Source organism: Castor canadensis, chromosome 5 (genome assembly GCF_047511655.1).
Source record: "Castor canadensis chromosome 5, mCasCan1.hap1v2, whole genome shotgun sequence".
NCBI lineage: Eukaryota > Metazoa > Chordata > Mammalia > Rodentia > Castoridae > Castor > Castor canadensis.
Genome location: NC_133390.1, coordinates 128,769,244 through 128,841,332, shown reverse-complemented (window position 1 = coordinate 128,841,332; position 72,089 = coordinate 128,769,244).

Below are 72,089 nucleotides of genomic sequence, written 5' to 3'. Positions count from 1 at the left end.
AGGGAAGAAGAGAGGAAAATAGAGAATGGAAGGAGGAAGGAAGAAAGGAGAAAGGAAGGGGAGAGAAGAAAGAAATAGAAAGGTAGGTACACCAAAATAAATAGTCATAAAATTTTTTTACTAAGGAGAGAACCTAGATGAGATAAGTATGTTCTCAGAAGTATAAGATTTGTACAATGAAAACTAAAATATATGCTGAAAGAAATTAAAGAAGGCCTGAATAAATGGGACTATATAGTGTGTTCATGGATCAAAAGAATTAATTTTGTTATAATGACAATATTCCACAAAATTGATCTCTAGATTCAATGCAATTCCTATTTGAATTTTACCTTTTTTGCAGAATCAACCAACTGATTTAAAATTCATATGAAAATGCAAGGGATTCAGAATAGCAAACCATTTTAATAATAACAAAGTTGAGGAATTCATACTTTTTGATTTTAAAGTCATTTCAGAGTAACTGTAATCAAAACAGTGTAGTAATGACATAAGGGTAGATATACAGGTAAACTAAATTGAGCTGAAAGTCCAAAACTGAACCTTTGTGTTTATGGACAATGAGTTTTCAATAATGGTGTGAAAACATGTGAATGGAGAAAAAGTCTTTGAACAAGTTATGCTATAACAATTGAATACCAAAATACTGAAGATTTTTCCAGAACCTGATGCCATCTGCATAAAGTAATTCAAAAAGGATTATAGACTGCACATAACAGTTAAGATTGTAAACTCAAGGAAGAAAAAAAAGGAATACATCTTCACCATTTTGTATTAAGGAATGGCTTCTCAAGTATTATACCAAAAGCACAGCAACAAAAGAAAGAAAAGATAATTTGGACTTAAATTAAAATGAAAATATTTTGTGCTTCATGAGACTCCAAGGAAAAGACAACCTCCAGTATAGGTGAAAAGAGCTATAAATCTTACATATCTGAAAAGAGTTGGTATGAATAATATGTAAAGAACTCATACAACTCAGCAACAAAAACACAAACTCAAATAAAGGTGTAAGGTGTATGAAGGACTTGAATAAACATTTCACCAAATATCCAAGAAGCAAAGTCCAAGAAGCACGTAGGAAGATGTTCAAAATCATTCATTATTAGAGAAAAGCAAATCAAATATTATGCCAATTCATACCCACTAGGCTGGCTAATATAAAGGCGAACAACATACACAGATGATTTCCTTTCGAGAGATACATGTGTTTCTTCAACTCAGCTGAACAGGCCTATTTGAAACAAAATGAGCCTTTCTCCATCTTGAAAACCCTGATTTGCAGGGGAAGGGATACTCGGATGGCAACTAGAAGGAGGAAGCAGAAAGCATGCTTCCTAAAGTAAAATCTTGGAGAGATGCTAGAGATACGCCTTGCAGGAAAAACCACCAAGAAGAGGCAAAACTCCAACACTTCCACACCCCCAGTGCATGCACAGCGTCCCCACTCCATGTTAAATGGAGAAACCAGGAGGGCTCCTGTGCTGCCAGACGCCAGCTCCTATCCTGCTTGGGAGAAGCAGACCACCAGGTGAGCTAAGCAGCACGAGGTACTCCCACAGACAACTCTGGAACAAATCACCATAGCCCCCTGGACAGCCAGACCCCCACCCCACCCAGGGACAAAAGAGAAAAAAAACCAAACTGAATCATAAACAAGCAGCTGAAAAAAAAAGACATGTAGCAAAGAGGGCGGGGTGCCCTGAGCTCCAGAGAGAGGGGGAGGGGCACTCTGCACTTGAACTGTAAATAAGACAGCCAGAGAAGGTGGGTGTGGCACCTCCTCCCCCAGTGTGCTTGGAAAGGGGAAAGCTTGTAACAGCAGCTAAAGTCTGGCATGCTCCACCATAGAGTGGGGGAGGGGCGCCTCCCCAAGAGAGCTCTAAATAAAAAAATCAACTGCAATTGTGGATAGGGCTGTATACTGGAGAAAACAAAAGGGGCATGGGTCCAGGAGAACTCTAAATAAACAAAGCTTGCAAGGCTAGGTGAGTGTAAACCTCATTCCTGAGATCTATAATAAATAAAGCCTGCAACAGAAGCTGGCTGACAGTAGGTGGCTGGTGAGCTGCAGCCTCAGATAGACATTCACAAAGCTGTCTATAGACACTTTTTTTTGCTCTCTTCCTTTGATAGACAACACCAGAACTAGGACTGGATGCTAAAGGACTAACTGAAACTGTATTGGATTTGAACTTGGGATAGTTTTTGTTTGTTTGGTTGGCTGGTTTGGTTTTTTCCCCTGTGATGAGACAATGACAGAACTACTTCTCAGGCAACAACACCAGGACTAGAGGCTGAAGGACAAACACCAAAATTATTAAGACTGACATTTTATTGCATTTGAACTTGGGGATTTTTTTTTATCCTCTCTCTGTCTCTCTAACGTGTGTTTAGCTTACTGTTGATTATTACCCTATCTGTCCCTGTTTATTTCTTTGGCTCTGTTGTGTGTGTGTGTGTGTGTTTCATTTTTTCCGTTTTTCTTTTTTTTTTTTTTCATTTTTCTTTTATTATTCATATGTGCATACAAGGCTTGGTTCATTTCTCCCCCCTGCCCCCACCCCCTCCCTTACCACCCACTCCCCCCTCCCTCTCCCCCCCCAATACCCAGCAGAAACTATTTTGCCCTTATTTCTAATTTTGTTGTAGAGAGAGTATAAGCAATAATAGGAAGGAACAAGGGTTTTTGCTGGTTGAGATAAGAATAGCTATACAGGGCATTGACTCACATTGATTTCCTGTGCATGGGTGTTACCTTCTAGGTTAATTCTTTTTGATCTAACCTTTTCTCTAATACCTGTTCCCCTTTTCCTATTGGCCTCAGTTGCTTTAAGGTATCTGCTTTAGTTTCTCTGCGTTAAGGGCAACAAATGCTAGCTAGTTTTTTAGGTGTCTTACCTATCCTCACCCCTCCCTTGTGTGCTCTTGCTTTTATCATGTGCTCATAGTTCCATTTTTCTTTACCTTCTTTGTTTTCCCTCTCCTCTCACCCTTCCACTCTAGATATCATCATTGTTATTATTACAAGCTAGACAATACTGAATTACACACAGTACATGGACAGTAACAATACAAAGGGCAATGATGGGAAGATGGAAAAAAGAGGGAAACCATTTTCCCCCCAATAATAAATTAGTACAGGAACCAGATGGAAATGAAGAAAACAGATACCCAGATCCAGACTCCAACAAAATGAAGATAAACTATGCCAAAGAACCCAATGAAGCCCACAAGAACACCCTGAAAGGAGAAATCCTGCAAGTGATCAATGAGAATTTTATAGAGATGATACTGGATATGGTCAACCAAAATGTACAGGAGACACTCAAGAAATTCCAAGACAACAAAAATAGAAAATTTGAGAACGCACAAGAACAAATAAAAGAAACTATAGAAGCACTGTATAAACACCAAAGGGAAACAAAGAACATGATAAATAAAAGATAAATGAACTCACGACGAAAATAGACAATATTAAAGGGAAGAAACTCAGGATATGGAAAACCTCAGAAAAAAGAATCAAACAGAAATGCAAAACAAAATGGAAGGCCAATACAGCAGATTAGAAAAAGCAGAAGACAGAATCTCAGAGCTGAAGATGAAATGGTAATTAAAAGAAAAACCAAAGAACTATTAGTTAAACAACTCAAGACTTGTGAAAAGAAAATGCAAGAACTTACTGACTCCATCAAAAGACCAAACTTGAGAATCATAGGCATCAAAGAAGGAGAAGAGGTGCAAGCAAAGGGAATGCATAATATACTCAACAAAATAATAACAGAAAATATCCCAAATCTAGAGAAAACTATGCCTATACAGGTACAGGAAGCCTCCAGAACATGAAACAGACTTGACCAAAATAGAACTACCCCATGACATATTATCACTAAAACAAGTACAGAGACTAGAGAACGAATATTGAAGGCTGTAAGAGAGAAAAAACAAATAACATACAAAAGTAAACCCATCAAAATCACAGCAGACTTCTCAACAGAAACATTAAATGCAAGAAGAGCTAGGGTGAGCTCTTCCGGGCACTGAATGAAAATAACTTCAACCTTAGGATACTCTACCCAGCAAAACTATCATTCAAACTCGATGGAGCAATAAAAGCCTTCCATGATAAGCAGAAACTGAAACAATATGTGATCACAAAGCCACCCACTACAGAAGATTCCTCAAGAGATTTTGCACACAGAAAGTGAAACCCAACATAACCATGAAAGGGCAGGCAATACCAAATCACAGAAGAAAAGGCAAGAAAGTAGAAAGTAACATTGATTTAGCTACACAAAAAACCCAAATCAGTAAAATCAAGAATGCAAAAGGGAAGATAACAACAAACACCATGAAAGCCCAGGAAATCATCAGAGACTATTTTGAGAACCTATATTCAAATAAATTTGAAAATCTTCAAGAAATGGACAGATTTCTAGATACTTATGATCATTCAAAACTGAACCAAGAGGATATTAATCACCTGAATAGATCTATAACACAAAATGAAATTGAAGCAGCAATCAAGAGTCTCCCAAAAAAGAAAAGTCCAGGACCTGATGGACTCTCTTTTGAATTCTATCAGACCTTTAAAGAAGAACAAATACTAACTCTCCTTAAACTGTTCCACGAAATAGAAAGGGAAGGAAAACTGCCTAACACATTTTATGAAGCCAGTATTACACTTATCCCAAAACCAGGCAATGACACCTCCAAAAAGGAGAACTATAGGCCAATCTCCTTAATGAACATCGATGAAAAAATCCTCAATAAAATAATGGCAACCCAAATTCAACAACACATCAAAAAGATCATTCACCATGACCAAGTAGGCTTCATCCCAGGAATGCAGGGGTGGTTCCACATTCGCAAATCAATAAACGTAATAAGCCACATTAACAGAACCAAAGACAAAAACCACTTGATCATCTCAATAGATGCAGAAAAAGCCTGTGATAAGATCCAAGACCGTTTCATGATAAAAGCTCTAAGAAAACTAGGAATAGAAGGAAAGTACCTCAACATTATAAAAGCTATATGTGACAAACCTATAGCCAGCATTATACTTAACAGTGAAAAATTGAAACCATTCCTTCTAAAATCAGGAATGAGACAAGGATGCCACTATCTCCACTCTTATTCAACCTAGTACTGGAACGCCTAGCCAGAGTAATTAGGCAAGAAGAAGGAATAAAAGGCATACAAATAGGTAAAGAAACTGTCAAAATATCCCTATTTGCAGATGATATGATCCTATACCTAAAGACCCAAAAAACTCTACTCAAAAGCTCCTAGACACCATCAATAAAATCAACATAGAAAAATCATTAGCATTTCTATACATTAATAATGAACAAACTGAGAAAGAATATATGAAAACAATTCCATTCACAATAGCCTCAAAAAAAAAATCAAACACCCAGATGTAAACTTAAGAAAGGATGTGAATAACCTCTACAAGAAAAACTATAAACTTCTGAAGAAAGAGATTGAGGAAGACTATAGAAAGTGGAGAGATCTCCCATGATCTGCATTGGTAGAATCAACATAGTAAAAATCTCTATACTCCAAAAGCAACCTACAAGTTTAATGCAATTCCCATCAAAATCCCAATGATATTCATCAAAGAGATTGAAAAATCAACTGTTAAATTTATTTGGAAACACAAGAGGCCACGAATAGCCAAGGCAATACTCAGTAAAAAGAACAACACTGGAGGTATCACAATACCCAACTTCAAACTATATTACAAAGCAGTAGCTATAAAAACATCATTGTACTGGCACAAAAACAGACATGAAGACCAGTGGAACAGAATAGAGGACCTGGATATGAAGCCACACAACTATAACCAACTTATCTTTGATAAAGGAGCTAAAAATATATGATGGAGAAAAGACAGCCTCTTCAAAAAAAACTGCTGGGAAAACTGGTTAGCAGTCTGCAAAACACTGAAACTAGATCCATGTTTATCACCCTATACCAATATTAACTCAAAATGGACCAAGGATTTTAATATCAGACCCCAAACTCTAAAGTGGTACAGGAAAGAGTAAGAAATACTTTGGGACTAATAGGTACAGGCAAGGACTTTCTCAATGGTACCCCACTATTCAGCAACTAAGAGACAGCATAGATAAATGGGACTTCATAAAACTAAAAAGCTTCTGCTCAACAAAAGAAATGGTCTCTAAATTGAAGAGACCACCCACAGAGTGGGAGAAAATATTTGCCAGCTATACATCAGATAAAGGACTGGTAACCAGAATATATAGGGAACTCAAAAAACTAAATTCTCCCAAAATTAATGAACCAATAAAGAAATGGGCAAATGAACTAAACAGAACTTTCTCAAAAGAAGAAATTCAAATGTCCAAAAAACACATTAAAAAATGTTCACCATCTCTAGCAATAAAGGAAATGCATATTAAAACCACACTAAGATTCTACCTCACCCCTGTTAGAATAGCCATCATTAGCAACACCACTAACAACAGGTGTTGGTGATGATGCAGGGAAAAAAGAACCTTTTTTACACTGCTGGTGGGAATGCAAACTAGTACAACAACTCTGGAAAAAAATCTGGAGGCTTCTTAAAAATTTAAACATAGATCTACCATATGATCCAGCAATATCACTCTTGGGGATATACCCAAAAGAATGTGACACAGGTTACTCCAGAGGCACCTGCACACCCATGTTTACTGCAGCACTATTCACAATAGTTAAGTTATGGAAACAGCCAAGACGCCCACTACTGACAAATGGATCAAGAAAATGTGGTATTTATACACAATAGAATTTTACTCAGCCATGAAGAAGAATGAAATCTTATCATTCTTTCTTAAGTAAATAGATAGAACTGGAGAACATCATCCTGAGTGAGGTTAGCCTGGCCCAAAAGACCAAAAATCATATGTTCTCCCTCATATGTGGACATTAGATCAAGGGCAAACACAACAAGGGGATTGGACTTTGAGCACATGATAAAGTGAGAGCACACAAGGGAGGTATGAGGATAGGTAAAACACCCAAAAAACTAGATAGCATTTGTTGCCCTCAACGCAGAGAAACTAAAGCAGATATTTTAAAGCAACTGAGGCCAATAGGAGAAGGGGACCAGGAACTAGAGAAAAGATTAGTTTGAGAAGAATTAATTTAGAAGGTAACACACATGTACAGGAAAGCAATGTAAGTCAACTCCATGTATAGCTATCCTTATCTCAAATAGCAAAAATCCTTGGTCCTTCCTATTATTGGTTATACTCTCTCTTCAACAAAATCAGAAATAAGGGCAAAATAGTTTTTGCCTGGTAGCAAGGAGGGAGTGGGGAGAAATGACCCAAACATTGTATGCACATATGAATAAAAGAAAAAAAAATAGAAACAACAACAAATATTGAAGAAGATATGGAAAAATAGCAGCCTCATACATTGCTAATAGTTTTATAAAATAGTGCATTCATGTAAGAAAACAATTTGATATTTCCTCAGAAAGTTAAAGTTACCACATGACCCAGTCTTCTAAATATATACCCTAGAGAATTGAAAACATATGTTCCCACAAAATTTGTACATAATATTTATAGCAGCACTAGTCTCACTGTACTTCATACTTTCCCAAACATAAGAACAACTTCAGTCTCCACCAGCTGATTAAGATATTAACAAAACATAGCATATCCACACAGTAGAGTATTCTAGTCAGTCATAGGAGGGAATGAATAACTGATACATGGCAAACATGGAAGGATGAAGCTAAGTGAAAGAAACTAGTCACAAAATGTCATATACTGTATGATTCTATTTATATGACATGTCTAGGAAGGGTAAGTTTGTAGAGGCAGAGATTAGATGAAAAGACATCAGCTAAGAGGAAACAATATTGCATCTTATAGTTCTAACAGCTGAGTCATCAAGATCAGAGAATTTACTGATATATTAGTATATTACTTCCACAATATTAAATGGGAAAATTGAGAAATTGAACTAGTGTGACAAAACATTGAGAAAGAGCACAAGGATGTGTACACTTCCTACAAGGGCAGGGAATGTAAGTTAGCCATTGGAATACATTCATCACCCAAAGCTAAGATAGTGGGCAGCACAGAGAATACATTTAGTACATGTTTGTCACATGACAAGTTCAGACAATTATGCTGCAAGAGCAAGTATTGTTATTTCCTTTGGGTGATATATTCAGCTGAGTCTTTTCCAGTAGGAAGAGAATCACATGTTTCCTGGCCCCACTTACCATGATGGTAGGACTCTGGCAACAAACTCACTTCATGAAAGAGAAATCATGGATTTTGAGTCACAGTTAAGCTATAATACTTTATTTAGAATGCTGAAAGGGCCAATGATCATAAGGCAGTATACTGAATGACAGACATCATAGATTTAAGTCCCATCTCCATAAATTTGGGAACTTTGGGTAAATGAAAACACCTCCCAAAGACCCTGGTTCCTCAACTATTGACTTCTTAGCAGTTGGCCCCATAATTCCCATGGTTTGTGAGAGGATCAGCAATGCATTAGGCATGAATTCGCATATTTCTAGTTCTAGCTCTTAGTACTTGATCTGGCACAGAGTGTTCCCCCCAAAATGCTTACTGACTGAGGACTTCATAATTGAAGTGCTTTGAAATTTACACTGTGTTATTTACAGAAAGTACTCATCTGAACATATAAAGGAAACATTCTGTTCTGTATTCACAAAAGAACCTCAAAACCACTTAACCATTTGCATTAAAAATTTCCAGATGCCAACTGAAAAATTTCTAAAAACCCGGCTTAATCATGAAATCAAAAAGTAAAGTTGATGTTTTGTGATTAGATCATTATAATGAAGGGTTTGAGTATAATTGCAAAGCTCAAAATCAGGCTACCATTAAGCAGGGATCCCGATTCTACAGTGGTTATTTGGCTCCACAGGGCTGGAAGATTCTTTCTTTCCTGCACTCCCTAAACACACACACACACACACACACACACACTTGGTGGAGGGGCAAGTAAAAAAAGATGACACAGTGTATATTTTTTAACAGTGGATCCTTCATGGGATGCAGAAAAATGGTAGCCATGGGCAAAAGGTCATCTTCTCTAACTGTTCCGCAAGGATGAGGAGTTAGAGCAGAGTCTTCTCTGCCCCATCCACACCTGAGGACATCTTGGGTCAGTGTCCTTGGCTGAGTGCCTTTGGGAAGCAAGGGGAAATTCCCCCCTCTTTTTGACTACTTGTCTTTCTCTTTTTCTTGTGGTGCCTGCTGGCAGGCTGGGTTAGCTCCAAATCTGCACTTGAGTTGTGATGCAGACTTGAGAACTTCGGGCAGGTAGGCAGGGAGAGCAAGGCCCTGCCTAAGGCCTGCAGCCTCTGGAGTCTGGCATGAAAACCCAGCCTCAGATGACAGCATAGTAAGGCTTCACCTATCTTTGCCTGTGTTTTATAAGGATCACTTTTGGGAATTTCACAGTGAATAACAGCAGCTGGGGAAAAGGGGATTTGGGTTTTCCTAGGTACTCTAGCCAGATAATTTTGAATGGGAAATGTTGAACAGAATTCAGTGAGTCTATTTTCCAGAATACATGAGAAACCATGGGCCAACTTGGCATGGAAGATAGAGTCAGCACTTGTAGGAGAAAAAGACAAATAAGGATAAAAAACATGCAGAAATGTGGAAAGGATTGTAATATTTTAAATCAGAACACTGAAGGAAGCCAAAAAACACAGTAGAGGCCTCACCAAATAGGACTAGAATCTTAGTCAGAACTCAGTGGCATTGCAAAAAGAATTGTCACACACAAAAAGTGTAAAGAAGGAAAAAAGAAAGAAAGGGCAGGGTCATATGGGCTCCATTTGGCTCCCTGTTAGAGAAAGTTTTGAAAAAGGCAGTTATTTTAAATGTGACATATATTATGTCATAAATTTGTGCCTGCGCTTTTCCACCTAACTCTGCCTAAGTTGGTACAGATGATAATTTGTGCCACATTCCCTCCCCAGCCCCCCAGCCCATCTGTCCATGCACCTGTCCTAAAGGAATGTTGGGTTGAGAAAAGGTAGACACCTGCCTTCTTCTGCTTTAAATTTGACTGGAGAGTGGAGCATCTTGAGTAGCCTGCTCCCTGGGTAATTTTCACTGCCTTTATCATCAGACCAGTGATGGGGGACCACATATCCCATGAAGTACAATTTTATTAACATTCTCAAATCTTCCCATCATTGACAGTAACCTTGTTACTACTAATGGTAAATTACAAATGTTATTACAGATTAGTCAGAAAATACATAGATCATGAGAAAGAGATGAAGTTCAATGTGTGTAAAAGCAGATACTTCCATGCAAGGGAAAGAAATTCTTTGTCAGATACTGTGTTGAAAGCCTTACTATATAATCCTATTTTTTCCTTCATGGGTTACAAACATCATAATAGTTGTTTAAACTAGATCTCAAGTTCTGTGACTCAAAAGTCACCCTTTCTGCTGCAATAGCCTGACCCATAGGTGGGCCAAAACTTTCTGTGTAATATTAACCAATTACATTAAGACTGCCTTAGTAAGAAAGGCAACCAATATTAAAATATTTCTGTGCCTGGACTGTGGTTTATGCATACACATATATGAGTCATAAATGTTAAAAGAGATAGCATTTTTAAAACTTACCTACAATAATACATTATATTCCAATTAAAACAAATATGTTTATGCACTATAATCAAATGAACCACTTTCAATCAAGTTTAATAATAACTTTCTTGATTTTAGGATGGCTCAAACAGTGGAACAGTCCTTCTTAATTTTATGGTTCTTTGTGATTTCTGCAATATAGCTCAGCTCAGAACCCATTCTGTATTTACCAGGTGGTGGTGGGCTATGGAAGATTTAAAACAGAGATCCAGGCTTTCTACTCTCAAATTGCTTGTCCTAACTACAACAAAATAATGCAACCCAGGCAGGATTTAGCACAGACTGAACAAGATCAGGCATGTGGAGTGCTTAACATAGAAGATGGGTCCAACAGAAGTAAGTTGGACCCATCTGTTTAAAATTCCTAAACAGTAGGGGATGGAGAATTAAAGAAGCTTATATGGGTCTATTTGTTCACTTTTTAAAAAAAGAACTCCAGTTTCTAGGTGACTTATTCCTTAAGGTGTGACAATCCCTCACTTGGCATACTTCTTTGGGCACTTTGATGTTCCAGCACATCACTTCTATACCAAAAACCCACCCATACCAGAGTGGTCCACCTTCCATACATGCAAACCACCTCTTAAGGGAATTTTCAAAACTGCGTTTACTTAGATAGTGGAATCTATATCCAGAATCACACAGTGAAGCCCCTAGAAGTTCACTGTGACTGTTTCTTTATAGGAACTAGAACTGCTGATGGGTCCCATTCATTATTCTCCCCTGCAATGTCAAGTAAAAGCTCTTTTTAAAATAAAAGACATATGAATAATGGGGCTACTGGGTTTGAGGACAGCTCCCCTGTGAAGGTCCCCAGCACCCTGCTGAAGTTAATAAGCAACCGGCAGCTCCTACTGAGTGACAGTCTGAATGGTTCTCAGACTCCATTAATACAACAATTAACAGCCTGCAAGCAGTTCTGCCCAAGCTCTCTCCAGATGAACCAGCCTTCCCTAATTGTGAAAAGGTGAAAAAGGAACTCATGTTAAAGAGAATGTTTGTTCAGAAGCTGCTAAGAACAACTGATATTTTCTTTTAAAAAATGCAAGATAAGATGATCCAAAATGGCGACTGAGACAAAGATGCAGACTGAGTGAGCTCTGGAAATCAGGGACCTTGCTGAGATGCTGAGACACACTTGGTTAAGGTAAAGAACAAGGGAGAGCTGAAACTTCAGCACCCTAAACCCCTAGCCCATGTAAGTCTTCTCCACATCACAATACACTGAAAGAACAGGCAGTCCACAACCCCTACGCCACTGCCACTGCACCTCCACCCAATACAGGAGGGCTCCAGCACCACCAGACACCAGCTCCAAACCTGCCTAGAAGACACAGACAAACGGGACTGGATGCTAAAGGAGTAATACCAGAACTACTAAGACTGAAATTCTATTGTTCCTGAACCAAGGATGTTTTTTTTTTCTCTTTTTTCTTTACTTTAAGTGTTTGTTTGTCTTCTTCACTGTTTGATTGTCCACCATCTCTCCCCATTGATTTCTTTGGTTCTCCATTTTTTTTCCATTTCTTTTTCTTTTTTTCTCCTTCTTTCTTGGTTAAATTAGTTTTATTATTGTAAGTTAGATAATACTAAATTACACATAGACCAGGTACAGAAACATTATCAAGTGGAATGATGGGAAGACAAAAAAGGGATGGAAACCATTCTTCCCACAAAAATAAATTAGTACAGGATTCAGAGGGAAATAAAGAAAACAGATACCCAGATACAGACTCCAACAAAAAAAGATAAACTCTACCAAGGAATCTAACAAAGACCACAAGAGCATCCAGAAAGAAGAAATTCTGCAAGCAATCAATGAGAATTTCATACAGATGTTACTAGACATGCTCAACCAAAATGTACAGGAGGCACTCAAGAAATTCCAAGACAACAAAAATAAAGAATATGAGAAGACACAAAAACAAATAAATGAACACATAGAAGCCCTAAATAAATACCAAAGTGAAACATAGAATGCCACAAATAGAGAGATAAGTGAATTAAGAATAAAAATTGACAATATTAAATAAAAAGTGACCCATGATATGGAAAACCTAAGAAACAGAGGTTTGAAACAGAAATACAAACCACAATGGAAGGCTGATCCTACAAACTAGAACAAGCAGAAGACAGAATCTTAGAACTTGAAGATGAAATGGAAATTAAAGGAAAAACTGAAGAGCTATTACTCAAACAACTCAAGACCTGTGAAAGGAATATGCAGGAACTCACTGACTCCATCAAAAGACCAAACCTGAGAAATATGGGCATTGAAGAAGGAGAATAGGTTCAAGCAAAAGGAATGCATAATATATTCAACAAAATAATAACAGAAAATTCCCCAAACCTAGAGAAAACTATGTGCATTCAGGTACAGGAGGCCTCCAGAACACCAAACAGACCTGACCAAAGCAGAGCTACCCCATGACATATCATCATGAAAACAACAAATAGGGAGACTAGAGAAAGAGTATTGAAGGCTTTAAGAGAGAAAAAACAAATAACATACAAAAGTAAACCCATCAAAATCACAGCAGACTTCTCAACAGAAACATTAAAAGCAAGAAGAGCTTGGGTTGAGCTTTTCTGGGCACTGAATGAAAATAACTTCAACCCCAGGATACTCTATCCAGCAAAACTATCATTCAATATAGATGGAACAATAAAAGTCTTCCATGATAAGCAGAAATTAAAATAATATATGACCACCAAGCCACCACTACAAAAGCTTCTCCAAGGAATTCTGCACACATCTAATGAAAGCAAACAAAACCATGAAAGGGCAGGCAATACCAAATCACAGGAGAAGAAAAAGCAAGAAAGTAGAGCGTAACATCGTTTAGCCACACACAATCAAACCCTCAAACAACTAAGACTACTAAATGACAGGACTCACCACATACCTATCAGTACTAATACTTAATGTTAACGGACTTAATTACCCATCAAAAGGCACCACTTGACAAACTGGATTAAAAAGGAAGATCCAACAATCTTCTGCCTACAGGAGACCCATTTCATCCACAGAAATAAGCATAAGCTTAGGATGAAAGGCTGGAAGAAGATTTACCAAGCCAATGGCCCCTGAAAACAGGCAGGAGTAGCAATACTTATCTCTGACAAAGTAGACTTCAAACCTACATTGATCAAACAAGATAAAGAAGGACATTCCATACTAATAAAAGGGGAAACAGACCAAAAGGAAATAACAATTATCAATCTATATGCAACCAATGTCAATGCACCTAATTTCATCAAACGTACCCTGAAGGACCTAAAAGCATATATTAACTCCAACACAGTGGGAGGGGGAGACTTTAACACCCACTATCATCAATAGATAGGTCATCTGAACAAAAAAATCAATAAAGAAATCCTAGATCTAAAACATACCATAGATCAAATGGACCTACTTGATGTCTACAGAACATTTCATCCAACTTCTACACAATATACATTCTTCTCAGCAGCCCATGGACCTTCTCCAAAATAGATTATATCCTAGGGCACAAAGCAAGCCTCAGCAAATATAAGAAAATAGAAATAATACCATGCATTCTATCTGACCACAATGCAATAAAACTAGAACTCAACAACAAAAATAAAGACAAAAAACATGCAAACAGCTGGAAACTGAATAAATCATTGCTTAATGAACAATGGGTCATTGATGAAATAAAACAGGAAATTAAAAGGTTCCTGGAAGTCATTGAAAATGAAAACACAACCTACTGGAACCTATGGGACACAGCAAAGGCAGTCCTGAGACGAAAGTTTATAGCATGAGTGCGTACATTAAAAAGACTGAAAGATCTCAAATCAATGACCTAATGATACATCTCAAACTCCTAGAAAAACAAGAACAAGCAAATCTCAAAACAAATACCAGGAGAGAAATAATAAAAATAAGAGCTGAAATCAATGAAATAGAAACAAAAAAAACCCCATACAACAAATAATGAAACAAAAAGTTGGTTCTTTGAAAATATAAACAAGATCAATAGACCCCTGACAAACTTGACTAAAATGAGGACAGAAAAAACCCAAATCAGTAAAATCAGGAATACAAAAGGGGAGATAACAACAAACACCATGGAAGCCCAGGAAATCATCAGAGACTACTTTGAGAACCTATATTCAAATAAATTTGAAAATCTTCAAGAAATGGACAGATTTCTAGATACTTATGATCATGCAAAACTGAACCAAGAGGATATTAATCACCTGAATAGATCTATAACACAAAATGAAATTGAAGCAGCAATCAACAGTCTCCCCAAAAAGAAAAGTCCAGGACCTGATGGACTCTCTGTTGAATTCTATCAGACCTTTAAAGAAGAACTGATACCAACTCTCCTTAAACTGTTCCACAAAATAGAAAGGGAAGGAAAACTTCCTAACACATTTTATGAAGCCAGTATTACACTTATCCCAAAACCAGGCAAAGACACCTCCAAAAAGGAGAACTATAGGCCAATCTCCTTAATGAACATTGATGAAAAAATCCTCAATAAAATAATGGCAACCCACATTCAACAACACATTAAAAAGATCATTCACCACAACCAAGAAGTCTTCATCCCAAGAATGCAGGGGTGGTTCAGCATACTAAAATCAACAAATGTAATAAACCACATTAACAGAAACAAAGACAAAAATCACTTGATCATCTCAATAGATGCAGAAAAAGCCTTTGATAAGACCCAACACCATTTCATGATAAAAACTCTAAGAAAACTAGGAATAAAAGGAAAATACCTTAACATTATAAAAGCTATATATGACAAACTTACAGCCAGCATTATCCTTAATGGTGAAAAACTGAAACCATTCCCTCTATAATCAGGAATGAGACAAGGATGCTCACTATCTCCACTCCTATTCCACATAGTACTGGAATTCCTAGTCAGAGCAATTAGGGAAGAAGAAAGAATAAAAGGCATACAAATAGGTAAAGAAACTGTCAAAATATCCCTATTTGCAGATGATATGATCCTATACCTTAAAGACCCAAAGAACTCTACTCAAAAGCTCGTAGACACCATCAACAGCTATAGCAAGGTAGCAGGATACAAAATCAACTTACAAAAGTCATTAGCATTTCTATACACTAACAATGAATAAACTGAAAAGGAATATATGCAAATAATTCCATTCACAATAGCCTCAAAATAATCAAATACCTAGGAGTAGACATAACAAAGGAAGTAAATGACCTCTACAAGGAAAGAGATTGAGGAAGACTATAGAAAGTGGAGAGATCACCCATGCTCATGGATTGGTAGAATCAACATAGTAAAAATGGCTATAATACCAAAAGCAACTACATGTTTAATGCAATTCCCATTAAAATTCCAATGACTTTCATCACAGAGTTTGAAAAATCTACCCTAAAGTTCCTTTGGAAATTTAAGAGGCCACAAATATCCAAGGCAATACTCAGCAAAAAGAGCAATGCTGGAGGTATCACAATACCCCACTTCAAACTATATTACAAAGCAATAGCAATAAAAACAGCATGGTACTAGCACAAAAACAGACATGAAGATCAGGGGAACAGAATAGAGGACCTGAATATGAAACCACACAACTGTACTCACCTTATTTTTGACAAAGTTTCCAAAAATATACAATGGAGAAAAGACAGCCTTTTCAACAAATGTTGCTGGGAAAAGTGGTTATCTGTCTGCAAGAAACCAAAACTAGATCCATGTTTATCACCCTGTACTAGTATCAACTCAAAATGGATCAAGGACCTAAATATCAGACCCAAAACTCTGAAGTTAGTACAGGAAGGAAATATTGCTTCCACTCTGGAAGCAATATGTATAGACGAGGACTTTCTCAATAGAACCTCAGCAGCTCAACAACTAAGGGAAACAATGGACAAATGGGACTTCATAAAATTAAAAAGCATCTACACAACAAAAGATATGGTGTCTAAACTGAAAAGACCACTCACGGAGTGGGAGAAAATATTTGTCAGCTATACATCAGATGAAGGATTAATAACCAGAATATACAGGGAACTTAAGAAACTAAACTCTCCCAAAATCAATGAACCAATAAAGAAATGGGCAAGTGAACTCAACAGAACTTTCTCAAAAGAGAAAATTCAAATGACCAAAAAACACATGAAACAATGCTCACCATCTCTAGCCATAAAGGAAATGCAAATCAAAACCACACTAAGATTCCACCTCACCCCTGTTAAAATAACCATCATCAAAAACACCACCAACAACAGGTGTTAGTGAGGACGTGGAAAAAAAGGAAACCTCATACACTGCTGGTGGGAATGCAAGCTAGTGCAAGCACTCTGGAAAAAATTTGGAAGCTTCTGAAAAATCTAAACATAGATCTCCCACATGATCCAGCAATCCCACTCCTGGGGATATAACTAAAGGAATGCGACACAGGTTACTCCAGAGGCACCTGCACACCCATGTTTACTGCAGCACTAGTCACAATAGTTAAGTTATGGAAACAGCCAAGATGCCCCACTACTGACAAATGGATCAAGAAAATGTGGTATTTATACACAATGGAATTTTACTCAGCCATGAAGAAGAATGAAATCTTATCATTCTTAAGTAAATGGATGGAACTGGATAACATCATCCTGAGCGAGTTTAGCCAGACTCAGAAGACCAAAAATCATATGTTCTCCCTCATATGCGGACTTTAGATCTAGGGCAAATACAGCAATGTTGTTGGACTTGGTCACATGACAAGGGGAAAACACATACAGAAGGTATAGGGATAGGTAGGAAACCCAAAACATGAAAGCATTTGATATACCCACTCCAGAGGAGCTAATACAGAACTTTAAAGCAACAGAGGTCAACACAAGAAGGGGATCAGGATCCAATGTAAAGATTAGTTAAAGATGAATCATCTTGAGATGTAATACATTTGTACATGGAAGCAATGGTACGAATCTATCTGTATAGCTATCCTTATCTCAACTAGCAAAAATGCTTTGTCTTTCTTATTATGCTTATGTCTTCTCTTCAACAAAATTATAGATAAGGGCAGAACAGGTTCCTCCTGCAAGTGAGGGGGAGAGGGAGGGAGAGAGTGGGGACGAGGGGCAGGGGGGAGAAATGCGTGCACATGTGAATAAATTAATAATAATAATAATGCAAGATAAAATTATTTAAAACAGATTTAGAAGTTGAGAAATAGTGTAAAAAACACCTTGAACATATTTATCAATGTCAGTTATTTCTATGGTTTGATCATGGGTTGAGTTTGCCCCTCAAAGTTCATCTGTTAGAAGCTTTGTCCCCAGTGTGGCAGTGTTGGGAGATGAACCTTTAAGAGCTGGGTCTATTGGACCATGATTGGATCATTGTAGCACTGGCCTGATATGGCATACTGGACTTGCAGAATGAGTTACTTCTCACAAGAGTGAGTTGTTATGAAAAAGCAAGACAATGTCTCTACTTTCAACTTCCTGTCTCACCATGTGGTCTGCCCTCTCAAACACATTCCTGCCTTACCTTCCTTCCATACAGACTTAACTAGAGGCCAGACTCATGGAGTCACTTGGTCTTGAACTTTTAGCTTCTACAACTATGAGTTAAATAAATTTTCTTTTCTTTATGAAGTTCTAGTCTCAGTTATTCTTTTTATAGCAATAAAAATTAGACATATAATTATCAATAATTGGGCTTCATCTATGTTCCCCAGTTTTTTCTTTGTGTAGTTCTTTTAAAGGAAATTCCATGTTTTGGAATTCTCCTAGTACTAAAAGGAATTCTTTATATAAATTCCCTCATAATTTAAAAGAGACTTTGTGTAGGAAAACTTGTGTAAACATTAATGTCATTAAAGTTTGAGAGTAAACATTACTCTCAAAACTTAAGAGTAATGAGTTTGTGCTCTACAAGGACGAGTGGAATGCTTTTAAAGTCAGTTGCTATTTTTGATATTATTAGGAACTCAAGGATTTTCATATATTTGATGTACTTACAACCCATAGTAATTATTATTTATTTTGATGAAGAGATTATTCCATCATGGGACAGTAAGAACGCCCTTAAGTTGGCATTTAAAAAAAATGGTATTATTAGTCTTGATAATTTATAGCTTTCTATTATGATAAAGTTCTAAGGCTCATCTTGTATGTTTTTTTCCAAACCTGGAATCAATTATGTTTGGGGAATGCTGGTTGCATTTAGTGGAGAATAGTGTTTAATACTCAGTTTGCATCCTACGGTGCTCGGTACGACTTGGCTGTCACTGATCCTAGGCCTGCAGAGAACCTAGATAGAGTAGTTGACCGATTAAAAAGCAGGTAAGACAAGACAATCAGTAAATCATAACATACTTGTGATTGAAATTCTATATCACAGGGCTTTAATTTTATTTATGTGTTCATTTGTATTTTTTTCTTATGTAAAATATCTTGATTCCTTACAATAACAATATAATTACTTTTTACCATGGAAGCAGAAACATCAATGAACACGCCCCTCCACCAACTCAGTATTAAGCCTGTTCTGACCTAAATTTCTTGGGAATGTGCCTGTGAGCATGATTTTAGAAGAGATGAAACCTGGAAATTATGTATAACATGAAAAATATGAGACCAAAGACCCCCTCCCCAGAGGTAGGAATCTATACTGGAGGCTGGTAACCACATTAGCTTCTTGAGGAAGAACTATTCCACTCAGGTCCCCCAAAAACAGGAAAGATGATTGAAAGGGCTGTACAATCTTGGGATTTCATGTAAGTTTGCAGTGTCATTCTCTCTGGACCAAGGCTAATTCTCAGAACAGGATACAATTGCGAATCCAAGAGGAATGCTGCACTAGACTTCTCTATAGTTCTAGCACTATCCAACCAGTTTGTCTGTAAATGCCACACCAGTGGGACAAACACCACCACACTAGGCCACCACCATATCAAAACACTAGTAAGAATATGAACAGGACCAGGAGAAGGGCCTGTGTTAAACTGTGTGTTTTGGTATTAGAGGACTGAATTTGGGGACTCTGCTAGGGAGGGAAGTACTCACAACCCACGAAGCTCACAAAATGGATTTTCCATTTTCTTAGGGGGCAACCTAATGGTTTCTTTCCATAGATTTGCATCATCCTGTCAAACAATGAATTGAATTAATAGTAATATACACAATAATCTTAAAAGAAAGTGGACTGAAATCAAAAGACTCAAGTTTGACCACATCATTACCCCATCTAATTGTCACAGGACCCTTGGTGTGCCACATGGACTATGGAAAACACCAGTGCCTCAACATCCATATGGATATGTGACTTCAAGTGTTCCCTTAAGAATTGATGAGGTAATTGTTGATTATAAACTAAATACTCAGTATGTTTTCATTGAGTCATAATCCTTCTACATCTGTCTGTGGCTTCTTAAAGAAAGAAGATTTTACTTGGCAATTTTTTGAGGTCTATATCTAGGACAGATAATTCTCCAAGGGTAAATCAAAGATTATGAGATGTTTTTCTTCCTTCATTCCTTTCCCATGAAGAAACAATTTTCCCCCCAGTGGTAAGGTTGAACAGACACATGTAGAACAGGATCTTTCTCATATCTCTGACATAAGCCCTTACATTCTAAATGTTTTGCATAAATATGAGTTCAAGCAGTTTGGATGATTTCATTTACAATTTAAATGGCTGTATCATATTCCCTGGGTAACTGAGATGCCAGGGCCTACCATATCTGCTCTTGTAACAAAGCCAAAGACCCAGTCAGTGGCTTTCAGATAGGCCCTCTGTGTAATGTAAATGATGTACACAGAATGCCATAAAAGCTAATAATAATGTAAAACTCCTATATCCTGCCATATATTTTGATGGCAGCTTCAGGGAAAATGCTAGCCCAATTCTCTTGATGGTTTAGTGTGAATATATTGAACCAATCCATTAAGTCTCAATAATAATGCAATTAATTGTTTAGAAACATTACCCTGGCTCTTGTGTGTGTGTGTGTGTGTGTGTGTATGTGTGTGTGTGTGTGTGTGTGTGTTTTCTTGCAGAAAGACAAGGTGCCTGTTTAACTCACAGGAGGACTGACCAAGTTAGACATCAATACTCTCCATGAGTGAGCTCTCTAAAATGGTTTCGCTATCGATCCGTCCATTTGCTTTTGTGAGCAACCTTGCTCTACATCCAGAGACCTCTGAGGGTCTTTTTTTATCCATATTAGTCCTGGGAATCATTCCTCCTCTAACCAATCAAAAATAAAACTAGATTTACATATATACATATATATTCACAAGTGTGATATTAATGCTCCCAAAGAGTATACTTTCTTATGCCTTAATTACCTACAGGTTTTTAAGAATTTACATGTGCTGTTTAAGTAGGTGCCACTTCAAAGTTCAATTTGATTGCAAAATGATAGAGGAAGGAACTATATCCTTCTTCTCATTTTGTAGGTAATAAGACTGAGACTCAGAGAGAAAAATGATTTGGAGCTTGACAGACATATGTAGAACTCTGGCTCTGACATGTGCCCAGAACAGAACTTGCTTTTCCTAAACCTCAGTTTGCTCACTTCAGTCAAATGCTCTACCCCTGAGCTACACCCCCTGTTAATTTGCTCACTTCAAAATGGGAATAACTCTCATGTCTGCTGCTGGCTGTTGTGCAGAGTCTGTGAAATGTTTTGTAAAAAGCTTCTGGCCTGTAACAGGCACTCAGTGTTACTCCTGTGAACCTCAGAGATGAGACTCCTCCTTACCTTAGCTTTTGCATGCACTATATTGAATTTCAGGACATGTCTGGTTTTGCAAATAAAAAAGTCATCAGATACCAGCAATTCTATGTGGTTCAACCTCATTTGTTTTTCTGCCTATTGAAAAATAGACTGAAATTTTGAGGGTAATGATTATATTTTCTTTACTTATACACACTATGAAAACTTGGCATACAGTAAGCATTCAGAGACTGAATGTAAAATGTAAAACATGGAATGGAAATAACATAATGTACCCCTTCATTGGACTCCAAATCACTGACCATACCTGCCTATCATCATTTTGATTTTTTTTTTTTTTTGGTAAGTCTTATTTCCAGGAGGGAGAAGTTGCTTATGTGGGTTACCACATGACCCATGAACATGAAAGTTTTTTTTATCTGCGGGCCAGTTCATGCTTAGCTGAGAGGAGAAGCAGGAATGCCTGAGTGGTAAAGGCCTTTTCTCAGTCCACAGGGATCCTCACACTACCAAAGTCAAGAACACACCACTCACTGCCCACATAAGCTCCAAAACCAGGGTTCTGGACTGCCCAGTGTCAAACAGAGACTGTGCAGTGTCAGTGAAACAACAGGAAACCACATTCCATCATGTCCATCCCTGCTTCTCTTGCAAAGAAAGCAAAAAGGGAGGCTCATCAAGGGATCTAAAACCCAATCAGAGGCCCAAACTAATGTTGCCTCAGCAAAGGCAAAACTCAACTGAAGAAAGAGAGTTACATTTACTTTCATTGTTCCAGAGACAGGCCACAGCCAGAGTTCGAATGAGTGACTCTCTTACCTGTCACCATCTATAAAAATTAGTATAATCTCTGCTTCTTAGGGTTGTTGTGAGAATTAAGTAAGATAGACAGGCCAAAAGGCATTAAAATATTAAGTAGTGTGTGAACAAGAGGTTGGTGTCCAGGAAAGAGATGTGTTCTTCCTGCAGAAGCAAGGGTGGGATAGAAGTTCAACACTCTGTGAGCTTCTCAGGAAGTCTCTGGGCTCAGGACTTCCCTTTGGCACACTACTCATTTCCACCACCAAATACAACTTAGTCACAAAGTCAGGTGGCAAAGATTTGGCATTTGATCTTAAACCAAGAGTCATGGGAAAATGCCATGACTCAAACACTCTGAAAATGGTTTTCACTGAAATTCTGAGGCCAGACACAGTTTTCACTATCTCCCAGTCTCTCCAACACTTGGGTGTTCCTCTGTTCACAACATGCCATACCAGTCCCAATATACCTGTTTACCATTTACTGAAATCCAACTATATGCTTGGGATGTCACATTTCATTTAAGTCTCAGAATAATTCAATTAAATATTTTTGCTCTCAGGTTAAAAGGACGCAGACATTCTCAACATTTCCATAACTTTGTCCAAGTTCCTACTGCTAATGAGTAACATAGCCAGAAGGTAAACCTAGACATATCTGTCCAACATCTGACATGAATATTTCATTACAGGCTGCTTTTTGAAAACAGATCTGTGACTTAATCACCATGTGGCCTCAGCACCTAGGCACTTCTTAAATGTGTTTTCATTGAAGAGTGAACAAATAAACATTTAACTACTGATTTCCCAAATCTCCCAAAGTGTGCATTTGGCTGAGGAATGGAGAGATCCACAAAGATAGGTCCCATTAAGGACAGAGTTGATCAAGGACCACCCTGATCTGTTGGTCCCTTCGTAGATTTACATCAAAGGATGAATCCAGTTGTGAACTGGCTTTCTTGTGAAGTTATGCTCTCCTAAACAAATCTCCTAAGCTCAGCACAGCACTATAGAAAGAGTCTATGTACTTGGACTGTAGAAACAGGGCCTTGGGTAAGTGATTTTGCTCAATATGAGTCTCAGCATCCTTAGATGAAACATGATTTGAATGAGGGCAGTTATCTCTGGTCTCAGCAGACAACTGGAAAGGTAATTATCTTACCCACTCAGGTGTGCAGTCACAAGACAGGCCACACAGTGAGGGAAGCCCAGACACTGGAGATGGGCTATCTGGGCTTGAATCCCACCTCTATGTGATCTTGACAAACTGCTTCATATGCCATGTCATGATCAATATTTGTCTCTCATTTCCCAGACCTGTATTTTACACATTCACAGAGAAAATATCATTAAACATTACTGAGAATATTAGAAAGCAGTACTAGAAATGTGCACAAAAAATAATGGCAGAAAGGGATACTTGTGTGTGTGGAGGAGAAAAGGAGGGGGGCATTTGGTGGTAAATGGGTGAAGACGTTACACTAACTTTCGTATTTGAATTTTGGGTGATATTTTCCACATGAATTCCAGTTTAGCTGCTCACACTTTTTATGCGAACAGCATAAAAACATGGTATTTTCCAGGTGCCATCTTTAAGGCCAGGCTGGCCTTAAACTCATAATCCCACTTCAGCACTCTAAGTGCTGGGTTTACCAATATGAGCCAGCTATCATATGAACAAGTTAAAAAGATATGAACAATTCAACAGAAGATATTATAAATAAAGATTATAGAGTGGATTGTTTATTTAGGATTAAATCACTATGTGAAAGTTTTTAAACTAAAATAGATGCTATTGATTATTTACTCCTCACATGTAAAGTTTATAAATAGTTGAATAGAAAAATATCCCTGCTTAAAAGTAAAAACAACTGAATAACAACAATGCATAAAGAAAACAGGCACAGTAGGTATTGACCATCTAGAGGTTAAGCAGCATTGTCTAATGAAAAGCTTGCTTTCCAGATACTTGGGAGAAATTTGAGCACCATCTAGCATATCTCATATTGCTTTCTTATTGCTACCTTAACAAATTATCACAAACTTAGTGGCGTAAGGACATGAAAACCCATTATTTTACAGTTGTCTTAGTCAGAACATGATACTAGTCTACTTAGATTAAAATCCAGATGTTGACAGGGTTGCACTTCTGAATACTCTAGGGAAGAAAGTTTCCTCACCCTTTCCAGTTTGTAGAGCTGTACATAAGGGGCTTATGGCCCCTTCCTTCCTCACAGTCAGCAAAGGTGGGTTGGGTCCTCCTCACATTGCATCATTTTTACCTTTTCTACTCCCCCTTCCACTTTTAAAGGCCCTAAAGATTACATTGAATGCATTCAGATAATACAGGATAATCTCCCATCTCAAAGTCCTTAATTTAGGTATACACGCAGAGTCTTCTTTTTGCCATATAAAGTGATTTATTCATGGGTTATAGGTATTAGGGCATAGATAGCTTTGGGGGCCTGTTATTTGGCCTAGTACACATCTCTTTTGAATCTGTATGTAGTAGTTAAGATGTATACTCTGGAGAAAAACCATGTAAATTCAAACCCCAGTTCCCTGAATTACCTGGTAGATTATCAAAAACATTATCTAACCTCTTTTTATCTAACCTCAGTTTATTCATCTTTAAGGAAAAGTCAATAATTCATACATACCTTTTATAGATTTTGAGAATTAAATTAGATAACAAATATAAAGTAATTTGGAAATGTTAAGTGCTATATAATTTTTAACTATTAGTAAATAGAAATGTATTAGATACTATAGGCTAACTTCTACAACATAAAATCCTCCAAACTTTTATGCCTTCATATAATGTACTTATTTCTTGCTATGGAAAGTTTAGAGTCAGAACAGAAGGGGCTTTGTACCACATATGTGCCAGTGTTGAGGGTTCTTGTCTTCACAGGCCAGAGAACTGGCTCATGAGGCAGCTGACTAACTTGTGAGCCAAGGCTGGTACACAAAGTAGAATTTATTAGAGAGAAAGGAAAGGCTACACCTAGAGCAGTGCAGTGGAGCCCAGAAACAGTGGCTCCCTTCTCAGGAGAAGGCTGGGGCTTTTTATGGACACTTTAACTCTGGGTTAGTGTATCCCTTAGATGGGTTTTTTCTATTGGCTGTGGATTTGCACGCACGGCTCTCTTAGATGAGCTGGTCCGTTTGGCCTTTAGTGGGGTTGGGGAGGAAACAGAGTCAATGCTCTGTATAGCTATCCTTATCTCAACCAGCAAAAACCCTTATTCCTTCCTATTATTGCTTATACTCTCTCTACAATAAAATTAGAAATAAGGGCAAAATAGTTTCTGCTGGGTATTGAGGGGGTGGGGGGGAGAGGGAGGGGGTGGAGTGGGTGATAAGGGAGGGGGTGGGGGCAGGGGGAGAAATGACCCAAGCCTTGTATGCACATATGAATAATAAAATTTAAAAAAAAAAAAGAAAGCATTTTGTTTAGCAGCCCCATGGCAGATTTATGAGACCCAGTATCTCCTCCTCAGGGTGCAGGAATGTAGACTTATAACTCCTTCTCAGGGTGCAGGGCTCATAGTGCTCTCTATGGGGGATGGGATACTCACTCATCTGTCTTTTAGGCTCCCAGGCCCAACAACCATGAAGTTGTTTTTGTTTCCACTCTCCCCTGGGGCCTCAGAAACATATCTTTTCAACCATAGGGAAGTAAGTAGAAGAAATGGAACATTTCAAAGGCCTTGATGGGTCAGGTCTGCAAATTATTTACATAATCAATCACTCAAAGCATCTTGGGAAATGTGGCCTATGTCCTTTTAAAAGAAAAAAATGGATCTGTTGAAGAGATAGATAGCCTCTGACAAAGGGAGTCAGAGTGTCATCATAGGGAGTGACATTTCAGGAACTCCTGCCCTCTTTAGCAAGCAGTGAACCACTCAAACTAAGGAACACCTTGGTCACCTTGTGAAAAAAGGCTTCTGTAGGTTGCAGGGTCTGGGGTGGGAGATTTGGACACGTTGGCTTCTGGGACTGTGGATTTACAAGCAGTAATTCCAATGGGAACACAGCCATTTGACGATGTGAAGCAAGGGCTTCACCCAGGTGATCAGAAAACAACCAAAGAAGCAAATCCTGGATTCAGATACAAATTCGAGATCCAGATGTGAAGCCAATCATCACTGGCATATAGGTAATAATGTAAGTTAAAGAAGTAAAATGATGACAGAACCAATGAAGAACTTTGGAGAAGATCACAAAGAGAAGGTGCCACTGGAAAGGAAGTAGGTGATATGGAACGTGGGAGCACAACTGACAGTATTTGTCAGCACTGACAAATACTACCAAGAAATAAAATAACAAGCCAGGTATGATAGCACATGTCTGTAATCCCAGCTACTCACTAGGTGGAGGCAGGTAGATCTCAGTAGGAGGCCAGCCCAGGCAAAGGTAGTGGGAGACCCTATGTGAAAAATGAACTAAAAGCAAAAGGGCTGGAGGTGTGGCTGAAGTGGTAGAGCACTTCTTAGCATTTTCGAGGCAATTAATTCAATCCCCAGATCCCCAGTACTAGGAAGAAAAAAAAAGGACAATGGTCCATTGCAAAGCCAGCAGTCACTAAACTGACATCACCACGATGAGCCATCTCTGTAGACAATAAAGTCTGCCTGTAGGCAGGGATGGGGGTGTTGCCAGAGGGGGAAGGGGGAGGTGGCACAAATAATGTATATACATGTAAGTAAATGCAAAAATGATACCAGTTGAAACTGTTCCAGGAATCGAGGTGGGGGATGAAAGAGACCAGCGGAATTCAAGTAAGAACCTTTATAGATACCCCAGTGTACCCCTACCTAGCACAAAAATAATTTTTAAAAAATATGAAAGAAAGAATGGAAGAAAAGTGAGGCAGGAGGTGCATATAGACAACTCTTTTAACAGGTTTAATACTGAAAGAGAAGGAAAAGGACATTTGTGGTGGAAGGTAGGTGGTTGAAGGGCTTCTTTTACTTTGTCTTTAATATGAAATAAACCTAAGCATGCTTGAAAGCTTAGGGGAAGGAACAGTGAGGGAAGAGTTGAACAGCAAAGTCAGGAATGATGGGGAGGTAATGGGGAAGCTGAAACTGAGTCTCTGCCTTCACAGTGCCCTTCTGATGAAATGTTGGGGAGAAATGGGGAGACAGGGACTAACTCAGCAGGATTTGAGGCCTAAAATACAATGCAGAATAGTTAGGCCTAAAAGATTCTCTGAAGGACATAAGGGGTTGATTTTATGTCACTTGGCATCACAACCAGAAATTATGAAAATGAGCCAATAGCCAATTCGCATTCTGCCAGAAGAAAAGGCAGCTTGTGTTTCCATTCAATGACCTGCCATCACTCACTATTCAGCAAAGAGCAGAGAGGATTACAAGTTGAATTATGATACTTTTTCAGTTGTTCAAAATTCCAGGTGATTAACTTTTTAAAAAACAACCCAGCCGGGCGCTGGTGACTCACACCTGTAATTCTAGCTACTCAGGAGGGAGAGATGAGGACAATCACGGTTCAAAGCCAGCCAGGGAAAATAGCTCATGAGTCTCTATCTCGAAAAAAACCATCACAAAAAGAGCTGGTGGAATGGTTCAAGGTGTAGGCCCTGGGTTCAAACCCAGGTATCACAAACAAAACAACCAAAAACAAAAACAAAAAAACAGATTTTTCACCTTTTCTCTCAAATAAATATATAATGCCACAGCAACTATAGTGAGCGAGTGTGGGGCTATGCAACCCTCCTCTGGAGCCAGTTCCCGGAAAGCTCTATGGAGACTACAGCAAGGCTTCACTGGGCTCAAAACAGTAAACAGAAAAACATTACCCATTTTTTAAGGGATATGAAAAAAATCAGTCCTCAATTAAGCTGATGTGGGATTTAGTAGCTATGCTTATGTGTACTAAAATGCAGTTCATAATGTAGTTGATGGTGTTTATAAATCATAATTATTAATACATCAATGATTCTTCTTTTTTTTTAATAAGATAAACTATGACTATATAGATAGAATGGCAAAAAAGGCCCAGGAAAAACTGCAAAGTCACCAAAGCAATCAAGAGCTCCAGGTAGCAGACTTCAGACAGAGACAACAAATCAAGTAAAGCCACCCGTGAGGACCAGCAGCCTGGCTTTGCAGACCTAAATACTAAAACTGCAGGAAATGAAGATACCATGTCCAGTAGTATGGTCCTCCTCCATACACACTCTCTCTCATTCTCCATGCCCCTTCCAGGATTTACTTTTCTCCATATGGCAATTCCAATTTAACACACAATCCACTTATTGTGCTAAGTAATTTTGCTGTCTCTCTCTCCCACGAGAACACACACTTCATGAGATGAGGCAGTCTGGCCTGATTTGCTCAAAAAGTGTGTTAACAGCCTTGGCACATGGCAAGCACTCAGTAGAAATCTTTTAACTGAAGGAATTAAAGAATCAACTTGTATTTTTCTCTGTCGCCAGCACCCATATCCCCTTCATTCCCAGTGACACTCCTGCTCCAACCACACCCAAATATTTCCTCTTCTCAAGTGGTCCCATCATCTCAGGTGGCATCTCTGTCCTTTATCCTACCTCCTACCACACACAATCACATATGTATACACATACACACACTCATACACACTACAAAGGCTCTTTCTCAACCTTCAAGTATGAACTGTCTTAGCTCAAACATTTTTGTTTTGGCAAAGCCCCACCTCATACCCTAACAGATCCCCTCACTCTGTCACTCAATAACTCACTTATTCAGCTTATACTTACAGGGGGTTCTCACATGCCTGCCACTGAGATGGCCACAAGAGGAAAAAAAAACTACAAGCAAAGACCTGTGGATCCTGTGCTCATGGAGTGAACAGTATCACCAGGACTGTGTCATGCACATCTCTCATGGCGTCCTGCAACATACAAGTCTATTATGTGTTTACATCTGTCTCCCCAACTAGACTCTGAAGTCCTGCAGGGAAACAACCATTTCTTATTTGTCTCTGTTTCCCCAGAATGCAGTCTTTGCTCCTTAACAAATGTTTGAATGAATGAAATGATAGAATGGTCCAAAGGACATGAGAAACATCATTTCTACCCATCATGTTGACGACCTACTTCTGGTTGTCACTTGTGGTCTCGAAGAGTTCTGTGCTGTTACTGGGGATGTTGTTTCCACTCATGGACTTTTTCTCTCTTTCTTCCTCTTCAGTGCCTATAATGGCTACCACTCACTATTTGCTTTGTGTCACATACTATGCTAGGTACTACAAGGTATAGCACCTTACCTAATCATCACAATAACATCGCCAAACGAATATGATTGTACCTAGTTTGAAGAAGACTTTCCTTTGCCTCTTCATACCCCCTTTCTTTTGTAAATGTTCTCCTTGTCTTAGTCTCACCAGGGATGCCTCAACCATCTTTGGTGGAGACAGGCCCTGAAGCTTAGGTGTTTTCCTCAGAAATCCAGATCCCTTTGTCTGCTCCACACTCCCCTGCTCTCTTAGTAAACCTGCTTTGACCATAAATTGTCCAATACAAATCTTGGCAAGGTAACAAGTCTAGACTATATTGATTTCCTTGACAAGTGACAAATAGAACATCATGATGAGTTATTTCAGTAAAAACCAAAAAGAGTTACAATGTGGAACAGCTGTCACTGATCCCAGACCTACCTGGAGTTAATTCCAGATCTTCTTCCAGAGAAAAAACTAATAATAGTCAATCCCCCCTCAAGCTGTGACTAACAAGATTTGGAAATATATGACATCATCTACAGTAGTCTCAGTATGTTATAGTTCTCAAAGACATTATCTTGTACACAAACCAAGGAAGTTTAATAATCAAGTTATGAGAATGACCTCACTAAGCCCAAGCATCCCTTGTAAAAGAGTATAAAAATGCAATCCCAGACAGATCATATGGGAAATTTTCAGGGTATCTGTAGTCTTTGCATTCAGGCAGACATTGTTAAGCTGTTGACTCCTCCATTTGAGATACTGACCTTCAGAAAGCTAATTTTTATAATGTCTTCTCTGTTACATATAAAATCAGACAACACTACCAGATTGCAGAGTTTTATTGGGGCAAATTAAATAGAGGGTCTAAAATTAAGTAGAGGGTCTAAAATTTCATAATAGATATAAATTCCCTTTCCTTCTTTTTCCCTGCTCTATTCACTTTATGGTAATCTAGAATCTTAAACCCTAAGGAAGTAAGACATCATCAATGCCCAACCTTAAACTACTACAAAAAACCCTTCATGAGAGATGATCTAGTGGCCAGGGATCCATCACCCACAGTGACTGAAAGCTCATTATCTTAAAAGGTAATTGGTATTGAATTAAGGAGTAAATGGATGAAGAAATGAGCAAAGGAATAAGAACAAAACCTTCCAGATACTGGGCTGCTTTGGCCTGTTATTCAAGGTAACCTAAATTTTAACACCAGTCTTTGTGCATTATATGGTCACTTTTACCACAGCAGCCACTTTATCCCCTGTTAGAGTGCCTGCTACACAGAGCAAACTCAGTAACTATATGGATGAAAGATGCATGGATGAAGCATAAAGAAACCCATCTTTATATTAAGCAAACACGTTACTAAAATGCTGTGTACGTATCTTGTATGCAATTACTAGACTGGTTGTGATCACTCTGACATGAGCGTCCACTCAGTCCCATGGGCCAAATCCAATCCCACACAGATGGACCCTGAGTCACAGGTATAAGAAGGTGCTCATGAGTTTAAAAGCTGAAACATGGGTACCAAGAGAGCCTGATCCTTCATAGGCCCCTGTACACAGTAATCACCTGATAGATGCTAATTGATGACTGAAGAAAAGTGAGAGTAATTCCACTGCCTCTGATCTAAATTATACATTCACAGTCTATAGCCTCTTTGGGTGGATAATAAATGAATACAAGAATAATACTTGGAGCATAAATTCTTTAAATGAAGGAGTTTTCTTCCTCTAAATCCTTCTCTAACTTCTTTCTAGTTTTCTTTTTAGTGATAAATCTCAATTCCACAGGGACAGTTAGGGAGCTAAGTAGAAAATGTATTGTGTGAAATTTATCACACAGATATTATTGCTTCCAACACTGAGCCAGCCCCAAAGGTGGGCAGTTTGGGAAGACAAGAAACAGTCCCTGGTCTTGAGGGTTGGTGTTTTCAAGAAAGAGGCTGGTAGTAACATCGCATAATAATCATTCTGTTGTTAGAACAAAATAATAACGACTTTTTTCTGTAATAAAGCACCTTAATGTTGGTGGCTTAAACAAGATAGATTAATCTCTACAGTTCTAGAGGCCAGAATTACACAATCAGCTTGTCAGTAGGGATGAAGCACCTCCACTCTCCCTAGATGCCCTAGAAGAGAATCTACCACAGGCTGCTTCTGGCAGTTTCTGACTTCCTTGGCTTACAGCCACTTCACTACAATCTCTGCCTCTGTCTTCATATTGTCTCCTCTTCTGAGTCTGACTTCTCCTTTGTGTTTATTATAGGAACAGTATCATTACAGTTGGGCATAGCAGGATCATCCAGGATGATCTCCTTATCTCAAAGTCCTTAACTCAATTACATTTGCAAGGACCTTCTTTCCAAATAAGATAACATTCATAAATTCTGTGGATTAGGATGTACACACATCCTTTTTGAAGGGAGGCCGTCATCCAAACCACTGCAGTACCAAACCATGCTAAGTGTGATTGCCTTCATTTAAAGAGCAAAACTTGAAGTTCCAAAAGATTAGCAATTCCAAGATCATTTAGATGGAGAATGGCAGTCTATAACTCACAACCAGGTTTGACTCAAAGGCACTTTTTAAATCTCTACTCAATCATGAGAATATAACAGAGTCCCAGACGATCATGAGATTTCACTCATAACATGTGAAGTAGGAATGTGAAAAGTTTTGTGAAGACTAATCTTGAAAGATAGATAAGAAGTAAAATATTGTATAAGATGATGATGCAATGCAACCTTCGGTGAAACCACCATACTGAAGATGAGATGTTTGGATGAAAGGCTTTGAATTTGGCATATCTTGGAGGAGACCACTATCACCTGGGTGGGGCAAGAGCAGTGACTTAAAGAGACCTCATGAATAAGTAGCAGTTGAGACAGAACTAACTTAAAATGAGGAGTAAAAGTTGAGTATATCATAAAGATATCATAGACACCAAGGAGGTTAAGACAAACGCGTGGAAAACAGAAGCTATGGGGCCTGTTGAGAATCTGGAGAAATACAATTTGGCTACAGTGCAGAATATATGAAGCAGAGTACATAGATATGGCTGGGGGCCTTTCTAGGGACATTTGACAGAGCATTTCTAAGCCATACTTAGGAATTTGGGCTTGGTTATCAACAATGGGAGAGACTGAGGATTGTTGAGCACAGGTAGTAAAAGAAGCTGATGGAAAATAAAAATTAATGGAAATGAGACCTGCCTCTGTGCCAGTTTCTCTCCCTGTGACTTCCATAGGCAAAGCAAAATCTTCATTGTGCTATCATTAGCTTTTGTTCAGAGGAAAAATATGGTAAAAGGCAAACTGACTCGGAGCTACATTCCATCCCAGGAGTACAAATGGTATGACATGAGCCATTCGCTGCCTTGGTGGGAGAGTAATTTACTTGGCTTTTATTTCTGGGTAGAATCCTGAGTATCAGCCTCTTCAAACTTTGGAATAAGTGATCATTCCCACTAAGCATCCACCCAACAGATCTTTTATGTGTAGCCACTGAGGTCTACAAGGGTTGGAATGTCTAATGAAATTAAATATAGTGATTAGTCTCAAAGGGTCCAAAATTAAGGGGCTTCAGCCTTCAAATTCCCTGGGAAGAACAGGACGGGAGGCCATTTTCCTTCACTAGACAGGCAAGTCCAATTCCCAACTTCTTCCCATTTTCACCATGACAGGAGTAGAGAACAGAATAAAAGTGGCCATTCACTGTTGGTACCCTGGACCAGTGTGCCAGCAGTTCATAAGGTGAAGGTCAAAGGAAAAACTGAGAACATGTAGACCCCTTCTGGTATACATTCTCCTTCACCTATCCCAGGGGTCAGTTTGTCTGCTTATCTCATCAGTTTTTCTTTCTTAGCAGTTATCAGTAAGAGAAAACTGACCTACTGCTTCAACACAAATCAACACCTGGTCACATAAAGCAGGAAATGGTCTCAAATGAATCTTAGATGTGTGTACAATAAAGGAAAATATTAGTTATGCCTAATATTTAAAGAGCATGTTATAAAGCACATTCGCACACATAATTCCATTTTATCTTTACAGAATTAATGAAACAATGCATAAAACATGCTTAGAATTGTGTTTGGAACAAAGCAGGCATTCAGTCACTATCATTCTTCTTCTCATTTACCTCCTGACTATTTCTACTGTCACCATTGCAGCCTGCCTCTCGGCTGTCACTTCCCATTTTTCTCTGCAGTGAAAACTGGGGCAATATTGTTCTTCTCCTTCTCTGCTAACAAACAGGATTCTACCAAATCCCTTTAAAATGGAGCCACAGAAGTACAGAGTGACAGTTTTAGTAAATCATTTTAATGGGAAAAAAATTATTTCAGTTTTCCACATAAGCCCAGCCTGTGCCTACACTAAAGCAGTCAAATGCTAGCAGTCTGGTACAGCTGCCCTCACAATCAAATTTCATCAGAACATATTCAATCCATGTGATTGCCAGAAACATTAATACAGTGATGCTATGGGCTTTATCTATGTCATACAGGTGGGAGGCTGGCCACTGAAGTCATGGAAAACTGGTTACAAACATAATCATCCATCCATGTCCAGAGTCCTACCATGTGTGAGATACTCTGTCCTTTGTGCATGCCCATGTGAACACCATGCACACACACACACAGATGTATACATGCAAATAACTTACGAATAATGCTCTGGTGTAGGAAAATGTTTCAAGAATTACTACTTCCTGTTTTCTATGACTTCCCACAAAGGTAAATAAATCTCACCCCTTTCTTTATCTGTCAACATTGCATTCATCCCTCAGTGTCACTTCTATATGTCCCCTGCAGTCAGAATCAACCACTGGTCTTTCTCTGCTCCCACAGCTGGATACAGGAATGACTGATTAGCCCTAATTCATTCTGCCATGTGTAATACCTGGCTTCTTACATGCGGGGCTCCTCTACAAGAATGAAGGCAGGAGGGCAACTTTACCTCAATAGCCTCCCCAGGGCCTACTGTGATGACTAGCACTTGGTAGAGGGTTCAGCAAATGTTTGTGGAATTTGAATCAAACTTGGATTAAAAAAAGAAACATGGAGGAAACAATCATTTCTTAAAATGTTTTGCTGCCCTCCTGGGTCAGAAACATGGAAGCTTCATGCAGAGACCATGTTTCTTGCCTGACACTGTGTGTTCAATGGGTCCTATGGTCACAATATTGTACTAAAAACTAAGAGAATGCCTTACACTGGCTCAAAGGTATGAGCAGAACTTTCTAAATTATAGATGATATGATTGGGTTATGCCCAGCATGAGAATCAAGGAAAGAGTCCCAGGGACACTGTACTGATATGTGTCAATCTAGCCTACCAGTCAGAGAGCATTACCAAGTCTGGAAAGCTCTTATGTAATTTGCAGATCACATGACCAATAGAGCTGGGAGGAACCAGAACTCACTCCCAATGTTTTATTGGCCAAAACCGTTGACAACTGATAATGTTGTATACATAGAAATAGGGGTGCTATAGTAGCAACAATTTCTCCTCTTATTTCAAGGTTCTTGTCAGTAGGAACTATGGTGTTTTATCTTCATGAAACAGCATGATGAGACAGAAAAAACATGACTTCTGTGTTCAGAAGTCTTGATTCAAATCCCAAGTCTATGAATAGACAAGTTGTAATCTTGTACAAGCTAATGAAATTCTCTGAACTTCAATTTTCTTATTGTGTGATTCAGTTTTATCATTGCAGTAACCAAATACCAGAAAAATTCAACTTAAAAGGAGGAAAGACTTACTTTGCTCATGGTTTTAGAGGTTCCAGTCCATCATGGTAGAAAGACAGAGAGAATGCTTGTGCTAGTTGTCTTTCTCCTTTTAACCTTTTTATTCCATCAAGGCCCTCAGTCTATAGGATGGTACCACTACATTCAGGGCAGCTCTTCCACTCTTAGTTAATCCTTTCTGAAAATGATCTCACAGACACACCCAGGTGTGCTTTACTAATATAGGTGTTTCTCAATTCAATCACAAGGACAATCAAAATTCACCTTCATAAGTCCAGTCCTTGTCACCTTGACACATCTCCTTAAACCGTAACACTCCACTCTGCCTCCCAAAAGGCTTAAGTTCATCTCATAATGCAAAATGCATTCAGTTCATCTCCAAGAGTCCCCATGGTCTTCATATTTCTAACCTTGTTGAAAAGTCAAAGTTCAAAGTCTCTCCTGAGACCCAGGGCAAACTCTTAGCTGTGAGCTCCTGTAAAAAATTCAAAAAACAAGGTATATACTCCCAAGATACAGTGGCACAGTATAAACATGCCCATTCCAAAATTAGCAGGAGAACTGCAAATAAGGATCAGACAGAGGAAGACCAAAACCAGCAGGGAAAAACATCTGTAGCTCTATGTCCCACATCCAGAGAACAAGGTAGCATGGTATGAACTCTGAAGAATACAGGCAGCCCGACTCCGATGGCTTTTCTATTTGTACCTCACATACTTCTCTCTTAGACTGGCTCCACTTGTTTCATGTGGCTTTCACTGGAAGACATACCATGTTCCAGGCATCCTTAACTTCCTGGGTTCTCCATAGCACCTTAGGCTTCACCCTCAGTATCACACATTCCCATTTCAGGGACTACCTGAAGGAATCCTGACACTGCTACACATTGCCTAGCCTCCCAGACCTTCTATTGAATCTCAGTGGAAGGGATAAGTGTGATGGCACATGTGTATGAACCTAGATATGCAGGAGGCAAAAATCAGGAGGATTGTGGTTTGAGCCCAATCAGGATAAAAATTTATCAGGGCTCCATCTCAACAAACAAGATGGGTATGGTGGCACACTTCTGTAGTGCCAGCTACTCAGGAAGCATAGGCAGGAGGATCTCTGTCCAAGGGGATTTGAGACTGTATCTGAAAAATAAGCTAAAAGTAAAAATGAGTAACAGTGTATCCTAAGTGGTCCAGCACTTTCCTCATAAGCATGAAGCTGTGTTAAAACCAAAGAATTGCCCAGAAAAAAGATTGAAATCCCAGTAGAAGCCTCAATGTCTCCATGACTCTTGCATTCTGCATACCTAAAAACAACCATTGTGTGAACAGTAACAAGGTTCTTCTGACAACTCTGGCAGTAACCAGAATTCCATGGGCCAACGTGGCCTCTGAGTCCCTGGGCAGCTAAACTCTGAGAAATGCTTCCCTAGGTGGCTCTGTGCAAGCAGGAATCCCCACAGCCCTATTCTCATAGTAAGTCTTCCAAACGAGTTAAACCCTTTACCCCCTGGAGTATGAGGTGTGTGGAGTCCAGCCAACCCCCGAGATTCCCACAAAGCATCTTCCCCACTACTGTGAAGCACTTAGCTTCTTTCTAATGACACTAATCTCACAGTCACACTTTTCTTGTCTCCCAACTTTACACGTGCTTCTTTTCTGGGAAAACCACAAGTTTTTCAGACCTTTCTGCTCTTCTTTTTGTTCACAAGTCTCACTAAAAGCCTGGATAAAAGCAGCCAGCAATAGCCATGCCACAACATGAGTGCTGGACTGCCTTGAACTTTCCTCTTCCAGATGATTAGTACATCACCTTTACACTCACCCTCCCGTCAAGTTTCAGGGCATGGGAAAAATGAAGACAAATTCTTTGCCACAACATAACAGGAATGGACTCTAGTCTAATTTCTAAGAAGAGTTCTCCTTCCCATCTGAAACCTTATGAGCACAGACTCTACTCTACACACTTTATCAGCATCCGTGTTGTCTGAGCTCCCACCACAATGACCCATTAAGCTCCACTTACAGCATTCTAGGCTTTCTCTAGCTCACATCTCCAAACTTTTTCAAATTTTTCCCACAAACCAATTCCAGAGACAAGAACCACACAGTCAGGTAGTCACAGCAACATCTCCACTTCTCACCACCAGCTTTCTGTGTTACTTTTATATCTCTGTGACCAAATGCCTGCAAAAAACAGCTTAAAGGGAGGAAAGAATTATTTTGGTTTACATTTTCAAAAGTTTCAGTTCATCATGGTAGGGAGGGTACTACAAAACAGAGTCGCTCACATCATGGTGGCCAGGAAGCAGAAGGAGGGGCAGGGGAAATGCTTGCTCTAGTAGGTTTTTTCCTTTTCCTCTTTTTATTCCATCTGAACTCATCTATGGGATGGTGCTGCCCTCATCTAGGGCAGGTCTTCCCTGCTTAGTTACTCCTATCAGCAAATGTCCTGACAGAAACACCCAGGTGTGCTTTACTAATCTCCTAGATGCATCTCAAGCCAATCAAGTTGACGGTAAAAATTAACCACCACACCTACCCATGTAATGAGGATTAGAACTTCCTTATGTGTAGAAGAACTTCCCCTGTCTCACTGTCCCTGGCTTGAGGTACTTTGATATTAATATTGTTCATTCTGGGCCCAAATAAAGCTACATGAATTCTACTCACCCACCAACTCTGAAGGTTTATGGGAATACTACCACACAGTAAAGAGGCTTTTCCATGCGGTGTTCAAACACTGGTGTGTATGAGGCCATGTGTAAAAGCAGACAGAGTATTAGTACCCCTCTGGGTAAAAATGGATGACTGCTGTTACATTTAGAACAAGCAACAATCTTACAAGATGCAGAGATAAGTTGACACTGAGTCATAGCAAAGCCATGGGCTATGCTATACAGATATAACCTCCTTGACCAGGAGCTAAAGGCAGTTCCTATAGGAGGAGAAGCATAGGGTGTGAGATCCTATGTTTAATAGCCAATATGCACAGCAACCACAGAAGGGTGTATTGACCCAGTGAAGGAGATGTGGGTGGAACACTGACCATATTAACACACATATAAATTTTACCTTTCCGAGATGTGTTATATTATGATATGTACATGTACCCCAAAATCAGTCTATCCCATGATCTGACAGCCTCCTAAATTCTAACTTCAGGTGGTTCTTGAGCCTGACTATCTACAAATTATTAGACATAAGTAGGTAGTGTTAGGACTACACCTGTATTCCTTTGGTTCTCATCTTTCCAGGACACACTTATTGTGATCCACAGTAAGCCAAAGGACTTTCGTTTGTCCATGCACATTGGGAAGTTGGTGCCCCTGGGAGCAGCTCTCAATGGTAACAGAGGGTAGTTGAGGATGAACACCCAGCTTCCTCAACCCTCCCATGTGTTCCCAGAACTGCCCAGTAAGATTAAGCCCCACTTGCCCAGACTGAAAAGTAGAGGCTCTTTTGACTCTCCTCCACAACTCTTACATCTCACCTTTGAATGCGTCTTTTAATCACCTCTGGCTATGGTGTGAATACATAGTTTCCCCTCTGAAACCCATGCTGGAGTTTAATCCCCTTTGTGAGGCTTTAAAAAGGGTGAAAATTTAATCTGACTATGGTGTTAAGAAGTAGGGCCACTGAGAGCTGATTAGGATTAGATAAGGTCATCAGGATGTGGCCTGCATGAATAAATACTTGTGAATATGTAAGAAGAGGAACCACAGGACACACTTACACATGGCCGGTTTCTTGCCATGTGATGTCCTGCACCACTTCAGAACACTATAAGCAAAAAGGCCATCACCAGAACCATCAACCAAAATATACCTTTTTTCTTTAAAACTTACCCAGTCTATGATATTGTGTTGTTAGCAACGCTGTTGTATAAGAAAACAAACTACAATACCTCTCAAATTACTACTTACTCTCAGATCATTTTGTCAGTTTTCTGGGGAACTCATCCTAAGACCATATTTAACCAGTAAGACTCAATATTGACACTTTTGGTATCACCTAATTTTGACAAAATTTGTATTGTATTAATAAGATGCATGATAACTGTTTTTAATAATACTAGAAATGCAAATAGTAAATAGAGTTAACTCTGTTTTCCCATCTTGTGGGTAAAATGTACATTGTAGTCTCATTTGAATGTTATGCAAATGAAACAAGCTTTTTGAAGCACATAGCTCTCTGACTTTACCAAAGGAGACCTGACTGACACTTGTATAGCCCAACTTTGATTCCTGGTGCTTCCCTTAGCACTGAGGTTCCTCCACTGATAAGCAGAATCTAATAAGAAGGCCTCCTCTTCCTCTTTCCCCTCCTCTTTTTCCTCCTCCCATCCCCTTCTACTTCTCTTCCTTCCCCTCCTCCTCTTTCTACTTTTCACTCTTCCTTCTCTTTCTCTTTTCCAAGTGCATGATCGTTGCAAAATACCAAGCCATTTTGAATTCCATTCTTGCTACAATAGCAAATCTGAATTATAAAGTAAAATAAGTTCTGTAATATGAAACATACCTATTATTTCCTGTACTGTTTCATGAGCTGTGAGAGTGACAAATGGGAGACCAAATCTTCAGGGCAGTTGGCTTTAATTAATACTAAATTTACTGAATTAAACAATGAATTTTAAAGAAATAATTCTAAGATGTCATTTCAATTAAGGCACTGTCACTGAGATAATGGATGTGGGTGGCGTCCAGGAAAGTTGATCATAGCACTGTTACAGGAAGAAACCATTAACTCCAAGGAAAAAGAGAGAGAAGAAACCCATGCTCCCAGGACTTCTGAAAAAACTGCAGGATTGCTAAGCTATTAAACTTTTCTGTCTTCCCAATAAAAGAAGATATATTTTGATTAGCCTCAATAATCTTCAACAGGTCACTTTGGCAGTTATCCCACTTTATTAAGACAAAGCAGACATAATTGTTTCCCTGGGTTTGAAGGAAAAGCAGGCACTATTTAGGGTGAAAGCTTGTAATTGACAGAAGCCTTGGCTTTTCTACCAAAGCTGATTCCCTCTTCTGGGCCTAGAGAAATGAACAATAACAGCTTTATAATGTTTAGAAAACTGGGACACAAGGGGAGAAGGAAAATATCCTTAATTGTCATTGAGTTCAACTACAAAAGTGTCCAAACAAGAATAAGGATCCATAAAGTAGAGCCTTATCTAAGGCTACATAGTCCAGACCTCAGACCTTCACCTACCCATTTCTCTCTCCACAACAGAGCAGGTCTCTATTGGTGCTAATCATAAGGACATGTAAAAGACACTTGAAAAAGAAAATTCAAAATTCTAATTAGGGACTAAATCTTCTGTCACCAAGTCTAAGCCCACATGACATTTCTCAGTCTGTTTGCTCATTGATAACATGGACGTAAGAACCTCTAACTAGAAGCCAGCTCCTTAGATAACTTGCTTTCCCTCTGTGTGCATCATGCCGCTCTACTCTGTATTTAATGTATGCTGGTCCCACTCTTTTGAACACAGAAGAGGGTCCGTACATCCAGAAAAAAAATGTGTATGAATCAAATGATTGGCCATGTCTACGCCTCAAAGTTCCTTCCAGCTCAGATGACAGGAGCCCTTGGAGAGAGCAGAAGAGATGCCTCCCTCCAGACCTTTACCTGATATCCACTGTGCTTTTGTGGGGTTTGTTGTTGCTGCTTTTGTTTTTATTTTTATTTTATTTATTTATTTTTTGGTTTTATTTATTTTTACTTCTCTAGCTTAGATTTTTTTTTCTTAAAATAAACAGCTTTTCTGGCCATGGACATCCCTAGGGATTTCTGTTCACTTTCACAATCTGAAAAAAGGGCAATTTCACTTTTAATTATAAATATTCATGTACTCAGCAGAGACCGTGAATGTCATTATGATTCCCAAATTAGTTCAGAAGGAAACTGACATTTTATTCAAATTTCTTTACTCTTCATTGAAGTAGAATAGGGTGACATTTTGTTCTTGAAAGGAAATGGAAATTTTTCCTTGTCTTTGTCACCTAAAATTTCTCTATTCCCAATGACATCCTGTTTGCAGAAGTTCCTTCCAGAGTTACAAGAATTCAAGAGATCGGGAGGACACAGGCGCTCCTAAGTTTGTAACACAGGGACTGACTTAAGCAAGATTCAAGTAAGTGCAGGTGGCATCATGAGTCAGATACAGCAGCTCATTGAGCCCTTGCCAGTAACCTATTATTATCCCTCAGTCTGCAGATGAAAAACCAAGCATCAGAAAACATAAATGGTTTGCCTAAGGTCAAGTCGTTCTTAAGTATTAGAATTAGAATGGAAAGATAACTCTTTGTACTCCAAATTCAATTCTCCTTCCAATGCACCATAGCTGTACTTACATCCCATAAAATCCATAAGTTAGTTCTTTGCTTATAGAAGCCTCTCACCAGCCAGCTTCTTGGTTAGTGGCTCTCAGTGAGTCACCTGACATGCCAAACACAGAGTTATTCATGTATCACCAACAAGTAAAAGGAGGCTTAAGGAAATTAAGTTATTTGATAAATATTATACAAAGGTACCTAAAGTTACAGAGATTCTTGTCCCCGAAGATTCTTACATGAAAAACATATATTCAGTATAATAGGGGAACCAAAAATGGGGATCATGATGTATAGATCCAGTAGGCAACCCCACAGACCAGGGTCTGAATTCCTTTTCTAAACATAAAAGCTACACTCGTTTTCCAGACTGTATAAGACAGAACCACAAAGTTGGTGACTTGGAAACCGTCTTGCAGATTTCTAGAGCAGAAATCTAAGAGTGTTTCAGCTATGTTCTCTGCTCAGAATGTTATAAGGCTTCAAGCAATGTATCAGATAGGACAAGGCCTCAGGTGAAGTGTAGGGTCTTCTTCCAAACTCACATAGTTGTTGAAAGAATCCATTGCCTGTGACTATGTAACCAAGGCCACAGGAGACACTATCTAACCTGTTTTAAAGAGCTTACCCAATTATGTCAGTCCTTTTTTATTAACTCAAAATCAAGCTAATTAGAGACCTTAATTATATCTATAAAATCCCTTTCCTTTTCCTATATAATATAACATAATTATGGACGTGACAGCCACTATATCCATAAATCCTTCTAACAACCAAAGGGAAGGGAGTCCACATGTTCATAAACTCTAGTTAGACAGCAGCAATACCACTTTTTAACTTGTAGCTCTAGGATTGGGGCTTGATATCCTATGGATAACCCATACCTCAATGTGGTGTGTGTCCAGGTCATCATTTAATTAGTGATCAGATGAGTGTAACTGTCACACACTCATCAGAATAAAGACACTTAGAAAGTACACAGCCAATGAAAGAGTCAACCTTTTCTCAGAGGACACCTCTTCTCAGAGGACACCTCCAATCTACTTTGGAGAGAGCTGGAAATTATTATTTATAAAAATTAGTAACTGAAAATTTCTACTAATATATTATTAATTCATTATTAATTTATATTTATAAATATGTTATTTATATATAAATATGTTATATATATATAAATATATTATTTAAATATAAATAAATTATGTTCACCAATGAAGACTATGGCAACTCACAAAGGAGGGACCCAGAAGTTGCTCTGGCCTATGAGACTAGATCTAAGAGTGATTCAGTTTTTGAAGTCTTCTTGTGATCAAGATTTCAACAGAACGAAAAGCCCAAAACCTAAAGAGACCCCAAAGTAAACATCTAAACACTTAGAATGTGACCCCAACCTGTTCCATCCTCTCCGATGTGAGTATCTGTCTTTTGTATGAAGCACAGCATTCTCGCCTGTAAAATAAGTGCTCCGCCCAAGTTGAGGTGATACCTAAGGTCGATCCTCCTCAAAAGAATGCTAAGTGCTAACTATTCCTGAGCTCAGAGATAGCCTGTGACACCTGCCACATGCCTCCTTTTTGTCATTTATTCTTATGTGCGAAGTCATTTAACCATCTAAGTCTGTTTCAAAGTCTGATTCAAAGTGGTGGTGAGAGGGCTAACTAATGTGATGTACAAGTCAACTGCCCATCAGGGGTCCTAGCACATAGTGGGCTCTCTTGGTCTATATTTAGCATACTCCATACCCGAGTACGCAGACTTCCAGGACATTATTTATGAACGGCTAGAGACTGTCTGCTTGCTAAATGAGCTTACAGAAAATTCAGGTCTGGTAATCAAAATTAATAATGGTATTCAATCTAATTTTCCAAGCCAAAGGAGTGGAAGGCTGAGCTGTAATCAATCTTTAGAGGTCAATTCAGATCTATCAGGTAGAGGGCCTGGCACCAACTTGTGCAGAAAATGCCTGTGTCCACACATATGCTTCCTGCAAGGCACCCTGTCGCTGTCTTGGACACTTGGAGACACACCCACCCTCTCCTCTGACCCACCGCAGCCAACTCTTTCTTAGCATCAATTATTTTCTTTTTTTTAAAAAAATGAACTGTATAATTTGTTCCCAAGTAAGATATACTTGTCTTGCACCTGAAACAAAAGTCAAAAATCTACCATCAGTCTTTTACCTTCTTCTTGGGCCACACAGCCAGAGAGTTCCTCAGAGGCCAACACCTTTGCCAGATCCCTGTCAATCCTACCAGAGACAATGTATGTGTATGTGTGTGTGTGTGTATGTGTATGTGTGTATGTCTATGTGTGTATGTGTGAGTATGTGTATGTGTGTGTGTGTTTGTGTGTGTGTATGTGTGTGTATGTATATATGTATATATGTGTATATGTATATGTGTGTGTATGTGTGTATTTGTATGTGTGTGTATGTGTTTGTGTGTGTGTGTATGTGTGTATGCATCTGTACAAATGTTTACAGATACACATAGCTCCTTCCACAAGTGACATACTATTACATGCCCTGCCAACTTGCTTTTTTCTCCACCTTAATTTTTTCACATAATATGTGATATTTTTAGTGACTACATAGTATTCTTTGTATAAAATGATAATAACTTATGTGTATAGCATCCTTCTGATAAATGTATGTATGTACATGTATGTATTTCCCCAATCTTTTTTGTTTCAAACAAGATATTGTTAAAAAGATTTTACTTATGTTGATATATATTATATTTTTTGGATAAACTTCTGGAAATGAAATTATGCAGGTATTGTTCCAATTGCTTTACAAGTATTCATTCAATAATGTTTATTAAGCAGGGCATGGTGCTACATGCCTGTAATCCAAGCACCTGGAAGGTGGAGGCAGGAGGATCACAAGTTAGAGGCCATCCTATGCTACATAGGATGTTTCAGGTAGTTTATGATACTTAACAAGAATTTGTCTAAATAAATTAACTTTTAAAAATTAAAAATATTCGTGAAGAATCAACTATGTGTTAGGCCCTTTTCTAGATGAACAGTAGAAAACATAATGGACGGAATCATTGTGGTGGTGTTTTTACATGTTATTAATAATTAATTTAATCTCTAAAATATTTTGTTTTGAGTAAGGACTATCTTTCTCCTCGTTTTATAGATGAGAAAACTAAATCACAGAAAGATTAAGAAACTTACCCAGAACAGGTCCTGCCTTGGGGGGTACCAGTGGGAGGAGGAGGAGGTGGAGAAAGGGTGTAAGAGGATGAATATGGTGCAAATACTATGTACACATGTATGTAATTGGAAAAATACTATCTGTTGAAACTGTTCCAGGAATGGGAAAAAAAGGAGATAAAGGAGAATGATAGAGGGGATGAATTCTAGTATGATGTATTTGATATATTGTAAGAAGTTTTGTAAATGTCACAATATATCCCCCAGCACAACAATAAAAAAAAAAGAGGAAAAAAAAAGAAACTTGCCCAAGATGATACAGTTAGTACTGGAGCTGGGATTGAACCTGGGTAGTGTGAGTCCAGAGTTCAAAATTCACATACCACATTACAACTGATTTTCAACCCTTGGAAATGTTCTACCACAGCAACTCAACTCAATCTTACAGTTGACCTTATGAGCTTTTAGTGGCTTTTTTGTTTTTGCCAGTGCTAGGGTTTGAACTCAGTCCTCATGCTTGCTAGGCAGGCACTCTACCACATGAACCACTTACCAACACCCCCCCCCACAGCTTTTAAAACAGATTTTTGTTGGTGGTGGGTTTTGTTATTGTTATTGCTTGTCTTTGTTTCTGATTTTTTTACCCACAAAAGAACTTGTTTCCTCTCTGAATGACCCATCTATGGGCACACTTTCCAAAGGCTGGATTTTGTGGAAGCAGACATGATTTTGAGTTGGCTGAGAAGGGAAGAGGGTTAAGAGTAGCAGTTAAGGCAGACAGATCTGCTGCACAAAACTTTGATCTCTGCTGAGCCCAAGGGGGAGCTTTGTGGTCCAAATGGCATCACAGAGTTGTCCCAACTTGCAAGGAAGGGTAAGCCATTTGCATCCCCATGTCAGTCACAGGTTGTGGGGCTGCCTTCAGAGGGCAGCCATAACCTTCAGGCAATCCAAGGTGAAGGCATTTCCGAGAAAAGGGTCCTGGTGTAAGCCAGCCATCACCACCACTGAGGAGAACATGCAAAGCCAAATAAAGAACATTAGGGAAGAGCACCCATGGTGTGAACCATGATATACATAAGGTGTCTCCACCTGCCTTTCCTGCAGGTGCCTCACATGTTAACATGGGGTGCACCACCACACCACAGAGTTGTCTATGCAGAAGACTCCACGTCCTTTACTCTTCTGTCTCTTTTGTTCCTTTCATCCTCTTCGGCTACCCAGAGTGCAACATAACTCTCAATAAGCTGCTTTCCTCTAAGGAAGTTGGAGGTCAGAATCTGGACAGTTCTTCTCCTAAGCCCCACTCAAACTTTCTGGACTAGATCACTATATTCTCTTGCCTGCATGCTTGTTTCCCTAACCCTATTATTGCTTTCTTGTGCCTATCATCCACACTACAATCAGTGTTACATTTCTAATATGCAAACTTCATCTTTATTTGAAATCTCTGGTGACTCTTGTGAAAGCCCACATTCCATGAATGGCCATGACATATCTGGTTATTGCTAATCTCTTCAACCTTAGGGCCTCTCCATACACCCCATCCCATGCCCACAACTACTGTGTAACCCACTTGACCCACCTCACCTTTGTCACCAGCCTTCTCAAGCTAAACTTCCTCTGTCTTAGGGTGAAGTTCACCTGTTTCAAAGTACTTGGTACATACCTACAGAATCTAGTTTTCAAAGGTAGCCCCTCAACAAACTACATCTTTCAGTTTTCAGGCTGTCCTGTAGCCCCGCTCCAAGAATCTAAGCTGGACTTGGGACTCACCTATAGTCTACAGAGTGCAATTGAAATGAAACTGTGACTTCTGAGGCTTAGGAAAAGCCTCACAGCTTCCAATTTGATTTCTTAGATTCTTAACTGTAAGGAAAGCCTGTCATGAGGAAGAAATCCATCTGAGAGATACTTGCAGCCAACCATGTGGACAATCCATGTGAAGAGTGAGATCTGTCAGACATACCCTCCTCTCTTTCAGTCATCCCACAACAAGACACCTCAGTAAAAACATGTCTGATTGAGACCAATGACCATGGTCTCAACCACCACAAGACTGCAAAATTATGAAAGTCCAAAGGCTGAGCTCAACATCTTTAGAACCATGGGAAATAATAAAAGTAGATACTGGTTTTTGAGGATGATTATTACTCAGCCATAGATAACCAGAAATATTCCTGGATGTGTATTTACACTACTGTATAATAATTATCTGTTTCTATGTTTTCCCTGGGGCAAACAAAGATAAGAATATCCACAGATAGGTTCACCTCTAAATTTCATAATTTAGTGGATTTACAGGCACATAGACTCAGTAAGTGTTTGACAAAGGAAAGGAAAAAGAATGATATCTCAAGAATAATAGCCTGGTGTTCTACATCCATCTTCAATAAGTCCACAATGATTTGTTCTATAAAATTTAAGTTGTATGAGCATTTTTTGGGTGACTACAATGTGACCTGATAGGCTCTACATATGGTTTTGAAGGCAGACAAACCTTGGTTCAATTACAACATTGGCACTTATGAATTGTGAAACCTAAAGCCACCAGTTTAAATTCTCTGGTGCTTCATTTGCTCAGTTACAAATTTTGGATGCTGAAATGACTGACTTCATATTGTGATGAAGGCTAGATGGTATGACTGTTAATCTCAAAGTATCTTTCATCCATGGGTGTTAATTGAATTGATAGCATCTGCAAAAACTTAGTCCTGGCATTAGTGAAAGAACTAATGAAAGAGCCACTGTACTTTTTAGTCTCACTCAGAATATTATTTCCTTCACTCTGACCCTATTCATCATATGGTCAAGGAATCAACATGAGCTAAGGCTAAAATACCCATGCTGCAATAAAAATGGTGGCAGCCAAATTTAGTTTTGATAATTACTCCATGCTCAGAACTGGCATCAGCAAAAAAAAGGATGCTTGTCCATACTTACAGTCAGCACCAAATTTCAGATTCTGCACCAATGTTTTCCAAGAAATGAGCTTCTCTATAAGTAAAGTCTTCCTCACATTCTCTCGCTTCCTCCCTCAGGGACACCCTGGGAAGACTGTTCTAACCACTGTTTTGCAAGTTTTGTCATTTGTCACTATTCTGTAATGAAGCAAGTTATTGAAATCGAGAGTCCTTGGCCATTTCTCCAAAAAGATAAATCTTTTCAGCATGACATTTATATATAGTGAGTTGTTTATCAGCAAGCATCATTTCTTCCTAAAGCAGAGAATGACTCCATGAGATAAAATTATGAGGTGATCTCTTAATCTTGCCAAACAAGAAGGGGAAATGTCAGATGTATATACAAGGATTGGGATTCCTGGAATGTATCCTTCCCATAGTGCACTTAGCATGAAGGGCTGCTTCACCAAGCCATTTGTGGAAGATTTTACCTAGAGTAAAATAAATACCTGGCTACCATAAATAGGGATAAAATAAAAGGGACTTTGATTTCTGGAAGGAAATGTACTCATTACTATCAAAGAGCAGAACATTGGACTGATTGAGCACATGTAAATTGACTGAAGACCTGTCTAGAAGCTAATATATCCTCTTTTCTAAAGAAGTCTGTGGCTGCAAGGTTTTTGTTTTTGTTTTTTTTAATCCATTTCCGTAGTGCTGCTTAATAATAAATATAAAATAAAGTGAGGTTAATTCTCCTTTCCCAGCAAACATAGAAAGGTATGTCTTGTCTCTCACCATGGAAGCCACTGTTTGTCCATCTAACCTATGCTCCTCTCTACTCTTTGAGCAAACATGCATTAGAACTCTGATGAGGGCATCAACCGACTGTCTTAGAAAGACAAGTAAGGCACAGAAATAGCATGGGCTCCAAAGTCAGAGAGCCTGAGAAACACCTCTGTTCTGTCCTTGGCCACATGACCAGTCTCAAGATACTCCCGTCTTGAACAAGCTCTCTATGGCGTGTCCTTCCCATATCTTTCCCATTGCTGTCCTCTCGTCATTTAAGAATAACCTGAGCTGGCATGTCTATAGGAATTCCTCCTGGCACATCCCAGATTAGTCTACAAACCCTGCTGTGTGTGTCCCCATCCCTCTGTTATTTCTGTCCCACAGTGCTGTGATTCTTCATTTCTCTCTCCTTGAAGAGACACTTCATTCCTGCACATAAAGATTGTGCTGTGTTTATCTATGCAATCTAATAACTTGCACTGGGCCTGGTGTAGAGTTGGAGCTCTGAAATGCCAAATGGAGCTGGGTAGATGGAATTATTCAAACAGCATATTCAAAATGGTCCTTAGAGAAGTCTTTACAAACTCTTCATTTTGTAGATATAGTAATTAGATCCAAAGTAGCTTGAGGGCATGGCCCAACATCACACAGCATGTTAGTTGCAGAGTGAGGACTGGGATTCAGTTTTAAATCCTCATTCAGAAATCTCATATTAAATGAAAGCAACACTATATTAAGCACCTACTCTATGCAGAGATCTGTGGATAAGCATGGCTCATGAACTCAAGCAATTTATATTTTGAGCACAAAAAAAGAAGTATGAAACTCGTGGACCAAGCTGAATACAAAGTGAGCATTATGAATTATGAGTTCCAAGGGAAGTGCATCAGACACTGGCAGTGTTTGGAGACCCATCACTTTGTCCCCTCTCTAGTTTCAACATGTCAGTGAGGGCTGTGTCAGTCATGCAGTCTGATGGCTAACAGCAGCTCACCTTGAACAACCAATTGATGTTTTCTGCTTCAAGACTTGCTCTAGTGCCTGAGAGCTACTTGGCACTTATGAAAGCCCTGTGAGGGTGAGGTAACAGTCTCCATTGCGAGTGCTCAGCAGATGCAAGAATGCAATCAGTAGGTAAACACCTGAGCCTTCCACCCTCACATGGGAGTGTTTGGGCATTCAGTGCATTGGTAGGAAAACAGGTCATCTGTGAAACTGAACCAGGTTGCCTGCAACAATGATCTTGAGCACATACAACCTTTTTTTTTAAATTCATTTGTTCACATGTGCATACATTGTTTGTATGCACAAACCCTCTCCCCCCCGTAACCCTCCTCGCTTCCAGACAGAACCTGTTCTGCCCTTATCTCTAATTTTGTTGAAGAGAAGACATAAGCATAGTAAATAGGACAAAGCGTTTTTGCTAGTTGAGTTAAGGATAGCTATACAGAGAGATTCCTAGCATTGCTTCCATGTACTAATGTGTTACAACCCAAGTTGATTCATCTCTAACTGATCTTTGCGCTGGTTCCTGATCCCCTTCTTGTGTTGACCTCTGTCGCTTTAAGGTTTCTGTATTAGTTCCTCTGGAGTGGAGCACATATGATCTTACTGGCCTTTCCTCCTTCCCTGATCTGTCCCTGAACACTCACATCTATTTCCTAAGATAAACTAAATGAACTGCTTATACAGCCTTCTCTTATATTCTACTTTGGGAAAAAACAAAATTAAAAGAGGAAGTCAGAGGTGCAAGATTGCTTTATGATTTCCACGGGCCTAGACACTTTTGCTCTTGGGCCATTTCCTCTATTAACAATATTTTATATTTTATATATTATGTATGTGTGTATGGATACATAGGTAGATAGATAGACAGAAGGATTAATATAATAGTATTTTATCACTGCATTGATATAAAAGTAAATATAATCTAGAGTGAAGCCATTACTATATATTCATCATTGTTAGTATAGTCGTCACTTTCTTCTGATTTTGGCAACATTTAAAATAAAACATTTTCATTTGGTTTTGGTTTTCCATTATTTGTATTATTGAGATGTATATTCATGAAATTTGGCCTTGGATATATTTTTCTTTATTTCCTTTTTTATTTCCTGATGATGAGAGTCTACCTTTTGTCTGAGAGTGACTTTTTCATAATTTGTATTTCCTGCCTAGAAACGTAGAATTTTACACATGAGTACTGTAGTTTTATTGTAGTGTACCTAGGGTGAAATTTCACATTCTGTCCATTCTTCAACTTCTTCATAATCATAATACCCATGCTTTATAGTCTCTGCTTTATTATAGATGATTTTCCCAGGTAATTTTTCCATTTTACTTATTCACTCTTTAGTCATGTCGAGACCATTGTATAAAATATTCTTAAAGAGTTCACCATACCCATAGTGATACTTTTTATTTCTGATACCAGCTATTTTTTCCTCTGGTTTGCTATCATCTTCCATTATTTATCCCTTTGTTTAACTCTGGTTATTTTCAGCATACTTTTGTCAAAGTAGTTTCCCAGCTGCCTTACTTCTACTTTCCTGAGTACAAATGCTTCATGCATTGTACCTGCTGACCATCTCTTATAGTGGAGTTCTTTGGAGTTTGTGAAATGTTTTCCTTGAGTGGAAGCCAAGGACCTGCCCTAGGTTGCAGAGACGTCACTTGGGAGATGTTTCCTGGGTGCTTCAACTGGGGTTCTGTAGGTTCACTGGTTCTGAACCTTTTTGTTTAATCCTCAGCTCAAGCCTCCAGTGCATATAGGCAGTGCAACCCAGGACTCTGGTCTCACTGATAAACCTGATACCACCAAACTACACAGTCTACATTCTGAGGAAGAAATTTAAATTTATTTAAAGTTTGAAGCCTGCCTTTCATTCCTTAATGTTTATAACACTGATATTTAAGGAAAAGATATCATAAACACATTCAGCAAAGTATCAGGATACAAAATCAACACACAAAAATCAGTAGCATTTCTATACACAATGAACAGTATAAGAACAAAATTAGGAAAACAATACTATTCACAATAGCTTCAAAAAATTAAAATGCCTAGGAATAAATTTAATGAAGGAGGTGAAAGACCAAGGCAATGAAAATTATAAATCACTAAAGAAAGAAATCAATGAAGACATTAGAAAATGGAAGGACATTCCATACTCATGGATCAGTAGAATGAATATTTTGAAAATGGCTATACTACCAAAACTAACCTATATGTTCAATGCAATGCCTATAAAAATTCCAGTGACATTCTTCACCAAGATAAAAAAGCCAATTCTAAAATTAATATGGAAGCAGAAAAGACCTTGGATAGACAAAGCAATCCTGAGCCAAAAGGGCAACACTAGAAGTATCACAATATCTGACTTCAAACTATATCACAGAGCCATAATAATAAAAACATCATGGTATTGGTACAAAAGCAGACATGAAGACTAATGGAATAAATAAAGCACACCGACACAAACACATGCAATGAAAGTCATTTGATTTTCAACAAAGATTTCCAAAATATGCATTGGAAAATAGCCTCTTCAACAAATGGTGCTAGGAAAACTGGATATCCATCTACAGAAGATTGAGCTACATACCAATCTCTCACCTTGTGCTAGTATCAATTCAAAGTGAACCAAAGATCTTAATGTAAGATCTGAAATGGTAAAATTACTCCAGTAAAAAAATAGGGAATATACTGAACCACACAGGCATAGGTAATAACTTTATGAATAGAACTCCAATAGCAATTAAGAGAAGGGATTGACAAATAGGACTGCATCAAACTAAAAAGCTTCTGCACAGCAAAGGAAACAGTCATTAAACTGAAGAGACAGCCTACAGAATGGGAGAAAATCTTTGCCAGCTATACATCTGATAAGGGATTAATAACTAGAACATATAGGGAGCTCAAGAAACTAACTCTATAAATAATTAACAACCAACAGAATAAATGGACAAATGAACTGAACAGAAAATTCTCAAAACAAGAGAAACAATTCCTTGGCCATAAAAGAAATACAAATCAAAATAACAATGAGAGTTCAGCTCACTCACATCAGAATGATTATCATCAATAACGCAAACAAAAAATGCTGGCAAGGATGTGGGAAGAAAGGATTACTTCTACACTGTTTGGTGGAAATGTAAGTTAGTGCAGCCACTATAGAAAGCAAAATGGAGGTCCCTCAAAATACTAAAAATAGAATTGCCATACAATCCAGTGATACCACTCCTCGGCATATGCCTGAAGAAATGTGCTCTAGGATACTATACAGTCACTTGCACACCCATTTTTACTGGAGCATGATTCACAATAGCCAAACTTGGAAACAGCCCAGATGCCCCACAACTGATGAATGGGTTAAGATAATGTGGTATTATATGTGTATATCTATCTATCTATCTATCTATCTATCTATATATATACACATACATACATATATATATATATATATATATATATATATATATATATATATATCAGAGTATTTTTCAGCCATTAAGAAGAAGGACATTATGTTGTTTGCAGGTAAATGGATGGAAGTGGAAGCATTGTATTAAGCAAAGTAAGCCAGGCTCAAAAGGTCAAAAGCATATGTTTTTCCTCATATGTGGAAAATAGACCTATAAAATAAATATACACATATATACATGTACTTACACACACACACACATATAGTGAGAGAGAGAGAAACAAGACTCTATTAGTGGGTCTGTCTGAGGTGACTATGGGAGGCGGGAGAGGGAAATAGAATGTTAGAGAGTGAAAAGTATTGAAACATTCCATCTATGCATGAAAATATTATAATTTAATACACTGCAAGCTGTTGAATAATAGGAGAGCAAGGCAATAAAGAAAGAGCAGTTAATAGGGGGTGTTAATTATGGTTAAAGCACAATATATACATGTCTGAAATGCCAAAGTGAAACCCCCTTGGACTAACAATATACACTTCAGAAAAATGAAAGACAGAAAGGTAAACCAAGTCATTTCTGGGGGTAGGTACTAGTAGGAGAGCATAAGGAAAGGTTGAATGAGTATGAATATGGTGGATGTATTTTGTATTCCTGTATGAAAATGGAATTATGAAATGTGTTGAAATACTTCTAAGAAGGGGGATTGAGGAAGACTGAAGGAGGGGGTGAATCTAATTTAGATATATTTTAAGATTCTCAACAAAATACTCACAAACAGATTTCAACAACACACCAAAAAGATTATACACCATGACCAGGAATGCAAGGATGGTTCAACATACATAAATCCATAAACATAATACAACATATAAACAGAAGCAAAGACAAAAATCACATGATCCTCTCAATAGACACAGAAAAAGCCTTTGACAAAATCCAACACCAATTCATGATAAAAGCTCTGAAGAAACTAGGAATAGATGGAATGTTCCTCAACATAATAAATGCTATATATGTTGGCCTAAAGCCAACATCATACTAAAGAGAACAACCAAAACTGTTCCCCTTAAAGTCAGGAATAAGACAGGGCTGTCTGCTTTCTCTACTATTCAATATAGTTTTGGAATTCTTAGCCAGAGCAATAAGACAAGAGAAAGAAATAAAAGGGATTCAAATAGGAAAGGAAGAAGTCAAATAATCCCTATTTTCAGATGACACAATCCTAAATTAAGAGACCTCAAAAACTCTACCAAAAAACTATTAGAAATCATAAACTCTTTTGACAAAGTAGCAGGATACAAAATTAACATACAAAAATCAGTAGCTTTTCTATATACCAACAATGCACAGACTGAGAAAGAAATCAGGGAAACAATCCCATTTACAACAGCCTCAAAAACATTACCTTAAAATAAATTTAATGAAAGAAACCAAAGATCTTTTTAATGAAAATTATAAACCCATGAAAAGAGAAATCGAAAAAGACATCAGAAGACAGAAAGACCTTCTATGCTTATGGATTGGTAGAATCAACACTGCGAAAATGGCCATACTACCAAAAGCAATCTACATGTTCAGTGCAATCCATATCAAAATTCCAATGACATTCTGCACAGACAAAGAAAAAACAATCATGAGCCTGGAAGTGGGGGAGGAGGGGGGAGAGGAGGTGGGCCAAATAATGTACACACATGTAAGTAAATGTAAAAATGATAAAATTTAAAAAAAGAAAAAGAAAATTGGAGAAAAAATCATGAAATACATATGGAAACACAGAAAACCTCAAATAGCCAAAGCAATTCTGAGAAAAAAGTTCAATGCTGGAGGCATTGCAATATCTGACTTCAAACTAAAGAGCCAGAACAATTAAAACAGCATGGTATTGGTACAAAAACAGACAGGAAGACCAATGGATCAGAATAGAAGATCCAGACACAAACCCACTCATCTATAGCTAACTGATCTTCCACAAAGGAGCCTAAAACACATGATAGAGAAAAAACAGTCTCTTCAACAAATCTTGCTGGGAAAACTGGATATCCACATGTAGAAGGCTGAAACTAGATCCCCGTCTTTCACCCTGTAGCAAAATCAACTCAAAGTGAATCAAAGACCTTAATATAAGGCCTGAAACATTGAAACAACTCCAAGAACCAGTAGGAAATATACTGGAACAGATAGGTACAGGGAACAACTTCCTAAACAGAATTCAAAAGTCTCAGCATCTAAGAGAAACAATGAACAAATGGGACTGTAGCAAAATAAAGAGCTTCCGCACAGCAAAGGAAATAATCACCAAACTCAAGAGACAGCACACAGAATGGGAGAAAATCTTTGCCAGCTACTCATCAGATAAGGTACTAATATCCAGAATCTTCAGGGAACTCAGTCCCCAAAGAACAAACACCCCAAGGAAAAAATGGGCACATGAATTAAACAGGGAATTCTCAAAGGAAGAGCTACAAATGGCCAGTAAATACATGAAGAAGTGTTCAACACCCCTGGTTATAAAAGAAATGCAAATCAAAGCAACACTTAGATTTCATCTCACCCCAGTTAGAATGGCCATAACCAAGGGTGATAACAACAACAAATGCTGGCAAGGATGTGGTGAAACAGGAACCCTTATACACTGCTGGTGTGGATGCAAATTAGTTTATGGAGACACTTCAAAAAACTAGAGAAAGATCTGCCATATGGTTCAGTGATACTGCTCCTGGGCATCTACCCAAAAGAACATAAGACAGGATACTGTAGAAACACTGTACACTGATGTTCATCACAGCACTATTTACAATAGCCAAACTCTGGAAACAACCCAGATGTCCTACAACTGATGAATGGATCAAGAAATTGTGATGTATATATATGATGGTATATTACTCAGCCACAAGGAGTAATGACATATGGTTTGAAAGTAAATGGACTCAAGGACATCATGTTAGGTAAAGTTAGCCAGAATCAGAAACACAAAAGCCACATGTTTTATCTCATATGAGGAAGATAGATCCAAAATTAAACATATATATATAAACAAGCATGATCATATACAAACTCAGATGTAGAACATGTTTGTAACATTGGAACTACTCTATGGAACTTGGGGAAGAGGGAAAGGAAAAGAGAAGGATAGAGCACCAGTAACATTGCATAACATAAGATGTGAAGGTAGAAGATATAAGAATGTGAATTGAAAGCTGTTCAATGCAAATAAAAACCACACAAAGATTCCACCTCACCCCTGTTAGAATAGCCACCATCAAAAACACCACCAACAACAGGTGTTGGTGGGGATGTGGGGAAAAAGGAATCTTTGTACACTGCTGGTGGGAATGCAAGTGCAAGCACTCTGAAAAAAAAATTTGGAGGCTTCTTAAAAATCTAAACATAGATCTACCAGATGATCTGGCAATCACACTCCTGGGGATACACCCAAAGGAATGTGACACAGGTTACTCCAAAGGCACCTGCACATCCATGTTTATTGCAGCTCTATTCACAATAGCCAAGCTACAGAAACAACCAAGATGCCCCACTATCGATGAATGGATCAAGAAAATGTGGTGTTTATACACAATGGAATTTTACTCAGTCATGAAGAAGAATGAAATCTTATCATTTGCAAGTAAATGGATGGAAATGGAGAACACCATTCTAAGCGAGGTTAGCCAGGCTCAGAAGACCAAAAATCATATGTTCTCCCTCATAAGCAGACTTTAGATCTAGGGCAAATACAGCAATGTTGTTGGACTTGGGTCAAATGACAAGGGGAGAGCACATACAGGAGGTATGGGGATAGGTAAGAAACCCAAAACATGAAAGTGTTTGATTACTCACTCCAGAGGAGCTAATACAGAAATCTTAAAGCAACAGAGATCAACACAAGAAGGGGATCAGGAAGCAGTGTAAAGATCAGTTAGAGATGAATCAAATTGGGTTGTAACATATTTGTACATGGAAGCAATGGTAGGAATCTCTCTGTATAGCTATCCTTAACTTAACTAGCAAAAGCTCTTTGTCTTTCTTATTATGCTTATGTCTTCTCTTCAGCAAAATTAGAGATAAGTTTCTGCCTGGAAGCAAGGGGGAGTGTGGAGGAGAGGGTGGGGGGGCAAGGGGGAGAAATGGCCCAAACAATGTATGCACATGGCACATGTGATTAAATATAAAATAATAAAAAAAAGAAAGAAAGCTGTTCAAAAATGGGGATGGGAGGTAAAGGGGTAAGAGAGGGCAATCGAAGGGATTGAACAGACCAAAGTAAAGCACACCCACAATCAGCTTAAATATCAATAACAAAAACCAGGACTGTGAAATAGGCACAGTGTTTGTGGGGGAGGGTAAGGAAGGAGATTAAGCTGATGGTATATGGTTGATGGATTTCATATACCTATATGAAACAGAACTTTAGTAAGGTGGGTAGGGGGCTGAGGGGAGAGATGATAGGGGAAATGTAATGTATAATACAAGTCTAATCAGAATTGTCACTATGAATCCCCCCTTTATAATGAATAGATCCTAATAAAAAATTATAAAAAAGAAAAAGATATATTTTAAGCACATGTAAAAATATCACAATGTATCCTCTGCACAGCTATTATATTCTAATAAAATTTAAAAAGTAAAAATTGAGCTACCATAGGAAAAAGAAAGAGCATCTGGATCTTTTAGAGGCACATAGGATTGGCTGAAATTGTTTGAAAATTGTGTGTTTCTGCATTTTTTTTCCTTAGGAGAGTCCATGGCTTTCATCAATTCACAAGCGGACCTAAGACCAAGAAAGCTTGAAAACAACTTTCAAATCATCTCAAATGTCTCCCTAATTAAGTTTAGCCCTTGGAAATATATCAAGAGCTACAGATTTGAATTTTAAGAAACTCCTTTCACGCCTTTCCTGGTGTAGGCCAGAACTGGGAGGGAAGTGTTCAGTCTGGTGTGAGGGGCCTGCGTGTACAGCTCCAAGAGGCTTTATTGAAATACATGTGAATGTAGTTTGAGTTTGTGGAGCTGGGAAGAAGGCTAGCATGAAAATCATTGTGTACACCTCAGCTAAGTCACAACAAGCCTGAGCCAGTTCCTTCTCTGTACCCCTAATACTTACCTCTATCCCCATGAAACCAGACAGCACAGAAATGTAAAATAAACACAAAACATACACATATGTACATATATATCACACATAAAATAACATCACAAAATACTTTTATAATAAAAAGTGTGACTAAAGATACAAAGGGTCACTTTGTAATGATGAAAATCCCAATTCACCAGAAGACATAAACAATTTAAACTTAAATGCACACAAAAAAGCATAGCCTCACCACATAAAAATCAAAACAGATTGACAGAACCACAAGAATAATTTGGTAAATCCATCATCATACAAAGAGATTTTAACAATTGAACACCGATACATGACAACTATGATTGTGTCTTCACAACTAGTCCTGCGCAGGTTATTCATTACAAATGGAGGTTCAGTGTGACAATTTTCCCAAAGTCACATGGCCATGGGTGGCCAAGCTTTGATTCATATCCAGGCTCCTCTGGCCCCAAAGTCAAAGCTCTTCCCAGGAGAGCTTGCTAGCAAGAACTAAGGAAGGGATTGCAAAATAGGAATAATTTTTTAATATACATAATTCATTTGATTGAATATTTTTCTTCTCAGCAGCAGCTAGTTGCTATTTTTCCCCACCTGTTAATTACTTGGAGTTTGTGTGGGGGCGGACTTGGCTTCCTGCAGCAGCCTGGGGAAGGTTGTCACACTGTCAAGGATCCCTTCATTAACAAGCTGTCACTATGCTGCCAACAGCCGCCATTTGGTTTGCTCAGGGAGCGGGAGCTGTGGTGTGGAGACTTGGCTCCATCATTTAGAGGAATTTAAAAAAAATAAGGCAAGAGGCAGATGTCTTCCAGTCTGCTCTTTCACAACAGACTCAGAGATATGGTGTGGGTTTTTACTGGGTGTGGAGAGATGTGTTTAAAGTAAGTGTCATGAAGGAGACAGCTAGCAAAAAGGGACTAAGAGCAAGAAGGACCACTGAAAGATGCAATGTTTCCTCTCCTCAGGACGACCATGCTACAGGTTTCTGAATAACACTTAAAGTGTCTGTATCCTTGGTGTTGTGGTCATGTCAAACTCAAACTTTTAAAAATGGTTAAAAGGCCATTTTTAATTTTTAAAGTGAAAAGTGCCATTTCCCTTCAACTTTCCAAAGTCATCCTAATGAAACACAGAAAATCTGCCAGACAGGGAGCTGTAACACTTTGAGAGCCCGATACCCTTTCTGTTAATTAGCAGGATCAGCCTCTGAGCCCACAGGCCCACGGGCTCACCAGTGACAACATGCCCAAGAGAATCAGCTGTTCAGAGTCTCAAACAAGAGAATGACGAAACCAGATTTTGAATAACTACATTTAGAACTGGGATCTCAATATAAAATCCTTCTTTGTTCCTATACCTTCAGACTCTACTCCTGCCTCTCTTCCTACAACTTCCAACAGCTGGGCCCTGTCAGATGTGCTTGCATTCTTTCCAACCAATAAGACTTCACAACCAGTGCAACAGAAAAGTTATATTTTCAAAAATTATATCAAATCAAAGTTGATATATTTTTTCTTATAAAAGTGATGTATTACTACTCAGATTTTAAGAAATTATGAAATACACCCACCTTCCCATTATAATCCCTTTTTAGTTCATTGTGACAAATAACATTATTTAGGCCCCAATGAATCAGTCAAAACACAGTATTAAAAATTTATGGTGAGAACCAAAGCTGGTTTAAGAGAGAAAAAATGACAATTATGTTGACCTGTACTGTGACTGAAGGTATGGAAAAAGCAGTACCTCAGAAGAGGAGGCACATGGCATGCCTCTGTGAGGACTGTGTAGACAATCTTCAATGAGTAATATGAGTGAGGAAGAAACTTGGAGATCTCCAAGCACATATAATCCATCAGGAGTCATTCTGGCACTTGGAACTTTAAGATCCAAGCAAGAAGGAAAGCCATAAGAACTTTCCATTGATATTTCAAGGAACATGAGCTCACCTCAGAAATTACTAACAGTAAAAAGTAAATTGGTCTACAACCAACAGCAGCAATAATAATAGCTAACACATTCTATACATGACTCTGTAGTGTACTAAATAGTCTTCTAAAAACTTTACACTCAACAAAGCATTTAATGCTCAAAACAATCTGATGAGTAGCAATTAAATTATACCCATTACCAGATGTGGAGGGTAAACCACAGCAACTTTAGATTTTAGAATAGCTAGATCCATATAGAATGTATGTAAGATTCTAAGAAATAAATGTCATCAAAATTAGGAACTTCAAAAACAACCTAGTACTAGCTGGGTATAGTGGTAATCTCAGAACTCAAAAGGGTGAGGAAGGTGGTTCAAGAGTTCAAGGCCAGCCTGAAATATATACATATCAAGTTCAAATCCAGCCTGGACTACATAGGGAGACCCTGTCTCAAAAAAAGTCAGGAACTAGAAATGTAGCTCAGTGGTAGAATGCTTACCTAGCATGTGCAAGGCCATTGATTTGATCCCTAGTACCACAATCAATTAATCAATCAATATTTGAAATGACTCCATATATTTGAAGGATTCAAAATATCTGTAGAAATGAAAAGTATAAGTGGAAAATAAGAACTCAAGATGTAGGCTGAATAACATACTAGACACAGTCAAAATAAATATTATTGAACTAGAAACAGTCTCAGAATGAAATCAGAATTACTCAACTGAAAGATAGATACAGAAGACTTTTTTAATATAGTAGAGAGAGAATGAGTATACCCTAAGGTTAAGAGACAAAGAGAATGAGTTCTAAGACATGCCTAACTGAAATTTTAAAGAGATAATTAGTAGAGTGAAAATATTTGAAAGGATGGTAATAAAATTTTGCAGACCCAATGAAAGTCATGAGTATTATCATCCTTAACTTGAATAGAATAAATAAAACAACCCTACACCAATATATAGTGTAATGAATCTGCCAAACACCAAGTAACAGACTTGTTAAATGTCCCCAGTGTTGCCCTGGATCTGGGTGACCAGAGTCAAAAAAGATGCGGGGACTATCAAGTTGTGCTCAATAGCCACTTTATTGAAGATCACTTCTGCTTTTTATAAACTCCTCTTTCACTGAGAGCATTTGGTCAGAAAAAGCATGCCAAGTATTATTTGTCAAGTTTACATTAGTACAGGGAAGCACAGTTAAAATTAACTCTTTGTTATGTCTCTTTTAAAATGGGAAAAGAGAGGCAAGAGAAGAGCACATGGTCAGCATAACCTTCTTATTTACATCTGAAGGACACAAAGCCATCTGGGAAACTTGAGGTCCCACTGCTGGCTCTGACACCCCAGGAAAACAGCTTACCTCCAGAGTTAGGATACCTGGGTTGACTGATTACTCCCCACAACTGCAGTTGAAACAATATAGCTGTCAACCAAGAATTTTATTATCATCACAGCAATATTGACAAAATGAGGATGAGATCATGACAACTGAAGACTAACGTATCCTGGGTTAACTTTTAATAGACAGTGCTAAAGGAATTTCTAAATGACATGCTTTAGAAAGAAGGAAAATGATTTCAAATGAAAGACTTCAGATTTAATAAAGAATAATAACCAAAAAATGGTAAGCATATGGGTAAATGTAAGTATAGGTAATTTTATGAAACAGTGACAAATATTTCCCATTTGTATAGTAAACAATGAACAAAATACAAAAATTTAATGGGGATTAAATATTCCAAATTTTTTAACATTTTGGAGAATAAGACAAAGTTCTGATTGATTTTAGGCTTTGTTAACTATATATTCAGTTTAAAACTGCTACAGTAGCCAATTAAATAAAAAAATGGAATGAAAATCTTCTAAATTAACAGAAGAAACCCAATGAAACAATGAGGGTCAGGAAGATTAATAAACTCAAAAGAAAGCCAAAGCCAGACAAATGAAAAGAATAAAATAAGAAAATGGAAATCAGTCCAAGTATATCAGTAATCATTACAAATGGAAACGGACTTAGCTCCCTGACTTAAATAAAGTCAAACTCAATTAAAACCTATCTAAAACATGAGGACAAAGAAAAGCTGTATGATAAATATGCAAAAACAATTATATTCAGCAAATAACAATAGATATGATAATATCACACAAAAAAATTTAAGGTAAAAAGCTTTATTAGTGATTGAAAATGTTACTTCATATATGATAAAAAGGCTCAGTTCTCCAAGAAGTTATAACGATTTCAAACTCCTTGCAACTAAAGAAAAACCTTAAGATCAGAATACAAAACTTGAAACTTGGCAGAACTACCCTCCAAAAATAGATAATACATAGGAAAAGAGCATGAGATTTTAACACACTTTCATAGGAAAAATTCAAATCAAGGAGATTTAGACATCTAATAGCAAACTATTATAATAGACTTACACAGTGAATTTATGTATAACACATACATATGACTTATGTATATATGATATATGTTGTGGATTTATATCCTGTAGCCAAAAATTAAAGAAGTTACATTTTTAAACAAAGGCTACTAGTTGGCAGTTAGATGGTAAGAGTGCATTTATTTAAGAAGCTGTTGAAAGAATTGTGGCAAAAATTTATCGTGATCAGAGTTAAGGTAACAGGAATGTGCATGAGTAGAAATAAACAATTTTAAAAGAGATAAAGGAGGAATATTCAGGAAGTTTGATGATTTGTTAAATGTTGAGTAGAAGAGACAGGAGTAGGTAAGGAATGTACAGATTTCTACATACTCTCTAAGTTAAAGAAAATGGGGAAAGCCAGTCTAGAATTGCAAGAGAAAAGTTCTTTATGGAATGTGACTATTTTTAGGATCATGAAGTAGAACTGTACACAATTGATCTTATGATCAAAAAATCAGAAGTGTTTTACTTGAAATGTTATCACAGGAATCACTAGACTATAATAATAATGGAAATATTTGGAGAAAAGTATACAGCATAGCAATGTGAAGACTGAGAAGAAACCCTAATCGAAGGGGCAGGTGGGAGAGAAGACTGTCTGTTGCCTATGGCCACATAACAAATGCCCCACTATTCAGTGACTTTTATTTGTTCACAGCTTGAAGTTTGGCAGTCTGGGCTAGATTCATATGGGTGAGTTTTCTTTACATCTTACCTGTAGTCCTTCAAATGGCTGCAGAACATGGGTGACTAAAATGGACTGATTGGCCTAAAATGCTCTCATTCACCTGAATGGTAATTGGCAAGGCAGGATGTTGTGGTTCCCTTTCCTGTAACCTCTCTAACAGGCTGGCTGAACGCAGCTCATTCACACTCTGGGCTGGGTTCCAATTATTGCCCATTGTGCAAGCACTTCTTAACTCTACTCGCATCATATTTGCTAATTTTTCCAAGATCTATTTGCTAGTTTCCTTAAAGTTCATTTGTGACCATTCTAAGATTCAATAAATGCAGAAAATAAACTCTTTAACTGAGGATTAACCAGTTTCATTGCATAGAGATAGGTATACATGAGTGAGAGAGATTATTGAAGCCATCTTTGCTTCAGTGCTCCAGCGAGGAACAACTAAGTTGGAAAGTTGTATGTAGAAAGCCCAAGACCATGTTGATGCGTAATCCAAAGAAACAGAGTTTGAAGAATGATTGAGTTATTTCCTGAGTTGAATAATGTGGAAAGGTCAAGCAAGATAAATCTGAAGAGAAATCACAGTATTTACCAATAGAGATTACAAGTGCTCTTGGCAGAAACAGCTTTGATGTGGTAAGGCCAAGCTATGGTCAGTTGAGGAAAAACACGAAGGAGATAAATACATGCAGGAAGCCTGGTAGAAGAAGTAAGGAAGAGTGAAGAAGACTGGAACAGCAGGAAGGATGTAGGACAAATAGATAGTCTATTTTGATATTGTTTTAATGAGACATACATAAAACTAAACACTTTTAAGAGCTAGTAGGTGAGGTCAAAGAAGAGGAAGAGCCAACACAGGAAAGAAGGAAATAAAAATAACAGGCTTTCCTTAGGGAGAAGAAACTCCTCTTCTGTTGCAGCAAGAAGAAAGGTGAGAGCCAGCTTTTGAAAGTGTCAGCGTGACAAAAGGCAAAGAAGGAAATGGCAGCACACTCACCATCACACAGCCACATCCTGGGTCCCAGTGTGTGGCTTTTCCCTACAAGTTATCACACATAGAGAGTTCCTTTGACGAAGCATAAGTCTGGAATCTGAGCAAACCTACTTCCAAGTCCTAAACTCTCTTGAACTGAGCGGCCTGAGGAAAGTAATTTGATATTCATGATTGTGTATTTTTCTGTCCACATATAGAGTTGTGATACCAGACCCATATCAGAGCCACATATGTGTGAACATATGTGAGTGCTTAACACACAGCTTCAGTTCCCTCCTCTCCTCTGCAAGGCCACTTCACTAAATGAATTGTACAGCTCTGGGAAAATCATGACAACTTTATGAGTTCTAGTTTCTCTGTCTACAGAAATGCAAACCAGATTCATAGATCTTTTAGGCTCCCTTGAGTTCTGATGTTCCAAATATCTATAAATTGCAGGAAAAGAATACAGGTGTTATCTTAAATAGGGTTGTCAGACAAGGCTTTACTAAACAAGCAATGCTTAGGTAGAGGCTTAAGAATGGTGACGGTAGCAGCCACATGGACATTTGGAGAAAAGCAAACCAAGTAGAAAAACAGTACATGTCAAGGCAGGAATTGTCAAGTATGTTCAAGTCCAGATCTAGAAGCAGTATTTGTCACAGCCACATTGTGCATCACAGGATGATATTTGCATGGCACTCAGTTAATATCACGAGTAGATATGACAAATGAAATGAGTTCAGAGTTCCATCACCCTCACCGCAGATGTCTCCTTCCTGCACACAGCCATGGGTCACTTGCAATACCCAGTGATATCTGTGCTGAATTAATGAAAGCTCATGCAGCCTCTAGATACGGTTTCCCCAGCAACCATACTCCTCTTATTATTGTATTTTATTAGTGTCCTTTTCTTTTTACAGGATGAAACTGTTAGTTGCAAAATCTATTTTAATCTGCTAGAAGCCCTGTGCTATTGGCACTATCCAAAACAGACTTTAAAATTAAAGTTTCTTGCTTCAGAAAATAAATTCTACAACTCAACACAGCCATCCAGTTACCTGGATTATTTATTCCTGAATAACAATGACCCCATAACCTGCAACTCTTCTTACATTCTTTCTTATGCCCCCAATTTTATTTTTTGCTCTGAAGTGACAAATTTCAGACAATCTTCTAGCACCAACAATAAGCTAATTTTGAGATAAGAATGTAAAAATGTTTTAAAAATTCACCATGAGTCCACAAAGATGTCTATTTAAATACCCACTTGATGTAACCAAGAAGCTATGAATCTGGAGTAGTGAATTTCATGTCCTTCTCACTCCACACTCTGAATTCAACAGTTTCTGTCTCCATCAGGAACTGGTATCTCTCTTCCATGGCTCTTCAGTTTTTGAAGATTTTTCAGTGCCTTAAGTTAGGGTTACATAGTTGTCATCTCCCCCCACCTCTGACACACACAGCATTGATCTGCTACTTGCTAAATTCCATGAGCAGACTGGATTTTCACTGACCTTGACCTCCTTGCAACATTTGAAACCTTAGCACATTCTCTTTGAGCTCTCAGCAATGTGATTCCACCATGTTTCTTTCCATCCTCTCTTTGCCAGGTCTCATTTGCAGACATCTCTTCCTGAACATAATCCTGAGTTCTGTTCTCCTGAGTTCTGTTCCAGCATTCACTATAAGATTTCCAAACCCTCTTATTAATCTCCCGCTGAGAATATTCTGTATTCCCCAGACAGGGCCTCCATTCCTGTTTTCTAGTCCCAAATGATATGGCTTTTGGTGTCCCATTGTCAGGAGGGCCTGGGGTCTCACACATACCTCAAACTCAACAAGTCATCCACAACATTTGCCCAGGATATATTCAGTATTGACTTTCTTTCCGTCATTCCCACTGTGGCCCCAACTAGTTCACTGTTTACTTCACAAGCTATTCCCTATTCAAACTTTTGCTCAGACAGCAGGTCCTCTGTGGTACTACCCAAGAAACCATCAATGTCTCCTTTATACTACTTCTGTAACTAATAACTTTGTATTGCTGCTGCAGCTAACATTTATTACTGCATGCACATACTACTGTATTGCCATTTTTCTTGCACTTGGATCTTTGAAGTCATCAATGGATTTGTTGATCTATGTTTCCCCAGTGCCTAGCACTACAGCTCAATGAATGTTTGTTGAATAATGGAAGGAAGGAGAGAAGGTGGAATCCTGATTTTATATATGGGAAAAATTAATTCAGAGAATTTTAAAATTTGTTCAGATCCTACAGCTAGAAACTGCAATTCCCAGACCCAAGTACAGCTTTTTTTATTTCAAATGACAGCACTTTTCTCCTATATCATGAGAGCCTCTGTTGCCATTTTTCCTTCTGCATTGTTTGCACATGGACATGAATATACTTTAAAAGATAAATCAAGGAGGATAATTCTCTGCCTTACAACCAGACAGGACTTTTTCTTCAGCCTTTCTACAAAGTAACAGGCAAATAATTTGTTGATCTCATTGGTTAGCAGAAAGCCATCAAGTATCCCTCAGAAAGATTCCTCAGGATTGACAAATCCAAACACATCCAACCCAGAACTACTCAGCACTGCTTTCCACATGAAAGGCTGTGAGTACAGTTCATTCCTGCCACACCATCCCTGGAATTGCAGTCACTTTTACTACATTTAGGACTTTCTGAGTCCTCCATGCTCTTGCTTAGGGAAGTAATCTATCACATGCCTCTCAAATGGCCAGGTCCATTGGCAAAGGACGGAAGTGACAGTTTCTATTCAAGAGAGCTTCCCTTGATAGTAAGTGAGTCCAAGAGAATAAGCATAGAATGGGAGGCTCTGTCCTTCCTTCTCATTAGATGTTGCAATATGCATACTGTGTCCAGTGAAGCTTGGCGAGATGGCTGGATGAACCCAGCCCCTTACTGCTCAGAGTCCTGATTGGGAATATTGCCACCTCACTGGCAGGAAATGGCTACAAGAGAAGGGAGCAACACACAGAGTGACTTTCAGGGTGAAAAATCTACTGCCTTAGCTCAGAATTAGGGACCCTCACCCACCAGGCTTCTATGAAAAGTCACTGCAGCATAGAGGACACTGTGGAGCATTGGAGGAGCACAGCTTTGCTTTCCCTCCAAAGAAGGGCTGGCCTTTCAGCTGCTAGGAGTACCGGTACCTGACAGCTTCCCACTGTAGCCTTGTAATTTCATCTCAGCTTTTCATCTTAAAGAGCTGGGGCCATGCTTGTCCAGGGCATCTAGTGGCCCAGGACTCAGCCCTGCAGTCTACTGAAGGACTCTTCCAGTGGGCAATCCCTGCTCTGCAGTTACTTTTGGTTTGGCCAAGAGGGTATGAGATCTACACTAGAGACAGAGTCCAGCTCCCCTGTAGCCTTTATAGGCTTCCCACTCTTACCCCAATTTGTCTCAGCACCTACTTCCAGAACAGTCCAACTGACAAAGAAGTCTCTCCTGGGCTCAAGCTATTCCCTGCACTCATCAGTGATTTTTATTCTCCTTTTTCTATTTGGTGATATCTTACTCTGTACACTTGATGATATGTTTACACTGTTTATTACTATACATTCATCAATTAGAAGTAGAATGTGGCACAACTGGGGAGAAAAGACACAATTTCCAAAGGCAGCATCAACTTTGTTTACTAAAAGAGAAATTACTTGATGAAGATCATTGTCATTCAGGCCAACATTCTAGCCACAGTACTCACTGCTTGGTTTCCAGTCATATGATCTCATGTACACAGGCCTGACCTCTGAAAGGCTACCTTTGTCCTGCAGTCACTTAAAATTTTTTTAATTGTCAACTCTTCTAATTCCCTCTGGGCAGTTGATTGTTCCTGCTTAAAATGATTTATTGCTGGTACAAATAAATAAGATTAAGTATAAGAAATAAAATTTGTTTTCCTCCTTATTTTCATTGCTAGCTGGATAGAGACTTTTACTTCACAGCATATTTTCATGAATGAAAATAAGAGAGAGAAACTCCTTTCATTGGAGGAGCAGAAATGAGAAAGTTGAAGAGAAGAGGAGGATGGAAGGCATCCCATGGGCTAATTCATGACTCTTCTTTGTCATGGGTGCTGATGGGATTCCTACATGTCCTTTACCTGGCCAACGTGCTCTCCCCAGCTGATATGAATATGGCTGCTCATAACTCACTGACTACTGCCTCTTCCCCTGAGGTGCTGACACAGGCTGAATCACAGCAGACTTGCTCCCACTCTGGTCCACAATCAGTGACTTACTGATACAAGGTATGGATAGCTGTCACCTTTATTTAAGGTAAGCTTTTCCTTCAGCCAGATGCTCACCTCCTATAAGATTTTCCTGCAAAATAATGTCTGTGGTGATAGAAACAAATGACCTTCAGTCTCCTTAATTCACTTTAGAACAAAGGTTAATTATTAATCTATCCATTTACCATTATTCATTAAGGATGCACTCTACATAGCTCTATGCAAGACACAGTAGAGCTACCACATAGTGGCTGTTGAAATGTTCCAGGTACCTAGTGTTGAGTGACAAACCTTCCCAAGCCATAGTAGTCCAACACGCTGACTATTTGTTTTTCTCATGAATCTAAAATCTGGGCAGATGGTGAGAGCACCTCATCTCTGCTCCATGTTGCATCAGCTGGAAAGCTCAGAAGCTGGGACCTGGGGTCATGGGAAGATTCCCCTTCACAATCTGGTAGTTGATGTTGGCATCTACTGAGCCCTCCCCTGTGAGTGGACTACTGCACTCAGCCTTTCATGTAGTTGGTAAGCTTTCTTTCTGCAGAGTGGCTGGGTGTTCTAAGGGAAGCAGGCAGAGTCTTTGTCACCATTCAAGGTACCCTCAGAAGTCATAAAATCACCACTACCATAGGCACTGGTCCTGAGAGGTGCATCAAAGCTAGTTGACCTGTATAAGCCATGTCACAGGGCAATATGAGGATAATCCAGAAAGCAAGGGTGGAAATGAACCCAGGGTAGCTTGGCGCCAGTATGTGCAACCTGTCTAGACCACAATAGAAGCCCAAGGGCTGTCTTTTCACAACACTCATGAAGACACAGGACCTAGTGCCTGAGTCCATCACAAGGGTTTTTTTTTTTTTTTTCTCTGCTTCCTCCATCAGAGCAGAACCTATAGAAGCCACATAGGCTGGTCTTATGGTCAATTCTATTTGTTTTTTTAGGGATAGGACAAATATCAAATGAAATGTAACTTAATTGGTATTCTTAAACAGCTAAAAATATAGAAAAGGAGGGTTGGGAATATTGCTCAGTGGTAGGGGGCTTGCGTATCATGTGTGAATCCCAATGTCTAATCTCCAGAATTGTGAAAGGAAAAAAAAGAAAGAAACATAAAATGAATTGAAGCTATGTGATGTCTTACTGTAGAGAGACAGTTGAGGCTATGCATTCCTCCAATATCCAGTATTATCAAAAGTAGGAAAAATTATTAACACTCGTGTATTAACCCATCATGTTCCTTTACTGAGCATATTTCCCTAAAGAAATCAAATCCATAAGGACTTACTTGATCCTGATACCTAGGCAGGATACCTAGGCAGTAGGCAAGGAGCAGAGGAAATGGATTAGCAGGACTGGGGTTCAAATTCTAGTTTTACTAATACTAATTGTGTAACCCTGAAAAACTTGCTTAAAAGGCAACAGTCAGCAAATATTTATTGAATGCCTATTCAATCCAGGCAATGTTTTAGACACTGAGAACATATAGAAGAAACAAATAAATAAAATCAAAACACAAAGTCTCTGCCTTCCCAGAGCATACATTTTAGAGAAAGGATAAATAAAAGAAGATTATGTCAATGATGATAAAGACTGTGAAGAAAAAACAATACAGGACACAAAGACCAAAGCATGATGGGAGTAGGTGATATTGATCAGGGCAGATCTTCTCTATAAGAACCTGAAGGAAGGGAGTTAGGGAGCCACACAGGTGTCTGAGGACAGAGCATGCCACAAAGAGGAAACAAATGCAAGGACCTTGGGGATCCATGCACTTGTCAAATTTATCTAAGCAGCAGGGGAAGGAGGTGAAGATGGTCAGTGATTGAAGTAAACAGAATAAGAGCAAAAGTGGTAGAGAGATTAGGAAGTGAAAGGGTAGACAGATCACAAAAGGCTTCATTGACCAGACTAAGGATCATGGGTTTATTGCAAATTATTTGGGAGCCACTGGACTGTGTTGGCAGAGAAATAATGTGATTAGATTTCAGTATTGCTTATGGATCATGCCGGCCACTGGGTGGAGAATAAGGAAGCTGGAATAGACAGGGATGCCAGCTAGACTGTTAAAAGAGGTCAAGTGAGAGATAGTCGTGTCTGCACCAATAGGCAAGTAGACAAATGATCAAAGTAGTAAGAAGTGGTTTGATCCTGGATATAGTCTAATATAAGAGCTGAGAGAATGTGCTGATAGAATTAGAGATGATAATATCAATACAAGAAGGCTGTTAGGAGGATGAAATGAAATCATGTGTGAAATATCTTATCTGCTGCTATGTTCCCAGAGAATGTGATATGTTATCCTGTCTCTGCTCCAGGACCCTAATTTTTTTACAAGTAAATCACCATCCCTAGGAACTTACATGATCTGTTGAGATGAGAGGAGGGAAAAGAAAGAAGGGAGAGTCCTTGCTTTAGGAATCACAGTCTGGGATCCTACACTGCTCCCAGGCTGCCCCAGTCCTCCAGACCCCAGACTACTCCAACTAAGAGGAAACTGAAATCCTACAGTTGGTGGGAAGAAGTACAGATGCTTCCTCTCTCCCTCAGCTTTTGCTAGGGTTGCTGCCCACATGTGGAACCCTTCATTACCTTGGTTCTTCACCTGAGCACCTGATAATGATCCAGTAATATTCCATTTATTAACTGATCCATTTTGAAGACCCCCCATCCCACCTTGCCTCTCTTCTTCCCAAGAAAGGACTCCCTCTGTGGGTCCCATACCATGGATCTCACCATCACATCAGACTTCACCATGCTGAACAGCAACTGTGGCTGAATAGAAAAGCCACTCATTCTACCCATTCTACCTTTATATGTACAAAGAAAGTATTGTTTCTCTTTCAGTCTATAGCCACCACCCCTACACACATACCCTGCAACTGGTAAACTGGAAAAGAAAGCTAAATTTAAACTGTGACCCTTAGGTCTGACCGTAAATTTACAGACTGTTGAGCTAAGCATTTCATTTCCCTGGATTCTGAAGCATCACTCATAGACTCCACCCCATCACCTTTAGTGTATGTTGGGTGGATAGGTTGTGGGTGTGCATCATCCTTGAGCTGACTTGGTGTTCCCTAAATGTCCTCTGGGTTAGGCCATGGAGAGGCATGGCTGAGAAGTGCTCCAGAGTAGTGTCCCCATGAGAGAAAGGCAGTCTTATCTCAGGCATCTTGCCAGGACCTATTTCTATGTCCTCAGCTGCTGCAGTCTGTAGACTGGCCTCTCATTTTTATCAAAACCTGGAAGTGCTCCCTGTATGATTGGTCTTCCCCAGGCTCTTATCAAACCACTCAGAGAATCCTAAGGACCTATGCCATGTCTAAATCCTTCCCTGCTATAGGGTCACCTGGTTTCCCCACATAGAACTCCTCCCCATGGTAGGCCTCTCTCAGCACATTCCTGAGTTCTTCCCCACTGCACAATTAAAGGCAATTCAGGGATAGGCATGCCATTCACATGCCCCAACCCTCTATCCACTGCTGTGGTCATTTGCTTCTTCCATCCCCATTTCTATCTATCTCCCTTCTCACATCTGCTAGGACTAAAAACATAGGCTCTTTTCCCCACCTCTTCCTGACCTCCAAAACACAAAATTCTCTGACCATGTCTTCCAGATCTAACTTTTTCTATGTTAAATGGGAGCTAAAATAACTAAGAACATTTTCTGTCTCAATAAACACTTGTCTTTGAAACCCTTACCTGTCATCTATCATCATAATAATGCTGCATAGCAGACACTGTAGAACCTCAGGGCACTCTAAATAAGCATCTATTGAGTTAGTATAGAGGTTAACAGGGGGTTGGTTGGTTGAGGCTGGGCTCCACTAAGGAGACTAAGTTGGGGTAATTCTTCTCCACTTGTTTCGTTTCTCTCCCTGGTGAAAAGCAGGGTATGCCAGGCACATTATTTTCAGGGTAATGG